The sequence below is a fragment of the Panthera tigris genome, chromosome D2 (genome assembly GCF_018350195.1).
Source record: "Panthera tigris isolate Pti1 chromosome D2, P.tigris_Pti1_mat1.1, whole genome shotgun sequence".
In the NCBI taxonomy this organism is placed as follows: domain Eukaryota; kingdom Metazoa; phylum Chordata; class Mammalia; order Carnivora; family Felidae; genus Panthera; species Panthera tigris.
This window is the reverse complement of record NC_056670.1, coordinates 73,908,081-73,980,169: the sequence shown is the minus strand read 5'-3', so window position 1 is coordinate 73,980,169 and position 72,089 is coordinate 73,908,081. Positions and strand designations below refer to the sequence as shown.

General features: G+C 40.6%; 1 protein-coding gene across 6 annotated transcripts; it reads left to right on the top strand.

Annotated features, from left to right (window-relative positions):
• Positions 1 to 33,989: 33,989 nt before the first annotated feature.
• On the top strand, positions 33,990 to 65,712 carry FAM204A (family with sequence similarity 204 member A). Of its 6 annotated transcripts, XM_042959822.1 has the most exons (9): positions 34,044 to 34,062; positions 36,282 to 36,621; positions 38,814 to 39,055; positions 39,601 to 39,688; positions 39,829 to 39,859; positions 40,021 to 40,120; positions 50,470 to 50,559; positions 65,082 to 65,188; positions 65,484 to 65,712. In XM_042959822.1, the coding sequence occupies exons 3-9, from the start codon at positions 38,822 to 38,824 to the stop codon at positions 65,533 to 65,535; spliced, it is 702 nt and encodes a 233-aa protein (XP_042815756.1). In that variant the 5' UTR covers positions 34,044 to 34,062; positions 36,282 to 36,621; positions 38,814 to 38,821; the 3' UTR covers positions 65,536 to 65,712. The 6 variants fall into 6 exon arrangements, with proteins under 6 accessions (XP_042815752.1, XP_042815756.1, XP_042815755.1 ...); XM_042959818.1 differs by lacking the exon at positions 36,282 to 36,621 and having other exon boundaries at positions 33,990 to 34,062; XM_042959821.1 differs by lacking the exons at positions 34,044 to 34,062; positions 36,282 to 36,621; positions 65,484 to 65,712 and adding exons at positions 34,375 to 34,579; positions 51,883 to 51,929 and having other exon boundaries at positions 65,082 to 65,175.
• The last annotated feature ends 6,377 nt before the right edge of the window (positions 65,713 to 72,089 follow it).

The following is a 72,089-nucleotide window of genomic DNA, read 5'->3' as shown; positions in this document are numbered from 1 at the left end:
TTAAGCCACAGATACTCAGGAAAGAATGTAGTTCTGGAAACCAAGAAAAATATTACTGAATTTTAAGTCACCAAATTGCATATTAAGCTCTCTTGATGAAACACTTTTCTTTACAATGAACTAATTCTAGTTTCAAAAACATTTACACATGTCTTTGCTCACTCATAGTTTTGGTAAGGGCAATGTTTTACTCCTAGGCTTCACAGTTTATAATACATGTCCACGTACACTATCTCAGCTGCTAAGTAACACTGGGAACCTGTCTGGCCACAGAAAGAAACAATGGAAAGGCTATCTCAATGAAAGATTTTCACCGAACTGCATCTCAAGTGGACAAAGGTTGCACAACACTGTTGAGAGTTCATGTCCACCACGGCACGCTTGGGAGAGACAGGAATAGGGAAAGCTGTTACTTCTCCAGCTCTAACACCACACCCAGAAGCTAAGTGATCTGTGAACTTGGCCTCACTCTGTTCTACTCCTAGATAAAGTAGAGGGAGGAACGGTCAGAAGTTACGGGTAGAGGGGATAAAAGAAAATAAATGATTGCTTCAACAGAGACTGAACTTAAAGGAAGCAGTGTGGGTACTGATAATTGGGGAAACTGGGTGGGTAGACGGGTGGACACCACAGGAAGCTCAGATTGAAGCAGTTTGAAATAGCACCTGTTGGTGAAAACATCTGAGGTCCAAAAAGAGATTCAGGCAGAGGCTCACTCTTGAAAAAAGATCAACTCTCCTACACAAATTTAAAACAAAGATGCTGTGCTTGTTATAACACTCAGGGTACTGAAGAATATTTTTTAAACCAAAGTTTCATCTGCATTTGTGATGATTTGGGCCCATCTCATATTATAATTTTAATACTTATTCAGAGGAAGGTAATTAGAAATAATACCTAGACAGTTTTAATGTTTTGAGCATGAATATAATTTTTAGTATACTTAAAATTAAGTGAATTTACTGAGGGCATCATTATAAGAAGCTGAACACTAAGGAAGCTATTAATAATTTGGAAATCTTGGTTCTCGCGAGGAAGTGTTAAATCTACCTACTGAAGAACTATACCAGACGTGTATTTAACTCATAGATCCTAGTATTATTAAAATGCAAAGCAGGATGGATATGATTGTCCGTGCTTCTAAGCTATCCTCTGAATCTCTTCCTGCAGGTGGCAGACACAGAAAAGCATAAATAGGCTTTGAAGGGATTTCTGGTCCTTGTACGAGAGTCAAGAATCATAGAACTAATTCTTAGTTGGTTCAGTAAGAGTTGATCATTCAACAACTTTTTGAAAACTCTTAGCAGTCCATAGTCTCGGCTTTCAAGAAGTCATAGTACCGTGGGACAAAGAGATACAAACAAGTGAAGTTAACACAGTATAGCGGAGGCTTCAGAAAAGATATGTATACAAGATCCTAACAGCTCATAGAAGGGAGTGAAGGTTTCTTTGTAGGGGAGGTGGGAAAGCCTTCCCGTGGAAGGTAGCATTTGAACTCCCAAATGGAAAGCAGGAATGACCATGTGTGAGAGAAGGTCATTCAAGGCAGAAGGAAGAGAAAAATGGAAGGAAACAGGCATGGCGGAGGGTGGTGGTGGGGAATGAAATGGTGTGTTCCAGGGAGGAGGAAGACGGATAGTGCACTGGGGGTACAGGGCGTGTGGCACACAAGTGGAGAAAAAGGCGGCTGTGCAAGATGGCAGGAGGTAGATAAAGAAGGGCTAAAATTGGGGGGAACATAAAAAAAGCATTCACAACACAAAAACCTCCAGGAAAACAGTATTGGATTTGGCAATCATTTTAGCCTTGCACTTGCTCCCAATTCTGAACCTTCTAGTACCCAGTTTCTTCAAGAGAATACCAAGCTAATGATAGAAATCAGCAGGAAAAACATGTTTTTCTCTCTTGAAATATGCTTTAGTTTATTTTCTGGAACACATTTTATATTGAACTCATGATTGTTATTTTAATTTCGAAAACATTTACCAAAAAAGAGAACTAGAAAGGATTTACGCCTTGATTATTAAGAATTGCCAGATTGTTACAATTCTATTGGAAAATTAAAAAGACTTCAAGTATATGAATTTGATGAAACCACAATCCACATTTACAACTGCACACTTATAAATGAGACCAAATTTTCACCTCCTGTGTTTCCTCTGGCTATAATCTTTCCAACTATACTAAAAAGCTGCTGGGAAGTATGCCTATCATGAAAATTGCTCAATTTTCAAAATGATCTATGAATCATAATGGGAGTCTTGGTAGTTAAGTGTCTACAATAACGTAAAAATGCCTCCCAGCCCTTTAACAGGTGGTAGAAAGAAGTCAGAAGTGACTCTTACAATGGTCTTTCTTCATCCATTTAAATCCCAGTATATCAGACAGCATTAGGAGAAATACAAAAAAAATAGAGCATGACTATAATAAGATATATAGGCTTATAGTATAATCATGATAAGAGAGATAGGCCTCATGCAATGGAGCCAGACTGCTTGGGTTAAAATCCTGGATCCACCATCTACCAACTAGGCAATCTTGAGCAAGTTATTTCACCTCTCTGGGCATCAGTTGCTATGAAAACAGAATGCACCAATAATAGCTACTAAATAGGGTTATTATGAATGTTCTAAGAATATTCTCTTTGCCTCCCTAGATCTTCCTTGAACCCTTCTCCATCCTGCTTCTGTACCCTGGGAGGCTGGCCCATAAAGGTGGCGCCATGGAGCTCTTTCCCCTCTGGCTTTCTGTCCCGTTTGGCCGATGGGGGGGTGGGGGTGGTTAGGAGGCAAGTGGGGTTGGGTTGTTTGTTCTTCTTGCTCCCTCCCTGCCAGGTTGCCAAGGTTGTCTGCAACCCACCGGCATTCTCTTTGGGTCCCTCTATTCATGCTTTCTCCTCGCCCCTTCAGGCAGGCTGAGGGGTGTAAAGGCTCCATGCTGCTGTTAGCCAGGGTGTTGCACAGTCCCGTATTGCATTTTCTAAATCCCACTTACACCTTTGTAAATATACCTTTTGTTCAATTCGCTTCGATTTATGCAATTTGGGTGTGCCATCTGCTTCCTGCCAGAATCCTGACTAATAGAATGAGTTCCTCTTTCTAAAGCACTTAGAATAATAGCTGGCCCATGAGAAGCACTATGTAAGTATTTGATAGATAAATAAAGTAAATGAGATTTAGAAACTTTTTTTTTTTTGTAATCGATTTGAACATATCTTTCTGTGTCCTGCTGTACAAAGCAAAATCTTCAGAAATATTTTCCCAGGTAAAACTGTTCTCGTCAGTAGAGTTTCTGTGCATGAAATAACCATCGTTTTATTTCTAATCATGTTTGTAGTGCTTTGGTTTACAGAACTCTAAGTAAAATATTATTAAAGTTTTAAAAATTCAATATGAGCCTAGTGGGGAATTTATATAACTATACTCATTATAATCATCACATACAGTTATTTCCACCTTCTTTTTTATACTTCGTTGGCTCTTCTCTATACACCTTTTTCCCCCCAGGTACAATATTGTCTCCTTTGATGCCTTAAACCAAGTTGGGTGTGAACCTACATTTCTAATCATATGGTTAAATATAACAGTATTTCCCAATTTCTAAAATTCAAGTGTATCTCTTAAAAACAATAGGCTTGTTACTTTGCATGAAAGACAAGAGGTTTTGCATACTGGGCTCCACTTTCCCCTCCTTCATTTCTTAATTCCAAGATCCTAGGATCCCTCAATTCCCATTTTATTCCAGAATATTTATTCTGTGTACTACTATCCTTTTTTTCAGTCACTTGAACTAGATAGCAGAAGCAGCCAACTTGTTTGAGCTCATATTTACTTATTTCTTATTCACCCGAGGTTGCCTCCAATTCATCTTAGCAGTAGTATCTCCATTCAGTATCTTTAAAATTCCTTTTAAAAATATTTTAAAAAGTTCATTTATTTTTGAGAGAGAGAGACAGACAGAGAGAGAAAGAGAGAGAGAGAGACAGAGCATGAGTGGGAAGGGGCAGAGAGAGAGGGAGGCACAGAATCCAAAGCAGGCTCCAGACTCTGAACTGTCAGCACAGAGCCCGATGCGGGGCTCAAACTCACAAACTGGAAGAACATGACCTGAGCAGAAGTTGGACGTTTAACCAACTGAGCCACCCAGGTGCCCCAACATTTTTAATTCTATCAGTTCTTAATATTATGGAGTATAGCTTCCAACAAGCTGCAAAAAAGAGAGTCTGAAACTTTGTGACTCGAGAATATCCTTCTTGTCTACGGCCATACCACCCTGAACGCGCCCGATCTCGTCGGATCTCGGAAGCTAAGCAGGGTCGGGCCTGGTTAGTACTTGGATGGGAGAATATCCTTCTTTTTGCTTTTATACCTGAATGACAACTTGATCAAGTGGCCCAAATCTTTTCCTAAGGGTTCTATAGATGTTACTCCAGCATCCTGCAATACTTGCTACCGTAGAGAAATATGAAAATAGTCTGGTTTTTACCACTTTGATATTAAGCAAAGTTGCTGGGTAGAAGACCATCATACAAAAATCAATTGTGTTTTCTTACTCCAGCAGCCAACCTTTGAAAGAATGTTTTACTTTTAGAAGATACCTTGACAAAGCAATTAATGTCTAAGATATCCAGGAATAAATTGATGAAAAGTTACTTGAAACTTGATAGTAGTTTTTTTTGCTACAGTGACAGTTACAGAGGTCCTGTACTAGCAGCCTAAGTGTCACCTGGGATCTTGTTAGCAATGCAAATATTTGGACCCCAACACAGACCTAGTGAATCAGAAACTCCGGGGATGGGGACAGCAATCTACGTTTAATGTGCTCTCGGGGAAATTGTGATGCACAAGTTGTGATGCAGGACCACACTTTGAGAACCACTGTTCTAGACCAACCCTTCAACATGTGAATATGAATTTATGTACAAGAATGTTCACAGAAGCCTTTTTGTGGTATTAACAAAAAACTGTAACAACCCAAATATTCACGGAAGACAGAGTGAAAAAGTGAACTGCGATGTGTTCCTAGAATACTGTGGAGCAGGGAAAGTGAATGAACAGTGAGGTGCATGCACTTGAAATATTAGAAAACACAACACTGAGTAAAAAATGTAAGTTGCAGAAGAAAGCATATAGTATAATACAATTTATTTAGAGTAGAAGAGCATGCAAATTTAAAGCTATATATTGCTTAACGATAAGTGCCCTGATATTAAAAAGTTGGGGTGATGATAAACGTCAATATAGTCATTACTATCAGGAACGTGTGTGGAGAAATATATTTAAGGAAAGGTGAATGGTGGAGTTCAACAGCATTTGGTAAGGTCTTATTTCTTAAACTAAGAGGACATCGCACAAATGTTTGCCACATTATTTTACAGTTTTTCTTGATATATGAAAAATTTCAAAATAAATTTGAAGTAAAAATTATATCGCATTTTATTTATTTGTTTATTCATTCGTTCATTGATTTATTTCTTATTTGAGAGAGAGAGAGAGAGGGAGAGAGAGGGGGCGTGCACCTGAGTGGGAGAGGGGCAGAAGGAGAGAGAGAGAGGGAATCTTAAGCAGGCTCCATGTTCAGTGTGGGGCCCAACGCAGGGCTCGATCCCACGGCCCTAGGATCATGACCTGAGCCCAAATCAAGAATCGGACGCTCAACCATCTGAGCCACCCCGGCACCCCGCAATTATATTACATTTTAAAAAGAATGCAAACCTTATCTTTCTCTTTGAAAGCTGAAAACTCTGGTGTCCTAATTATAAGTGGGTATGAGAATGTTTCTTATTTTACGCCTTAATTGTTATGTAGTTTGGAATAACTATTTTTAAAGTTTATTCATTTATTTTTGAGACACAGAGAGAAAGCAGGGGAGGGGCAGAGAGAGAAGGAAAGAGAGAATTCCAAGCAGGCCCCAAGCTGTTAGCGCAGAGCCCGATGGGGGGCTTGATCTCATGAGCCGTGAGATCATGACCTGAGCTAAAATCAATAGTCAGACGCTTAACTGACTGAGCCACCGGGGCACCCCTAGTTTGGAATAGGTTTACTCTCCTGTGACTTCGAGTCTCTTTTGTGACTTTGCTGATATTTGGTATCTGAAGGTCTATGTTTCACACAGTTTGAGTCTCCATGTTATTATCCTTCTGGAGGAATCATCTTTTCTTGAATTTTTCTTTTCTATCAGGTTCCAAAGATATTCCAAATATCTTTCTATCAGGTTCCAAAACCAATTTCGTAGGTTTATCTTTGATTTCTTTGTTGCACTTTCTAGCCTTGTCCATCTCATAAGAATTGTCAGCTCATTTACAACAAATTTGAGCCATTTCAATTTTGTTTGGCCATTAAAAAAATCTGTGGCGGACATTAGGTTTACTTCTAAGACAGGGATTCTTAACTAAGATCCATGAAATATCTGAAATCAGATGCAAAATTAATGTTTGGGATTTTCTTTTTTCACCTGGGGAGAAAATCCATAGTTTTGTCAAATTTCTTAAAATGATCTATGACTGAAACATATTTGATTCTAAGAACTACTCTGTTCTTTTTACACTGAAGAAAATTTGCCTCAAGTCATTTTTCTGTTAATTTCTACTCTCTCAAATTTTCGTTATTTATATTTAAAAATTTTCCTTATTGATAAGAATCTTGTTTTATTTTGCAGTTATCCTAACAAAGTATCACAGATCAATTTCCTGCATTTAGATTTTGATTAACATCCATATATTTTTGTTCTGCTGAGAAAAACAAGTAAGGGCTAAATTTTTTTTAATGTTTATTTATTTTTGAGAGACAGAGAGAGAGAGAGAGAGAGACAGAGCACAAGAGACAGAGGGGCAGAGAGAGGAGGAGACACAGAATCCAAAGCAGGCTCCAGGCTCGAAGTCATCAGCACAGAACCCGATGCAGGGCTCAAACTCACAGACCGCGAGATCATGACCTGAGCTGAAGTCAGACGCTCAACTGACTGAGCCACCCAGGTGCCCCTCACATGCAAAAATCTTAATTCCTGACCGTTGTCCTGCTCATTCTGTGAGTCAGGCTGGGATTTCAGAAGCTTGATAAGATACCAAATGTTCTTCATTCCTGTCACACAAAATATCATTAAAGGAACTATAGAAATATTTGTTTGAAAGGGAGAGGTTATTTCTAGGTGGCAGAATTTTGGAAGATGTGTTGGAGAAACTGACATTTGCCCTGAGACTGTAAATGGGTGAGATAGGAGAAAAAAATACTTTAGGATTAAAAAACAAACAAACAAACAAACAAACAAACCAAAAAGGCAGCATAGCAAAGGCAAGGTGCCAGTGAAGTGTGCAAGTATGTTAATCCTTTCAAGGAACCAATTTTTGCTCTTTATTTTTTCCTTTTTTCTAATTAATTTGGGCTTACTTCACTCTTATTTATTAAAAAAATTTTTTTTAATGTTTATCTATTTTTGAGAGAGAGAGACAGAGTACAAACAGGGAGGAGCAGACAGAGAGGGAGACAGAGAATCTGAATCAGGCTCCAGGCTCTGAGCTGTCAGCACAGAGCCCGATGTGGGGCTCGAACCCACAAATCATGAGATCATGATCTGAGCTGAAGTCAGACGCTTAACTGGGCCACCCAGGCACCCCACTTAGTTCTTATTTTTATGGGCCAAAGTGTAGATCATTAATCTTATTTCATTCTTCTTTTCTAATAAAAGCATTTTAAGCTACAAATTTCCTTGCAAGCAATGCTTTTTTACAACACACAAATTTTGGTATGTTATATTTTCACCATCATTTACTTTAAAATATTTTCTAATTCTTCTTATGTTTTCTTTTTTAATCTATGAGTTACATAGAACGTGTTGTTTAATTTTAAAATATCAGGAGGAAAGGATCTAGATGTATTTTTGATGTTGAGTTCTAATTTAATTTCATTGTGGTTGGAGCACACACACTTCAATTTTTAAATATATATTTGGACTTGTATGATCCACATATGGTCAGCTTTGCTGAATTTTCTATATGTACTTGAAAAATTGTGTATTCTGCTGATATTGGGGATAGCATTCTATAACCATCAACTAGGTCCAGGTGGTTGATAATGTTATTTAAATCACCTATATCTTCATTAATTTTTTTAGTCTAGCTTTTAAAAATCAATTATTGAGAAAAGAGAGTTAAAATGTCTAACAATGATTGTGGATTTGTCTATTTTCCCCTTTAACTTGTTAATTTTTTAAAAACTGTATTTTGAAATTCTATTCTAAGACACACATATATTGACTATTTTTGTCTTCCTGATTTAATATATATGTAATCTATATTTGAATATATACACTCATATGTAATATATATGAAGTCTAAAACCACATTTCAGAATATACCCATCTCCCCATGGCATTTGTCATGTATCTTACACATCTACATATGCCAAATTTCCTCAGTGTTTTTCTATCTCATTGTGTCTTCCACATCTTCTAATTATATGTACATTAGATCATATTGTTCCATATGTTCTTGAGGCTCTGCTCATTTTTTTCCCAGTATATTTTTTTTCTAAATATCCTCTACATAGGATTATTTCTATTGATCTTTCTTCGAGCTCTCTGACTCTTCAGCCATCTCCATTTTTGCCAAGCTGATACAATGAAATTTATTTCAGATATTGTATCATTTGGCTTTTGAAGGTCCATTTGGTTCTTTATTATAGTTTGCCATTGAGATTTCATATTTGTTCATTCTTTACAAGTATATTTCCCTTTACATTCATAAGTGCAGCTATAGTAGCTGATTTAAAATCCTTCTCTGCTCATTCCAGCCACCAACTTATCTCATTGCCAGTCTCCACTGATTGCCTTTTGTCTCACATTTTCTTTTTTCCTTCATGTGCTTAGTATTTTGGATGACATCCAAGAATGTGTGAATGATACGTTGTAGAGCTTCTGGAGTCTGTTGTGTTCCTCCAAAGAGTACTGATTTTTTTAAAAGGAGTCAGCTATCTTAGCTGAGCTCCCACTCTAAACTACCTCCCTTGTAGTTAGCAGCAACAGAAATCTCTACCTAGTTCCTTTAGCCTTAGTGGGGCTGCTTGCGTGCATGGTTGGGGTGCCAGCAATGATTTGTGCAGAGTTTATACACAGAGCTCATTGCTGCCCCTCTTTGGCTCTATTCTTTGCATGGTGCTCCCTCACTTTCCAGTTACTATAATCACCTTGACTCTCTATGTCCTGGCTCTTCCTGCCCGTAAGACTACATGTTTTCTTTCCAAGTTTTAGTCACTCCTATTTGGCATGATTGAATGTTTCTTTCTGGTAAAAACCAGTACCAGTGGGAAACTTGCCCATTGTTGCTGCCTTCTTCCAAATGCAGACTCCACTCCTGTGTTTGCCTGCTTGGCTGCTCTCTAGTGCCTTTGGACAGCTGCTTTTTATATTTTGTCCAGATTTATAGTTGTTATGTGCAGGAGGATTACCAGAAGCCAGAAACCTGTTCCATTTCTTTGAGTTTGCTTGTATCTCATGGGTCGTTTTTTCTTCTTTATTATTTATCACTTTCCCCCCACCTGGGCCCCAGGGTAGCTCTTCAGGTGCCCAAAGTATCAGAGTCTTTTCTGAAATAGTTCCAACAGGCCTCATCTTTCTAGTTCCAGAGGCTCAAAGCAAATCCAGGGGGCCATAAGGGATAAGGATAAGCTATCAATGACCTTGTCTTAGACCACACTTTAGCATTTTCTTTAGAGCAGCATAATCTGTAGACCTGAAGCTGCTTATTGAACTCTGCAAATATTTACTGAGTGTCTATAAGGTGCCAGGCTCTGCTTTTGGCCTTTTGGATACATTGATAAACAAAACAGCCAAAGAATCCCTACCCTTGGGGGAGTAACATTACGAACAGGGACACAGACCATAGACCTAGACATAATAAATAAGCAGGATGGTACGTTAGAAGGTGGTAATTGGCCACCCTAGTTCTCTCCCCCAAAGCAGTTTTGTCTTTTGGGAATCACAATCATTTCAACATCTTCATTTCCCTCGACTTTACCGCCTTTTTGAGTTGTTTTCCCAGAACTAAGAATCAGGCGGTGATCCCCGAGCACTCCTTTAGTCCCTGTAGTGACTCCGTTTCACCACTGGGTGGGAAAAAAGGAAAGGAGCTCGAGAGTGATCGCGAAGGCACGGAAGGCAAAGGGAAGGCTGTTGTTCAGGTGTTGCTAAATTCACCCTAATCCCACTCTCCATGTGACTGCCCTTTTGCCTTTAGTGCGAAGGTCACACAATCAGGTAGAGCAGTTTCATCACAACGTGGTTGTTTGGTGCCTAGAAACTGAGAAAGATTTTTTTTTTTTTCGACACAGGATTTTACATGTGTGTGTGTTTATGAATATATATTTAATTTTCATGAATACCGATTTTTTCATTTTTTTGACCTATATTATATATGTGTGTGTATATGTGCATGCACATTCTCCTTGCATTAGTACCTATATATGTATCTTTTTCATATTTATTATATGTGTTTAAATATGTGTTTCGTATTTATTATATGTGTATTTATTATATATATAATATATAATATTATATATATTGTATATATGTGTATATATTACATATATGTATTTATTATATATATTATATGTGTATTTATTATATATATGTAGTATATATCTTATATAGAATATATAATGGTATTTGTAATATACAATATATGTATTACATTATATTATGCTGTGAGCCTTCAATAAGCCAGTTAAAAAAATTTTTTTTTACTACGTTTCTTTATTTTTGAGAGGCAGAGAGAGACAGAGCATGAGCAGGGGAGGGGCAGAGAGAGAGAGAGGGAGACACAGAATCCGAAGCAGGCTCCAGGCTCTGAGCTGTCAGCCCAGAGCCCAACGCGGGGCTCGAACCCACAAACCGTGAGATCGTGACCTGAGCCGAAGTCGGACACTCAACCGACTGAGCCACCCAGGCACCCCAAGCCAGTTTTTAAACCTTTTTGAGGTATGGTGCTCTGTGGATGGTGATTTTGCCCATATATTCACCATCATCCTCATCATTGCTCATATTCAACTATCTTACCATGTTATAGGTTCTGTGCTAATACTTTGGGGTACGTAATACTCACAATAACCCTATGAAGTAGACACTACCATTCCTCCCATTTTCTAGATGAGGAAACTGAGGTGTAGAGAGGTTAACTTCCGTAAGTCGGAACTAGGATTTTTGTCAGTTTTGACTGACAAAGCCGTTATTTTTAACCAGAAGCAGCAAACGCTTTCTGAAAAGGGCCACATAGTAAATATTTTAGGCTCTGTGGGCCATATAATCTTGCAACTGCTCAACTCCGCTCTTGTTGTGTGAAAGCAGTTAGAGACGACGTACAAACAAATGGGTACGGCTCTCTTCTGATAAAACTTGGTGAAAGTAGCTGGTGGGCAGGATTTGGCCTCTGGGCCAGAGCTCACCTGTCCTTAATCTTAACCACCAGGCTCCACTGCCTTTGTGACGGCAAAGACTCGGTCGAAAACTGAAGTTCTTCCTTTTTCCTGCATCACAACAGTATTCATCAAAGGCATGTCACCTGACTCCTCTGGGCCTCAATTCCCTAGTTCCTTGTAGAAACAGCAAACTTTGGCAGACGGTGCAGCCCCGAAACCTATCATTCTGGGTTTTCAAGAATGGAGCTCAGCTACGAGGGGTGGATAGAGCCACCTGCAGCCGATGGGTGGATAAGTCAGCAATTCTGATGTTTAGGGCGCTCTGAAAGTTAGTTTGCAGCAGGGGCAATGCTGGGCACTTGTCACAGCTTATTTCACGCACATTTCCTCTGTGCGGGTGCGTTGGTACTCTGGGGGTGGAGGAGAACTGCTGGATGCCAATACCCACATGGGGACAGGCGACGGCCTTTCACGACAATACCTGATCTGGGAACCTGGCACGTCCAGAAACAAGATATTGTTAGTATGTCCAGCAATGATGAAGTCAGCTACTAAAGTAATCAGCCCTTTTCTCTGATGTCTAGGCCAGAGTGTCAATTTATTAACTTATGTGGGAGTGCACACCCAACGGGGGAGGAAAGTTGGTTTGACAAGCATTTCTTGAACACCCAACATATGCTAAGGCCTGGGGAACAGAGAAAGGAAAGACAACATGGCCTTCGCCTAAAGGAACTTTCTGACCAGTCCCTGCATGCCTCTGAAGGATATGAGGAAGGATATGAAGGATATCAGGGGCCATCCAAGAGTGGATTGCACCCCAATAGGGACCTACCCTTGAGGAGCATTCATCTAGAGTCTACCTATAGGATGGAAAGAAGGGCACTTAAACTGGCTACCCAGGCGACTGTCAGCCCTTGCTTGGCCCCAGCTCCTTTGGAGACCTTGGACAATAATAAGCACTCATATATACTGAACACTTACAATGCACCTGGTACTGTGAGCTAAGTACCTTACACCCATGACCTCACAAACTGAATCTGAATTCCCAAGCTTGATGGTGTAGGCTTCCCATGATGCAGCCCCGACATAAGGTTCTGTTTTCTCTACTCTACACGCACCCTAATCTGAAGTCATAACGCATTACTTTATATTGCTTTTATTTCCAGCTTTTACCTCACACAATCTTTTCCACCTGGATTGCCTTTTCCAACTGAGTCTGCCATGACGTTGGGCATCCTTCTGAGCCCAGCTTGCATTTTAACCCTTCCTTGAAAATTTTCCTTGGTGGGGACCCCTCTTATGAACACCAATGAAACTTTGTACCTCACTCAGTAACATTTAAATGATTACAAAAATAAGACATTGCTCATTGTAAACAACTTAAACAATAATGGCAAAATTTTTGCGAGCATGTTACAAATCCTCGTCTGATTTTAAGTTCCTTAGGGACAAGGACTATGTTTTAGTTATCTTTATATACCCTGACAATCTTTTGGAATGCCTACCAACCCCAGGCTTGATTCGTAATAAGAACTAAGTAAATATTTATTTGAATGATGACTCCTATGCTTCGGACTTTTATAGCTACACCGAGAGATGATTTTCCAAACTTAGGTGAGATTTATGGTCAATGGTGTTATTAACATGTCTTTACCCCTCATATTATAATACTTCTTCTTTAAAAATTTACTAATAAAATCGTTCTATCACTAGATTAATGAAATGCCTTGCTTTCTTGGAGCATGGGCCAAATCCATCTCTGATCATCTGTTATTGCTAGAAATTCTATTGCCTCTATCTTCAGACCACTTCAGAGATGAATTATTTAATTCAGGTTGTTCACCTTTCAAAAGTTCCTCAGGTATCTGCGAGGATTTGTGAGTGAAAATATTCTTGGGTTATAGGTCTTCGCTTCATTGAAAATTGACTGCACATTTTTATCATTAAATCATGAGCATCACAGATGACTTTCACATTTATGCTGAAGGCATGTTTCTCATTAGGCTAAAGCTTTTCAGTCTGTACAATTAATGGTTCATAGCACACTAGGGAACATTTATTAATTTTCATTTTACTTGATTTTTGAAGGTTATGGGGGTTAAGGGTCCTAACTTGGAGTTACTGAAATTTTAAAAGGCATAAATAGGTAAATATTACGGTTCCTAGAAAAGTGAGACTTTTTTTCTTTTAAGTATGTGATTAATATGACTAATAAAAATGTCGTCAACCTTCCCTGCTAGGGTCACGCAGTTAGAAAGACATTTCGTATATATGCCCGTGGTTTGCTTTCCGTGTCGAAAAGGATATTTTAAGGGAAGGCTTAAGATAAGAAAATTGTTTTTAAAAGTAGATTCTTGATGCTTTGTTGGTCTTCTACAGTAATTCTAAATGAAATATAGCACCTCCCTATGCATTTACTAAAGATTTTTCTTGACTTCATTTGGTGGCTTATGTCAGTATCTGAGATGCCAGGATTCTTTCTCTCCTGTCAGGCGACTTGACATGGCTACTCTTACTGTGGAAGGCTGCAGTTCTGTAAAGCAGCTCTCCTTCCTCCACTTCTGTGGATACATTACTTATTTTATATTTCAACTTAGTTTCATTCATAAGCCACTGTCCTGAGTAGTTATTTCCTCTTACTTATAGTTCGTGGTGTTGGTTATATGCAGTAAAATATTTAATTCTGGCATATGTCAAACAGTAGGTTTTAAACACTTCTAGTGAGATTTGATTTACACACCACACAGTCTGCCCATTTAAAATGCACGACCCGGGGGTTTTTAGTCAATTCACAGACTTGTGCAACCGTTACCACGGTCTAATTTTAAAACATTTTCATTACCCCCCAAAGAAATCCTGTGTTCACTGGCAGTCACTCCTTGTTTTCTCCACCCCATGTGAGCTCTAGGCAACCATTAATCTATTTTTTGTCTCCATAGATTATGTGGTGTTTTTTTAAATAATTAAAAAAAAATTTAATGTTTATTTTTGAGAGAGAGGGAGACAGAGTGGGAATGGGGGAGGGGCAGAGAGAGAGGGAGACACAGAACCCGAAGCAGGTTCCAGGCTGTGAGCTGTCAGCACAGAGCCCAACATGGGGCTTGAACTCACGAACCATGAGATCATGACCTGAGCTGAAGTCAGATGCTTATCCAACTGAGCAACCCAGGCACCCCTGTGGTATTTTTTTTTTTAAACAACTTTTAATTATCTAAAAATTTTGGTGATTTTAAGACATTATTAAAGCCAATGCATTCAATACAATCCTCAGCTAATGGTATTTTTTCTTTATTTTCTTATCAATTTCATCTTTAAAACAAAGCATCTATCTGGTTTGCAATATTTCAGATCGGTTGGTAGTATTGTATTTACCTGTGCTGCCCTTCTTGGTTGGTACTACACAAGCTCTAGATCTATACCTACACCAGTGTAGGAATGCTAAGTTAGAAAAATGGTGAATACTGGGGCGCCTGGGTGGCTCAGTCGGTTACACGTCTGACTTCAGCTCAGGTCATGATCTCATAATTTGTGGGTTCGAGCCCCACGTCGGGCTCTGTGCTGATGGCTCAGAGCCTGGAGCCTGCTTCGGATTCTGTGTCTCCCTCTCTCTCTGCCCCTCCCTTGCTCACACTCTGTCTCTCTCTTTCTCTCTCTCAAGAATAAATAAACATTAAAAAAATAAATGAAAAAAAAAAAGAAAAATGACAAATACTTAAATGGTTAGCGTGAAGCGCTCAGAGAAGAATATCTCAAACTACTGTATTTTTCTTCCTTTTCATTCTCCAGTTCCTTTTCAACACACACACACACACACACACACACGGGTAGCCATGGTCACATGTGGTGGAAGATGCTAGTGACTGTATGCAGGGACAGCCACAAGTAGCAATGCACATCAAGTATTGATATATTCTTATGCATGCTATAAAAATACCAAGTGTTCTGTATGTTGATTACATATACATCTGGTTCATTTCTAAATCATAGTGGGAGTCACAGAACATTCTCTAGAGGTTAGAAGTGCTAATGCAGAAAGCAGAAACGCATAAAAGAGTACTCTAGGTCAAAGCCGGTTTCTACTGATTTTATTCATGGCATTATCAGAAAACCTAGAGGTCATTCATCCATTCGCTCATTCTTGCAACACCTATTTATGGATTAAAGACAATGTAAAGGGCAGAGTGCAAGGCCCAAAGTAATAACGAACACCTAAAATTCAGCTTTCTTGAGGAGCGTTGCCCAAACTCAGCACATGAAGGCGTGGGCCGTCTTCTCAGAAGGAGAGAGCTCAGTGAATCGTGCATCTTCTCCTTTTTTCTTGAAAAACCGCAGCCTTACGTTTGTCAGCAAAATTCAACATAATTGGGGTATACCCATCTTTTTAGGTGAATTAGGCCTTAACTGACAGATTGCCCATTTTGTTCTAAAATTCAACAAACTCTTGGAAAATCTCATTCCTATACAATCTTTGGATGTGTCATCTGCCATTTATATCTGATGGCCTGAAGCAAAAAAAAAAAAAAAGTTATAAAAAGGTATTAACACGAGTAGATAATAAAGCTGCATTCTATAAATCTATAGCAGCTTACAGTAATCATTAAAGCATGCAAAAGTCTCTCATCTGTACAAAAATATGCAGTGCACAGAATGTCTGCTAAGGTGCATGACAAGTCAGAGTTAAATATATATTAATAAATGAATTAGCTTCATAAATAATAGCCATAATGACATTTTAGGAGACAATAAGTCTGGGGATTGTCAGAAAACGGTTGATGTATGAGTTTCACGTCTCAGTGATTCTTCAAAATGAATAGGCTTTGCGAGATAGTTCAGACCCGCGACCAGCCTATTTCCTTGAATAATTTACTTGTTGTCAATTTGTACAGCCACATTACACATGCAAATTGTGCTGCCTGTGCAAACAGCACTTGGAGATGATAAAAACAAATTTACGAAGGCTATAGAAGAAGGATTTATTTCACTTTCTCACCCAGGTCAAGCAATACATGTATCTGACGATTGTGTGTACCCAATTTTGTTGTAATTATATCAGCAAATTATTCCTTATAATCTTATTATTTTTAGCAGTCTCCTTGTGCTTGGGATAATTAGCTTTCTTCACTCAGTGTAAAAACAATTCAACTTGCCAGCCAGGCAGGGCATAGCTCCATTATCTGTTTTGGGTTTAAATTTATTCCCTATATTCTTGGACACTTTGTGTAAATTAAAAATTTCATAGTCCCTAATACTGTACACGCTGTTCATTCAGTGATGAATTAAGGCCCCTAAACCTCTCCGTTTGCTATTAGATATCTCACCCACTTTATATGTTAATCTGTGCTAATGAATTCCACAACCCCTAGCCACAGCGAGATGACTAAAATTATTACCACTTACAGAGATATGCCTTTTTCATTTAAAGTTCAATTCAAATTGCTCCCATAAACAGTGTGCCACACAAAGATACCTCCTATAAAGGAGAGTTACTTACCTATAAGTAGAGTTCTCTGAAGGTAGTATTATCTTGGGATGCACATTCCTAGGTCACGTGCCCTCAGGTCTCCCGTGTGGGGGGAGAGAATTCATGGCTGATAGGTAAGACTTTCTTTCCTCGGGGCACTTCATTAGCTCTGTGGCCTATATTCCTGAGGGTTCTTTGTGCCACACCCCTTCACACAACCAATCCCTTCTTAGTGGAGCGTGCCCCAAGCCAAGTAGTAGGCCGCTGTAACTCCCGGAAGGGAGTCGAAGGACTGGTTACCTACCGTGAACAGTGGCTGATGGTCAGGAAGCACATTTTCTGTCCTCACAGATGAGACCTGTAAAACAATGTGCCTGGGAAGTGGGAAAACATCTCGTTTTTTTAAGCATATAATATGGAATTTTAAATCTACATTTTCTGTATTTCCGGTTTATATAAACAACATCTTTTTTTTTTTTTTTTTTTTTTTTTTTTTTTTTGCAGAAATAACACATTTTTCATCAGGGAAGAATTAGAGAGTCTAAACCAGAGAGTAAAAATCACACACATGCCCGCCGATAGTCCCACCATCCAGGTACAGCCACAGCTAGTGCCTAGTGTTTGTTTTTCACAGACTTGAGGACTTCCATACCCTCTAGAGGGCAACAAAATCAGTAGTCTCATCCCATTCCTCTTCAACCCATTCCAACAGAGGTTCCGGGACAGGCGCCTGCCCCATTTGCCCCGGTCTCTGACTTAACCCATTTTAAGAATGTTATTTGCTGTCTTCCTGTAAAGTTGAGTCGTTCCCAGAATTTCAGGTTGCCGGACGCCCCGCTCCTTCCAGCCCTTTCTCCTCGACAGGACATTGAAGCAAGTTCTCATCCTGCTTTAGCTCTAAGGCGCTCTTGGTGATTTCCACCTTCCAAAATAACCTTTCCCGAGCAGTACCGCAAGGCCCAAGAGTGGCATCAGGCACAGTCTGAAGGCTGGGGCTTGTGCCAGACTGCACAGTGTGGCACTGCTGTGTGTACTTTGTATACTATGTAGAACTGTGTCCTGATTTGTAGGACACCAGTAGCGTCCCATTGGTATGGGTGGCACTCCACGTTCATTGCTGTCTCCGCACTTGAGCCTTACAAGGAGGCAGGCAGAGCAGGTGCCTATTTCAGAGACGAGAACGTCTAAGGTCTAACCGAGACGGTGAAGCAACCGAGATGGTGAATCTAAGAAAATAATTAGTGCTCGGGTCCCTGTGACACCTAGAGCAGAGTGGTCCCCCCTTTTTTAAAAAAAATTTTTTGATGTATATATTTTTTGACAGAGAGAGAGACAGAGCATGAGCAGGGGAAGGGCAGAGAGAGAGGGAGACACAGAATCCGAAGCCGGCTCCAGGCTCTGAGCTGTCAGCACAGAGCCCGCCTCGGGGCTCGAACTCACGGACCGTGAGATCATGGCCTGAGCCGAAGTTGGACGCTTAACCGGCTGAGCCACCCAGGTGCCCCGAACGTAATGCTTTCTGCGTGTAGTTGTGATCCTTTCATCCTCATCCAAAGGTAGATCTTGGGAAGTCTTTTTGGTTAGAAATTCAGAGCTTCATACGTTATTTTATTTTGAGGTGCCTTAATTATTTATTACCTTGAGAAGGCTATTTACTTAAAGCAAATACAGTGTTTTGCTTCAGGAGAGTGTATAAGAGTCTACTTTTTATAGTATCCTCTGCTTAAAAGTCAAAACCACTTCTTGAGAATGAGATGTTTCAGTCCACAGTTAGGAAAGTACTCACAGATTAACTTAATTCAATATCACACCCGGATGTAGCATGATCCGGACTCAATCTGAACCCTGCCTCACTCTGTTTGCTCTTCTCTTTTTGCCACGGGGTCGCTCACAGCATTATACACCCAAGCAGGTAGGATGGCATATCACCTGTGACATTCAGTGTGGGAGGAGCATCAGCCTAGAGGAACAATTTAATGCGTCATTTAAAACTCTGAAATTGTCACGTGAATGATAGGTTGGGCAGCCCGTGGTTAACGTGAGTTAATATTTGGCAGAGCTGGATGTACAGCTCCTAACATCTAATCTCACACGAAGTGTAATATGTTCTTTCGTTAGTAAAAACCAAATGTACTTTAATTCAGCATCTTCTCTGGAACACGGGGTAGGCACCTAATTGTCTCATCTCATTTATGCATCACAAATATGAGTTTGGCTTTAGGGAGACCAAGCCCAGGAAAACGTGAAGGAGGCAAGTTTGGTGTCCTGTGCCTCAACCTTCCCCAGGAGTGTCCCCTCACACCCTCCTCCCCTTGGCAATGCCCCTTCCTCCTGGGCGCCCTGTGGTCTGCTAGTCCTCCTTCTCCTGTTAAAGCCCCCTGTCCTGACACCAGCTGGTCCTTCAGTCACAAAACAGTGCTATTAACTAATAAAGCTTCCTGTGTTTTTATTCCCACAATTACCTTCCTCTTGAGTGGCATAAATTCCAGGCAAAAATATTGAGAGGTCAGGTCAATGTTCCCAGTGACTATCAAATACTGTGACTTAGATCCAAGTTCTTGGTTATTAGGGATACTTTACTTGTAGAATTGTTGGATGACCTGTGGAAGATCTGGTTCCTTTTCTGATCCATATGATGACTTATTCTCTCTCTCTCTCTCTCTCTCTCTCTCTCTCTCTCTCTCTCTTTGGAATAGTTTACTCATATACACAATGAGGGTAACAAAGAAATCTCTCTCGCAGGTTTCCTGTGATGATTCCATTAGTTACTGTGTGTAAAAAGTAGTTGGAATGGTGCTGGCATTTAGCAAGTATGTTGTTAATTTTTAAGATATTCGTGTTCCCTTCCTCTTTCTCCTCCTCCTCTTCCTGGAGGAGGTAACCATGGCATAGAAGAAAACGCTCTAGGTGGGAAATCAGGTGATCCTGGGCTCGGATCTGGATTCTGCTATGTGGTGGTGGGCACCTAGCCTTTCTGGACTTTAATTTCCTTTAGTAGAAAATAGGGATAATCAAGTATCTCATCTTGTTATACTAAGTGAAAGAATGCATACATTGTGCTTAACAAGGTGTTTTGCATTAATGAATTATTGCTGTTGATGCTAATAAAGGCAAAAGACACACAAATATTTGAAGTCAATAGCACAGTTTTTAAAATATTAAATTACCTCTTACAGTATCTCTCTTTTTTAAAGTTTATTTATTTTTGAGAGAGAGAGAGAGAGAGAGAGAGAGAGAAGGAGGGAGAGAGAATACACATGGGAGAAGGGCAGAGAGGGAGGGAGAGAGAGAATCCCAGCAGGTCCCAGGCTGTCAGCACAGAACCCTACTGAGCCCTATGAGGGGCTTGATCTCACCAACTGTGAGATCATGACCTGAGCCAAAATCAAGAGTCAGATGCCCGATTGACTGAGCCACCCAGGCGCCCTGCCTCTTACAGTCTCTTAACATGATGTCAGCCTGTTTGCCCTTAACAGTTTCCAGGCTTATGGACCATAAATACCAACTCCTTTATGTGAATATTTCCCCACTATCCAAAACAAACAAACAAACAACAAAAAACCACAAGAGTGTCATTTGGGAAAAGCATTCCAATGAAGGACCAAGGAGGTGCTAGTGAGTAGGATGTTCCCATAAAGAAAACTTTACAATATGGGTAAGGATGAAGTATACGTTAATAAGACTCCAATGACCAAAAAAAGTAGAAACAAAGTATAGAAATTCTGTGTTTTAAGCAAGATTATGGAGAAAGTTCCTTGAGCTTCTTTTTAACTAAAAAATTTGAAAATGTTGAGTCCCATGGTCACTTCTAAGTTTCTGATACGACTTGCTAAAGCCCTGGCCAAGGAAACTCTTGCCACTTTTTCCGGGAGGGAAGTCCTGCCTTTTGTAACTTACCATGCAAGACTTTTCCTGCCTCTCAGGACACATTCTTCAACCAGTCAAAGGGATGCTGCAACTACTATATTCAAAGGAAAAGCAATTTTAATTTTATACGACAGGTTTTCGCAAAGCTATATATAATTCCAGTACAAGGAGAAGAATACGAAAGTAGCGACAGGATTGGAATAAAACAGTGGAAAGGAATGAAGGGCCCCTCTCTTGAGCATCTAGTGTAAGTGAAAAGAGGGAAAAGTTCTGGAATGAAAATGACCAGTTTAGAACTGCGTGCTTTCATGGAAAAATCTATAAACCCCAAGTCTTCCCACTCCTACTGATTCCCACATACGTAAGAATAATATTGGGACTAAAAATAAATAAGTAAGTAAGCAAGTAAATAAGTAAACAAATAAATAAATAAAATCTTGAGGGGAAAATTAGAAAACTCTGAAAATTGTTTTTTCTCTCAGCATCTTTAAAGCTCCATTACCATTTATGATTATATTAAAATATAATATGTCCGCTCATTGCCTTTATATAGGCAAAACAGAACCCAAAGCATAAACCAAACTCACATTAACTGTCCTCTACAATCTGGTTCTAGCTGTTTCTATGAAACTCCCTGGGTTTCACTTCTTCCTTTCTTACATAAAATCTGTGGCCAAATCCTGTGTGTTTTTAACCTCTTTTTCTATTTTTCTGGAGTCTATAGCTGAAACAGAAAACACAGGTTTTTTTTTCGTTTGTTTGTTTGTTTTCGCATCTAGTGCTGTTGCAAGTACTTGTCACATAGGTCACTGGGCAGCCTGGTCACCCGCGTCCCTGCGCCAGCCTGTGCAGTTCCATCAACCCGTCTTTAAGGCCCTCCACGGTTTGATCGCCTAACTTTCCCATTTTTTTCTGATGATGAAACTGAGGTTCAGGTTTAGGAAGTTAGGAAGTTGAACATAGTCACGTGTATCCTTGTGACTGCAAAGTCCAAAGTCTTACAGTTAAACCATATTACTCTTTCCTAAGCGTGACCTAAATTTCCGAAATTTCCCTAAAATGAATTTCCCTACCAGATATACATATTAAGTTCTTTATACCCTCCCAAGGCCAGCCTATAGCCTTTCTTTACCAAGAAACTGTCCTGCAGTCCCTATTTGATTTCGTTGCCTCCTACTTATTGTACTCAAAACACTTTGTTCTAATCTCAAAATAGCACTTACCATTGTCTGCTTCGTATTAAGGTTATTTACATCTGTCTGTCTCCCCACTAGCTTTGGGATTCTTGGATGGCAGGGACCATGTCTTAGCTGTCTTATGCAATTATCCTTCCCTTTCATCCTAAAACAGTCAGTATTTCCCACAGTGCTTTGCATCTAACAGATATTAAATCAGTGTTGGATAAATTAAATTAAAACTCCAGTTTAAAATAGAAGAAAGTGGGGCTCTGTGTTTTTGAAAGAAATTTCACCATTTTTTTTCAGTTCCAAAGGCAATTTTCCAAAGGCAAATTGTAAAATAGCAATTATTAACTAAATGTTCCTGTGTGGAATAATTTTTCTCAACAAGAATATATTTTGTATACATTCTGAATGTATTCTGTATAGGTAAGGGAAAATGTATGCTATGTTTACTCATTATTCATCATTTAAATGTTTACGAAGGGCCCACTGTATACCACCTTAGGGCAATGCAGCTGTTGAGGCCGTGCCAAGTAAAAAGTATCAGCCCTTGATCTTAACGAGTATAACCTAAAATGAATAAAGTCTAACAACAGTAAGATTCCATGGAAAAACAAGGATGTTTAAGAACATATGTACCTATCTGAATTAGAAACGCTTCCACTCCCAGTCATAGACAAGCAAGCTCTGTCTGACCAATCTTTCCACTGATAATACCTCTAGACTCTGGAAGAAGCAAGATAACTTCTTGAAGGCCCTAGAGAGTGAATGAAAGCAGTCAGATACTGGAGAGGTTGGTTACTTGGCAGAAAAACATTTCAAGGGATGAGTTTAGCATTGTCTTACTGCTCTGATTCTGAGGAAAGGCCATAGTTAGCACAGTGTAGAAAAGGTAGATATTGGACAGAAATCTGGTCTTACTGGGGAAACGGTTTAGGTCAATCATAGCTGCTAGAAAACAAAAGGGAATCTTGAAAACAAGAGTGATAGAGAGGGTGAGCCTAAATTCTACATTTAAACTATGCCCAAATCTCCGGATGACCCTTGAACTGTTCAGGTGAAGGACAGACTCCAAGCAGCCCAACGCTAAAATAACTGAGCTTATATTTGGGCTTCCACCTACCATGGGGAGACAGAGCTTGTACTCTGGGCTCATCCAATTAACTGCCTGCTTTAAGAAAACGGTGTTCTTTGGGGGCACAGAATAGGATCTGGAGTTTCTACAACATATCATTCACAATTTCCAGGATGAAATCCAAAATTTCTTATTATATAGAGAAACAGGAAAGCACGAGCCATTTCAAGAGAAAGGAAACTCAGTGGAAACTAATCCTGAGATGACCCATGTTGGAATAAAGAAATAAGAATTTTAAAATAGTTATACTTAAGGGCTGAAAGGAAAATACAGCAAATGAAAACATGGGGATACATCAGTCAGGAGATACAAACTCTAAAAAAGAGCTAAATAAAAATTTTGGAACTGTAAAATAAAATACATAAAATAAAAATTTTGCTGCATGGCTTAACAACAGCATGGATATGACTTAAAAGAACATCAGACAACCTAAAGATACACCATTAAAAATGATATAATCTGAAGAATAGAGGGAAAAAATTATAATAAATGATCAGAGCCTCAGGGTCCTGCAGAACAATAACAAAATGAGGAGTGGAATGAGAGGATGGGTGATAAAAAAGTATTTGAAGAAATAATGGCTAAAAACTCTCCAAATTTGATTAAAGACATGATTTTTCTAGTTCAAGAAGTTCAGCCAGCTCCAAGCAAAATATGCAAAATATAAACTGCACATTTAGAAACATTAATGTCAAACTGTTGAAAACTAAAGATAAAGAGGCAATCTTTCAAGCAGCTGAGAAAAGTGACACATTTCATACTGGGGAACAATAATTTGATGGACCTCTAACATCTCATCAGAAACAACAGAAACTAAAGCAGCAGAGGCACAGCTTTAAAATGATGAAAGAAAAAATCTAGCAAGAAATATCCTTTAAAAATGAAAGTGGATTCTACTTCCACCCAGATTGTAGCAACTGGAAAGAACATCATTTCTACTCTAAAAAATAAGAAAGTGCTCCGAAGACTAAGTTTTCAGGCAAACAAGTAGCTGGAGGTCGAAGGAATGACAGAGCCATTAGGGAGACATGAAATGGAATCACGGGCTCGCCTGAAAAAAGAACAGAGAAAAGCACAGAAGGAACAAAGAAAATGTGGAACAAAGAGAACATAACTAGAAAGACGGCAGGTTTACATCTGACCATGTGACTATTACATTAAATGTAAACATTCCAATTATGATTAAAAGACAGAGATTGATAGGATAAAGAAGAAAGACCCAAGTATACATTGTCTATAAGAAACACACTTTAAATGTAAATGCATCAGTGTTTTAAGAATAAAATAATGGTAAAAGATGCCATGAGAACACTACTATAAAAAAAACTAGTGGCTATATAAATGTCAAGCAAAGTGGACTTTACGATGAAGAGTTTTGCTGAGAATAAAGATAGCTGTTACATAATGACAAAGAGGTCATAAAGAAGTCTTAAAAACTCAGATATATATGCACCTAAAACTAGCTTCAAATACCAGAAGCAAACTGGTATAAATGAAAGGAAAAATAGACATATCCACAATAACAGTTGGAGATTTCAGCTTTCCTCTTCAATAATTAATTGAACAAGTAGAAAATCAATAAGGAAGTAGAAAACGTAAACAGTATGCACCAACTTGATTTAATTGACACTTATGGGACACTTCACACAACAGAAAAATCCACATTCTTCTCAAGTGTGGGATCAAAATTAAAAAAAATTGTTTTTAATGTTTATTTATTTTTAAGAGAGACAGAGAGTGACATAGAGTGTGAGTGGGGGAGGGACAGAGAGAGAGGGAGACAGAGAATCTGAAGTAGTCTCCGGGCTCTGAACTGTCAGCACAGAGCCTGACGCAGGACTTGAACTCATAAACTGTGAGATCATGACCTGAGCCCGAGTCAGACACTTACCTGACTAACCCACCCAGGCACCCTGCGTGATCAAAATTTTTAAACTGCATTTCTGTTTAATAGAAATGAACAGTTGGGAATTGAAATTGGAAACAGTCCCATGTACAATATAGCAGAAAAACCATGAAATACTTGGGCAAAATCTGTAATATGTACATGACTTACAGGCTGAAAACCACAAAATATTCATGAGAGAAGTTAAAGAAAACCTAAATAAATCAGGAGATAAATTGCTCACGGGTTCAAAGATTCAATAACATTAGGGAGTCCGTTCCCTCCAAACTGATCAATGGATTCAATGCATTCTCAATCAAATCCTCAGCAGTATACACATATATCTTATAGAAGTTAAAAAACTAATTCTAAAATTTGTATGAAAAAGTGAACAACTAGATAGCCCAAACAATTTTGGGGAAAAAAAAGAATATGGTTGGGAGACTTGCATTACCCAGTTTCAAAACTCACTGTAAAGCCACTGTTATTAAGACAGTGTGTTATTAGAGAAAGTATATATGTATAGACCAATGGGACAGAATTGAGTACAGTACATAAATACGATCAATTTGATTTTCAGAAAAAGTGCAGAGGCAATTCAGTGGATGAAATAGTTTCAACAAATTGCCAAAATATAAACCTTGACTTATATTTTGAACCATATGCATAATTAACTTAAACTGGATCACAGATCTAAAGTCTAAAACTGTCAACGTATCTAGAATAGAATAGAGGAAAAATATCTTTGCGACCTTGGGTAAGGCAAATATTTCTTAGACACAGCACAAAAAAAGCACAAGCTTTTTGTTTTTAAAGAAATGTAATTTCTTTATGTAATCAATGAAGTAAACTATATTAAAATTGAAAACTTTTGCTCTTTAAAAGACACTGTTAAGAAAATCAAAAGACAAGTCACAGACATCACTAGTCATTAGGAAAATTAAAATTAATACCGCAATGAGATATCACTATACACCTGTTAGAGTGGCTACATGTTTTTATTGTCCCTGACAAGAATGTGGAGCAATTGTGACTTCCATACATTGCTGATGGGAATGAACAATGGCATAACCACTTTGGAAAACAATTGGCAGTTTCTTATGTAGTTAAACTTGCCGTGCAACCCAGCAATCCCCCTCCTCAGTATGGGCTCAAGAAAAATGAAACCCTTTCTTCACACAGGAACCTACATGAGAGTATTTTTAGCATCTTTGTGTATAATTTATAATTGCTAAATACGGAAAATAATCAAAGAACCCCCAACGGGTGAATGAATAAACTGTTATAGCTCCTAAATGGAATACTACCCAACAATGAAAAGGAGCAAACTGGGGGCGCCTAGGTGGCTCAGTCGGTTAAGCTCCTGACTCTTGATTTCAGCTCAGGTCATGATCTCATGGCTTGTGAGCTCGAGCCCTGCATTCGGCTCTGCCCTATCAGTGGGATATTTTCTCTCTCTCTCTCTCTCTCTCTCTCTCTCTCTCTCTCCCCGCCCCTCCCCCACTTGCGCAGACACACCCACTCTCTCTCAGAATAAATAAGCAAACATTAAAAGTAAAAAGGAACAAACTGCTGATACATTCAAAATGAATGATCCTCAAATGTGTGATGGTATGTGAAATGGGCCATGATCAAAGGGCTACATGCTATTTGATTTCACTTATGCGGCTTCGCTCTGGAAAAGGCAGAACTGTGAGGACAGAAAACATCTCAGTGTTTTTCAGGACTGCGAGTGGGAGGATGGTTCACTGCAAAGGGGCATAGAGGAACTTGGGTGAGGGCAATGTTCTGTATATTGACTGTGGCAGATTATATGCATCTTAGGTAATCTTATATATTGTGCACCGCATGGGTGAATCTTATTGTAGGTAAATGCGACTTCAATGAACCTGACCTGGAAAAAAGAATGAAGGCAAAACAAAGTTATTTTCAGATAAAAGAAAACTAAGAAAATCCAGTGCCAGCAAAACTGCACTACAAGGCATACTGAAGGAAATTCTTTAGAATAAAGGCAAACGAAACCAGATTAAACTCAGGTCCACAGAATGAGATGAAGAGCACTGGAAATAGTAAATATGTGAAGACCATTTTTTTCCCTCTTTACTCCCTTAAAATACATACATGCTTTAAAGCAAAACACAACACTGTATTTGGGATTTATAATATATGTAGATTTAATGCATACGACAACATCAAAGATGGGTCAAGAACAGTATACGGGCCTGTATGGTTTCCAGGTTTCTACATGTTATAAGAACTGTTAAAATGTCAACCTTAAGTAGTCTGTGAAATATTTAAGATACAAATGGTAATCCTTATAGTGATCACTAAAATATAAGACAAAGAGATAAATGTAAAAAGCCAATATATAAATTAAAATGACATTCTAGAGGGGATGTAGGAAGTGAGCTTGGGGGGAGGGAAGACATTGCTCTAGGGACAGGTAAGGCTGGGAGGGCAGTGTGACGAGGTCTGTGTGGCTGAGTACTAGATGCCCTCGGATCCACTGAGAACATGTCTACAATTCAAGACCACAGAGTGGAATGTGCTTTTTTTTAACTCAAATAAAATAGGTAACTTAGCCAAAGTTTAAAAATAGAACGCAACTCAAGACAATTTCCAAGACAGAACCTTGCAAGGGTAAGATTGTAAGGGGCAGATCATTCAGGATGTCCTCAGTTTAGCAAATACACTGTTTCAAGTGTTTACTTCCAAAGAGTTGCAGGAAATTCAGAATCATTTCACCGGAGACAGTATCCTAAATGCCGATTCGATTCCCAGGCCATAGAAGATAATGCCACATTGCGATAAAATAAGACAAAATAATTAAATAATAATACTGAATAAGAAATGACTCTCCCTGACTCTGATTGGTGGAAGCTTTGGAAGACATTCTAAAGACTTCTTCTGGACACATTCAGGTGAGATGCCAAGTTCTTTAATTAGTTATTTCACTTCAAAGTTAACAGCTTTCTTTTTCTTTGCAAGCACATCATCATCTTGTGCTTGGCAGTCGGGATTAGTGTGGTGGGTAGTGGTGTTTTATAGGTCACAAAAAAAGATGAGGGAAAACAAGACACCGAAGGTACTAGGCTAAAACTGGAAAGAGGTTTCTAGGTGGTGTACCTGTATCTGTGAGGAAGAGGTTAGCCGATGTGGAATTTCAATACTCTAAACCGTTCAGAATCAAAGGAGAAGCAGAGAGCACTTTTTATGTTCTTTCTGCACCAAGAGGAAAATGTGTTGGGTCATTCTGGAAGCAGGCCAGGAGTAGACTACCTATCACCAACACTCTACTGGAAGAGCTTTGTTATTCTTTGGAGTCAATGGAGGATATGTGGCGCTGAAGGTGGAAAGGAGGTGAGGTGGTGTGACAGGCTACTTGTGTGTGTGTGTGTGCGGGGGCGGGGGGTAGTATTTGAAAGACAGATTTAACTGAAAATGTTTTATGGGAGCTCAGAGTTCATGGCAAAGGAAGCATCCCTGAAGGTTGGGTTGAATTTATAAAACTGGAATGCAAAATATGAATTGATGGAAGCAGGGAGCAAAAATAGGTCAAAGGCATGCAAGCAAGAATGAAAGGAAATGAATGAATGAATGAGGAAAATATTAGACTTGCTGCTCGATTTGCCTCCATCCTCCATGACCGCTGCTTTTGTCCAGATGCTGACCACTCATGCCATCATGGTCTGCCAGCCATGTGCTTGTCATGTTGGCTCAACTACCTCCATATCCATCTTTCATATTCACAAGACTATAACGTTCATTTCCCTTGAAAATCTGCATCATCGCTCCCTTGATCAGAATTCTCTAATTCCCTCACTGAATCCAGGCGGAACTTGTCTATTTGCCTGAGGAAAGGATCCCATAGTCTGACCCAATGTTTTTTCTTACATTTCAACCTAAACCACAGCATTCTTGCCTCTCTGCGATGGTTCACGTGATGTTCCTGTGTCACCTTCCCCTTTTCTCTTCATTCCATGCATTGACATCTTCTCTTTTGTCATTCATCCATTCTCTCCACAAACATTTGCTGGACACTATATGGCAAGGACTGTGCCTTCAAATGGGTTCACAATCTATTGAGGTAGACTGACCTATGACAACGAATTGTTTCTCAATGGAATAAAGCCCTAGTTGTGCTATTTTTCAAGTATTATGAAGGCCTTGGACTATGGAGGCATGAACTGCATAAGTCAGAGAAGGTTTAACTTAGAAGGTAATATTTGATCTAGGTTTTGAAGGATGAAAAGAAGGTCAGCAGGTATAAAAGAGAAAGGTATTTGAGGCAAAGGAAATAGCATGTGCCTAATTACACCTCACTTACTTTTCTGTTCTTAGAACTTCTGTAGTTTATACTTACATCATGGACCTCACAATTTCAGTACTTATGGTGTCAAATGATTAATTTTCAAAAAATTTCTTAATGTTTTTATTTATTTTGAGACAGACAGAGACAGAGCATGAGCAGGGGAGGGGCAGAGAGAGAGGGAGACACAGAATCCAAAGCAGACCCCAGGCTCCGAGCTGTCAGCACAGAGCCTGATGCGGGGCTCGACCTCACAGACCGTGAGATCATGACCTGAGCTGAAGTCAGATGCTTAACTGACTGAGCCACCCAGGCGCCCCTAAAATTATGAGCACATTAGCCACCTCAACAAACTTCTTGACAAGCCAGTTCATATGCTCTGTTTGTATTCTCCTTAAACCTTAGCAAAGCGCTGATCATTGGGTACATAGTTAGGACGACAGAGATGTTGACAGATTAATCCAATAATCTGTCAGCGTTTGTGTACTCATTTGTTCGTGCCTGTGTCCCAACAGAACTTTATTTAGGACACTAAAATTCGGATTTCATAAAATTTTCACAAGTAATGAATTATTGTTCTTCTTTTGATATTTCAAAGACTTAATATTTTAGAGCAGTTTTAGGTACACAGCAAAATCAAGGGGAAAGTACAGAGAATATTCCACATATTCATTGTCCCCACACATGCATAGCCTCCCCTACAATCCATTTTCCCCACTGAGTGGTACATTTGTTACAATTGATAAACCCACACTGACACATCATAATCACTTAAAGTCTGCATTTTACATTAGAGCTCACTCTTGGTGTTGTATACTCTGTGAGTTTGGGCAAATGTATAGTGACATGTGTCTATTATTATGGCGTCATATAGCATATTTTCATTGCCCTAAAAATCCCCTGTGTTCTGCCTGTCCAGTCCTCCTCCCTGCAACACACACACACACACACACACACACACACACACACCCCTTAGTTTTTATGTATAAGGGAAGGAAACTAATGCTTACTGACCACTGACTGCATGCTAGGTTCTGTGTTAAAAGATTTACACGTGTTCCTTCTTGTGGAGAGATTAACCAGGCAGTGGGCTATTTTGGAGGATGAAGGACTTAGGAAAAGGGAGACTAATATAGACTTCAATGTAGCAAACCCAGAATGATCGAAGAAGATGCCTCTAATGGCATTTAATCAGTCACTATGTACCAAGGGGAATGGAAAGAGAAGACACATTTCGCTCCTGAAGCCCCTCTTTTCATAAGCTCCCGTGAAAAGGATGGGAGCTTCCCATCCTACCTGGTAGCAGTGATGTCTATGATTTGCTACTGACAGTACTAAGCTGGAATTCTTCAGGGACTTCACCTTAAAAGGGGGAGTGTGTGACAATGAAGAAAGCATGAGCTTCAGAGTCCAGTGAAACCCTGGTTTTCCATGTTACTAGCTGTGTCACATTAAGGAAGTTTCTTAAACCCTTGAAGCCTTAATTTCCTTGTCTGTAAAATGGATTCAATAGGAACTACCTCATAAAATTGTATATTAGTTGCATAATATCTAGCATACAGAAATGCTCTGTAAGCCTTCCTCTCCTGCCATCCCTCCCTTCCTATGTACAATCTATTGGAACTGAAGAGTTTGAAAGTACCAGACATGACCAATAAAGCAAAAGTGCTTTTCTTTGGCAACATTCTTTATTACAGACATTTTGCTCCCTCAAATGTCGACTCTTGCTGATGTCATGGTGTTAGCTGGTCGACATATTCTTGGAAGGCTAACCTTGTTTATGGATGCTTCAGTTTGCCAACAAATCCACACAGAGAAATTGTCACACATTTCCTAGAATTCAGAACTCCCTTGTTTCTATTTTTTTGCATAAGTCACTAGACTACTTTTTCTTCGGTGCAGAAAATGAAGCATTTTGTACAGGCGGAAATTAACTATTCTCTTTCTCAGTTTCAGCAAGAAGGACATTTATTCTATGTTCAACAAAGTCATATTCAGTTTTCCAAACTGAGAAATATTTAAGGGATTTCATTATATTTGGGGAAATTTTCATCAATCAGAGATTTAACAGCTACCAAAAAAGACCTCCACAATTAATCTTTTATAACATGAGTGTGACTTGTAATCTCCACACTAAGAAAAAAAATAACTAAATATAGGGGAAACCCTTCATAAACTATAATATTTCTTGGCAAAGAAAAACTGCTTTATGATTTTAAAGATATGTTTGAGAATTTAAATGAAACGTACATGTTTGAAATTAGTGCCAGATGCAGCCCAATTCAAGCCCAATTCACTGGCTGCATCACATCACTATGATTTAGTAAAAGGTATTCAACGATTCTATGTTTCATAGAAATCTCACAAATACAAGTATTTCATTCACAAAATGCATGGTTTGGCAGGTTTCCAGGGCAGGAATTTGCTGGAGGCAAGGTAAATTTATTGATTAAAATAAATCAAATGACTGACATTTCCCCCAGAAAACTGGCAAAACAATGATATTCATAGACTGGAAGTCTTACAACCAGAGCCAGAAGAAAAGTCTGAGCTATTTACATTTATTATAGGAATCCAATAAGGTGATAAACAGATGATTGAGAATTCTCAAATTTTGAATTTTAAAATACATTTTTTTGGAGCAGGACTCTCTGAGTCTTTTTTTGTTTTAATGTTGATTTATTTTTGAGAGAGACAGAGAGACAGAGCACGAGTGGGGGAGGGGCAGAGAGGGAGACACACACAGAGAATCCAAAGCAGGCTCCAGGCTCTGAGCTGTCAGCACAGAGCCCGACGCGGGGCTCAAAATCATGAGCCATGAGATCACGACGGGAGCCAAAGTTGGATGCTTAACTGACTGAGCCACCCAGGCGCCCCAACTGTCTAAATATTTTCATATGAGGTCTGCTGTTTGTAGGCTTTTAGAATAATTATATTCCTCCTCTACCCTTTGCACACTTATATGCACTGAATAATGAGGACTCTTTGATGGAATATATATAGAAGCAATCCAGATAGTTCTTGAACAGGTCAACATCACTTGCCGCCTACCCTGTGTCTCAGTTCTTTGCCCTCTGTGCTTTCTTTCTCCATGCTGGTCACATTTCCACCAACAGCATTAGCTATGAACTGAATGTTTATGTACCTGCAAATTCCTGTGTTAAAACTCTAACCCCCAGTGTGGCTACGTTTGGACATGGGGCCCTCAAAGGAATTCAGGTTAGATGAGGTCATAAGGGCGAGGCTCTGGTCCCCTAGGATTAGTGTCCTTGTAAGAAGACACACCAGATAGCTTTTACCTGCGCACACGTGTTCTTTCTCTCTACAAACACCAAACGAAGAGATACCTTGAGCACGCCACAAGATGGCCGCTGCCCACAAGCCAAGAGAAGAGGCTTCCAAATGAAATCTGCCTGCCGGCACCTTGATCGTAGACTTCCCAGCCCTTATGAGAAATTAATTTTTGTTGTTTAAGCCCCCCACCGCCTCGTGGTATTTTGTTATGGTAGCCTGAGCAGACCAAGACCCACCATTAAGAGGCTCAAACGCAACAGCTACAGCAACGTTTTCATACATATCAGTTCTTTGCCTGACTTGTTAAAGATTTGGATTGGGGGGAAATGCTATTGGGAAGCTGGGCACAATCGACCGGGAGGGTTTCACACAGATCCTGAAATCACTCAGACCTGCTTCCGTTCTAGATTCAGAGGTCAGCATGAGAAAGGACTTTAGGAACCTGAGCTTGTCCTTTCAGGTTTTACTATGATTCTGGGGTTACAGAAAACTCCATAAACCTGGCATATCCTTCTGGGACCTGAGGGTGAGGTAATGGGTAGCTAACTAATAAGCTTAAACATCTGTTTATACTAAATCATGATATATTAGAGTGCGATGAAAAATTCTTACACATTTTTAGAATGTTTCAAAGAAAAGTTTATTGATCACGTTACCAACAGTGACAACAGGTAGCTAAGACTTAATATTACTGTGGGCCAGGCAATGTGTTATGGACTATGCGTATTTTCTTTTATCATCCTCACGACACTGGAAAATAGGAAAATATTCTTAGTCTTATTACAGAACACTATTTCAAAAAATGGAAGCATTTCTAAAATAGCGCGCACTCCCATCACTATCACATTATACTGCTTTATATTCTTCATAGCGCTTTTTTGGGTTTCTTTTTTCTTAGTTTCTACGCTACCCCAAGCCCCTCCCTGGGGCCCGAACCAGTGGCGGTCACGGAAAAGGGGCTCAACGGTTTAGCCAATGTCACACTTCTGGTCAGTGAAGCAGATGGTAAGCGCCAGGAGAGCAGGAGTCGGGACTGTTTTCCGCTAAACAAGGCTGGCACGGTGCCTGCTCAATAAATGCGTACAGAAGGAAAAAAAAAAAAAAAAAAAAAAAGGAAGGGAGGGAAGAAAGCGGGAGCGAGGGGTAAAAGGAGGAATGAATGGAAACGTTCCCAGGAGAGCCTAGAGAGCACCTCCCTCCTTGGGGAATGAACTTAGTTCAAAGTCTAAGCCAATACTTTCCTCACCCCCAACACCAGTGAGCCCCAGGGAATGGGGAAGAAAAAAAAAAACAAAGCCTTTAAAAACGTTTAGAAGAAAGGGGGGAAACGGTAAGAGAAAAGAAGTAGAAAGAGACGAATCCATTGCTGCAAATAGATTTCGAAACGGAGCTAAGCGCGGCCGGTTGCCATGACGACCCCGAGGCCAGAACGGCCCCAGCCCATTGGCCGAGATGCCGGAGCCAATGAGAAGGCGCGGTGTTGGCGGGGTCATAAGATGGCTGCCGGGCGGCCGGCTCCTGACGGGTGAGTACCGCTGATCGCCGGGCCGCCTCTCCGCCGGCCGGGGCTCCGACGAGACGGGTCCGGGAGGGCCGGGTGCGGGGAGCGGGCGAGCCAGTATGGGCGGCCTCACAGCCTCACGGCGGAGCCAGCAAAGCCCCCGCCGGGGCCCACGGGAGCGTTGGTGGGGCTGGTCTCTGCTTTGCTCGGAAGGGGCGTCGCAGCGCCTTCCCGAGCTTGTTGGTGGCAGAGGGGTTCTCCGTCCCACCCCGAAGTGAGAGTGGGGGGGGAAGAGGCTTTCCTTCGGGGAAGCAGGCTCCTGTTTACAACTGCTGTATCCCGGGGAAAGAGCTGCTGTTAGTGCCAGTGTCAGCAGGCTAGACGTCCTGCCCCCGATTGTGCGGCGCTTAGTTCTGTGCCCGGGATGGGATGCTTCCCGTTTGGGGATCCGAGCGTGGCCCTGCCGCCGGAGAGCCTGCCGAGCTCGGGGTGGTGCCGCCCTGCAGGAAGAGGTGTACCTTTCTAGAGCCACCCTCTTGCAGTAAGTATTCTCACGGCGGCATCCGACTGAAAAACGAGCCGCCAAAGGTTATTGGTTAACGGTCAGTCTTTTCCATGCAGGGTCTTGGGACGTGTTTTCCAGGCCTGGATTAAACAAATACCGCCTCGCATTGAAACATACGCATACGTACAAAGTCCTGCTAAATAGTTTGGGTAATCGGATTGGGACCTTAAATTGGAAGTCAGGCCTCTGATTCAGTTGAACCTGAATGTTGATGCATACTTAAAAGTGTTGTTGTTAAGTAACTAATTCCAAGTCACAGAAACCGATTATCGTGCAAATTGTTTTAACATTGATGGTGGATGGTGGTTTATGAGTGTTACACAAAAGTCAAGATTCGATTCAGATCAGACAAAATTCAGATTTCTGTGGTTATGTCTAATTGAATATAAAATACGGGAAATAAGACAGCTTCATATAGTGACAGTGGAATTGAAATTCCAGAATATCAGAGACGGGAGATCTTTACCCATTAAACTGCTCAGATTGGGTTTTGGTGACAGGCAATTGCCTGATCTTCCAGAAAATTTGACATTATTACCCACACCTCTGACTGTGAGTTTTATGTATACAAGTTAGTATAGCATCTTAGATAACTTTCTGCACTTAAAGAGTGAGAAAACATTTTTTCTTGATCAAATGATAACAGAATTACAGGCTAAGGTCATTCTTCATATACACTCTCAAATCTTTGTCTCCAGGAATATATTACTGCTCAAACTCTGCCCTCCAAAAGCTTTTGAGTTGAAGCCATCCAGTTCTGTTTTTCTAAAACAAACAGGTCACAATGCATCAGGCAAGTCAGTTACTTCCCCTTAAAAGGGATTTAGATAGTAATTCCTAGTGGAAGGTTGCTGTAAGGATTAACGGGAAAAGAGTTTCTGTCACATTGTTTATATGCCATATATAGCATTGACTTGATTTGTTTTTCTTTCTAGTTGTTTCTTGTGTTGTAACTGGAGTCCCTTTTGCTTTCTCCAGAGCATCTTTCCGGTGTTTTGTCTGACACGCAGTCTTACTGAAAGCTAGAAATCTTGGCTATGGTGGCTGGGTTGAAGAGAGAAACCTTATCTACTGGGGTATTGGGGTTTAATCAGTGTTGCCTCTGACTCGTATATCACGTCTCTTGAGAATGGCTGAGTAGATTTCACATTGAAAGGGTAATTTGGAATGACTTGCTTTAAAATAAGGCACGGGGTGAGGGACGCTTCAAAGAACTAGAGTCACTTTTCGGAGCAGCCAAAACAGGGGTAACAGGAGGCCGAACGTAGTACAGTTGGAAGCGTGTGAATGACATATAGATGCTACGAATTTAAAGACTGTTTTCAAACGTGAACCCAAAGCAAGTCGCAAAGCAGCCCCTTCATATTGGCTGATTTACACTTCGGCTGCTGCCCACGTGGACAGCTCAACCTTGCAGGCTCCTCAGTGATTTATCTGTGCTTGTCGGTGGTCGTCGAGTTGCCTTTGTCTGTCCCTCTATTTTTTTTTTTTTTTTTTATGTTTTAAACAGTCACAGGAGAATGGCACAGACATTTGAACATCCCTTTAAAGATGTTCGGGAATCGAGTTCAGAAACGTGCGTTATTTGAATTTTGTCTTATTTTATGGATTTGGATGTCGAATCTGGTATTTAAAGTTTATTTTGATTTTTCTTTTTTTCTCTGTGGGCACACGCAAGGAATTATCACACCAGCCAGTGTCCTCCTGAAGACAACCCTTAATGCCACATCAACAGGCGCTAAAAACAGATGATTGTGAGGAAGTCTAAAAGTGATCAAAAAATGCTGGAGAGCCGGCGGGGAAAGGCCACTCCAGGGCAACTGACAGTGCTCCCCAGCGTGAGGCACGTTTGGATGCCCAAGGCGTAGACCCACCCTGTAGGGACGCCGAAGTAGTGCTCTAGTGGAAAAACTGCACCTGCCTTTCCTTAGCAGCCACAGCTGACGGCGTGGGCCAAGTCGTACTTGGCTGCTGACGGACAGAGGCTTGCTGTGTGTGTAGAGTGTCGGCTCCACGAGGTTAGGTATTTTTGCCCGTTTTGTACACTGCTGTCCCCATGTGTTAAAGAGTGCCCGGCACACAGTGGCCATGCACAAGACGCTGTGGACAGGGGAGAGAAACAGCGGCTTCAAACATAGAGCCCCAGTTGTGCTAAGAAAGCTAAATCTGAAATTTGTTACTGTCCTTCAGTTCTGAAATGGATAATGAGCCTAAAGGTATATTATAGGTCAGCAGCAAAGTCACGTTGGTGCTTTTTATCATTCCCCCTCCGTCTGCTCCTCAGAACGCTAGAAATATTTTTGTTGATAGCATAACGTCCATTTTTCAATAGTGGCATATTTCACGTGATGTCTTTTGTGCTACCAAAGCATCTATTACCCATTCCAACTATGAAAACCCCCAGGTCAGGTTTAGGATGGATCCAGGCCTTACGGGGCTTGGAGCTTATGTAATTTTGGGTCTCCTCCTTAAGGAAAGGAATACAGATTCTAAATAGAAAATTAGGTATAATGCTTTGGAACGAACGACCTGTGCAAAAGAGGAGCCTTGAAACTTGGGCTCCATTATCTTCCTGCTTCTGGTTTTATTGTTCCATTCAGGAAACCAGACGCCAGTATTTTTTATAGAAATTTCTGTTAGATGGTGGAAATCCGGGAAGTAAATGACTTGTATCAATGCAGCGAATGCACCTCCACCTTAGAAACCTCAAAACTACCTACCTTGTGAATGTTGCCACCCACAATAGAAATTATAAAAATGTAATGTGTGGTCACAGGAATACTAATAGCAAGAAGAGCTTAGCATTGATCCAGCCCCTAGAACCTCCCAAACTGTGGTGAGCGTTTTCATAGCTTATCTCATTTAATTCTCAGAATAACCCTGTACCCAATATAATTATCCTCGTATCACAGAAGAAAAAAACTGCGGGTCAAAGGTGGTGAAAATGATTTGCTGGTGTGTGGTGGGGCGAGGATTATAATTGGAGCAGTTAGCTATCAGAGCCCTTCTTAAAAAACCCAGAGAGTATTTTGGTGAGGCTATTTCAGAGGGCTAACAACTGATGAGGCTGCACCCAAACTGCCAGAAATAAGATCTGATTCTTCTGACCTGGGAGGAGGTCCTTAAAGGTTATCAAGAATCCGTTATTCAGATCAATGCGAAATCCGTAATGCTTTTTTTTTTGTCTCAGAGACAATGGTGATGGTTTTCTCATTAGGTTGATCACAATAGGAGGCAGAAAACTCAGCAAAAAATATTTCGATCCTTGCATTTTATTTATTCCTTGAAGTTGATAGTAAATCATGAGCAGTACAACCAACTTCTCTTTTTTAAGGCATCTTTTGAACCAAGTGGTTTTGACTGAATATGTATGCTAGAATAGACTGTGCCAGGAGATTAGTAGTGAAAATGTACTCAATTATCTTAATTTTAGCAAATGCTTGTAACTCCAATTTTTAAAAATCACTTTTGATGAACTTAACAGCGGTTAATATTCTCTCTACCAATGGGCCATAGAGCTAATGATAAATATTATCCTGAACTTTCACCCTAGTTTCCTAAATACAGTATTTTTATTCAAAAAAGCTATATGTTTTTATTAAATGGTTAGGATTATACTCCATTTGGTATTATTTTAGCAAACAGTGTAAAAATAAAAACTAGGACATTCTTTTTACCACCATGCTTTCCTCAAACTACCTGCGCAGCCTAAAAATTTTCCTGTGAAAATTGTTCTTCTACTCCTTAGACAATAAGTCCCCTGAAAGTTCCAATTTCAAATACTGGTGAAAATCCGACTTTAGTTTCTTTCTTTAATTGTGTTAGCTTGAAATACAATATTATAAATCTTAAATTGTGTGAGTGTATGTTTTTAGACCCTTAACATTCTTGAACAATGAATGCTTTTACTGAATTTATTTTTTTTTTAGACAAAATTATCCATATATTAGAGATCCAGGTCCTATTTTCTTTAAGTCATTCATCTGTAGGTGTGTCTTATAACAGATTTAAACAAGACAAAAAAAAATTTATCCAAGCAAAGATTTCAATTATTTTAATACGGAAGGTACATCCCATCCCATTTTAGATTAAAAGAAGGAAAGCATATGTGGACTGTTCCCAAACCATTGGGATAACTGCTAGACTCTTGGGGTTTTAAATTTCTTTCCATTTCTACTTTGTATGTCTACGTTCATCTTTTTCCCTTTAGAAGAAAAGATGTGGAGTGGGCTGCTACCTCCTGGCCTAAATGAAAGTGATATTGAGTTGAATTCTGAAGATGAAGCCCCATTAAAGAACTCTGGACTTAACTTACAGGAAGATAACGAAGATGGGGCCATTACAAAAACAGAGATCTCCGATTTCCCTACTGATGGACCAAAACCCGACGTGGAGGCAAATGTAAATGCCTATGAAGAGTGCCCCTCTGGAGTTCCCTTAAATATGTGGAATGTAGGTTCTCTGTGATGTGTTCTTATTGAAGCCGGTGCCTGTGTGTTTGTGCATGCTCCTGTGTGTGTTTCTGCCGTGGTCAGAACGCCTGTGTTCTGGGGAGATGAGAGGTAGGGAAGATTGACTCAGAGTACTCTGTGGGTCTGTGGTCAACCTGTTGGCCACTCAGGTACTTGCTTTCATTTTTATTTTGTTTTTTATAAAAAGAGGAAGAAAAAAACTGGTAGGATTAGCTACTTTGCCTAACATAATACATGAGTTTCTATCCTAATTTGATCTCTTTGTCATCTGTATGAGTCATTGAATTTTACTCTCAGATAATCAGATTGACTTAGGTAGAAATAGATGAAGATAAAAACTCAGATTGTGAAGGAGTCTTAGAGAATAGAGTATCTCAAGAAGAACTGAACTCCTTTTGTTAAATTTGTATTTTTATAAATGCTAGAATATATTTTTAATCCGTAACATGTTTGTAATTTTTTGAATATGTGCCTTGCTTCAAGATGTATTTGTTTCTTGTTTTTCTTGTTTTAACTTTTATATAGAAATTTCAAGAATTGCATAAAAAACATTCTGAACAGAAAAGCTCAGCATCAGGATTCAGAAGAAGGAAAAGAAAACGCTCCAGGAAAGGTGCTTTGTTTTAATTCAAGTTAGTTGTCAGTAGTGCTAATGTTAAGTTGTGACTAATTGAGCTCAACAATTTTTAATAAACATAATTTTGAAATAACAAATGAATACTCAGGTATTGACACTTTGTGAATTCTTTTCAGGTAAATTGAAGAATGAAGAAGAGTCTCAAAGGTGGGTAGAATTTAAAATGTTCGCCTACTCTGGACAGTATTGTAAAACCTTTACCAATAGTTGAACTACTTACCTCTGAAACATAGGAACTAGTTTCTGTAGTTCGTAATTGTGGTGACCAATTAAAAACACTAAAAATGAGTTCTTGTCTCTTCTTTCAGTGCCCAGACCTCAAGTGAAGCCCAGTGGAAGGAGCTTACTCAGTACTTTGGAATCAATGATAGGTTTGACCCCCCTGTTAAAAAGAAAAAAATTGACAAGGTAAGATATTTTTTTTATGGCCTCTTAGATTAGTCAGTAGAAAATGTTTGAAAATTGCAATGCTTGTAATTTGAAAATGTTTGTAATGAATTCAGTGAAAAAGTTAAAACACTTCCTGTGTGCCAAACAAGATGCTAGGTAAACATGTAAATATGTAGTTATAAATAATTAAAAAAAAAAAAGTCTGTTAAGAAGGAAGTAAACAGGATTGTTGTAAAGAAATTTAAAATGGATACCCCACTTTAGGTGGTCAGGGAGGGCCTTTCTTGGAAGATGCCATTCCATTGAGACCTGAAGGATAGGAAGGAACCATCTGTACACAGAATTCTCGTGAAGAGGTAATAACCTGCGTAAAGGTCCTGGGGAAGAAAGAGTCATCATGGGACATTTGAGTAACTGTAAGAAGGTCAGCCTGGCCGGAATGGAGTGAGCGAGGAGGAGAGTGGCCCAGGATAGGATTGGAGAGGCAGGCAGCCAGGAACCAAAGCATGAAGCACCTTAAGGGCCCTGGTAAGGAATTGGGTTTTAGTTACAGTGCAGTTGAGAGTCATTCAAGGGTTTTAAGTTAAGAGAGTGATATGATCGAAGTTGTGTTTAAAAAGATTGCTCTTGTGTGGAGAATAGACTGTGGATCAGCAAAAGTAGGCAAGAAGAGAACAGGTAAGAGTCTCTTCTAGGCACAAGAGGACGGTGGCTTGAACAAGAATGGTGCTACAGAAGATGGAGAAGAGTGGACAGATTTGAGGTCTACTGTAGAAGGAGAGTTGGCAGTATTTGTTATTTGCCTCTGATGCTTGTGAAGTGATGGAGAGGATTTGGGGCGTGAGGAGGGAAAGAGAGCCATTCAAGTGTTGCCTTCAGCAGTGGTATGAATAGTGATGCTAGTTACGAACATGGGAAGGCTGGGGAGGGGAGAAGATTTGGGGTGGCCTCTGTCCAAAGTTCGGTTCAGGGCATGGGTGGTATGAGCAGGCAGGAACAGAGAGACGGTTGGTAAAATGAGGAAAGAACTCAGGACAGTCTGAGCTGGAGATACACAGTTGGACATCCTCAGTCTATAGATGATGTGAATCCTTAGTAGAGTCTTGAATGAGTGAGTAACTTATATGTTCACATCCTGGACTCCAGGAGCATGAAAACTGAGCACTGAATGGTAGGGCTAGAGGCTCAGGGGCCTGCCTGGTTGAAGCCCAGGTATATTGTATCCTGCCTGTGTAGACAGATTCCTCCTTCGTGAATCATTTCTGTAGATCACTGTGTGTACACAGAGACCATTACCATTTACTGATTAATCAATATTTCTTGTGAAATAGACCTCAGACTGTAAACCCATCGTTGGGGGGTATTGCATCATTGAGGGCACGTGCGTTAAGGAACTGACAGCAGAACTTTGCATGTAAGCCTTTTGATTCCAGCTTTGCTAAGAATTCTTGTCGTCAAGTTCTAGAGCACTGGGGACTTGAAACTAGGATCACTTTCTCCTACATCATTGCTGCTTCTGAGCAATCTCTTTTTCACAAATGTTCAAGCAGGTGCAGAAGTGCTTAAATGCCTCCAAAAAAAGATCCCATGAAAACCCAGGCTTTATGACCCCATTCTCAGTCGTCTGGCTTCACCGCAGAAGCGCTGGTCGGCACTTGAAAGTGCCGTCGTCCTGTTCTGGACCCCTGTGATTGTGGTGGGCTGGGAGGACTGGTTTTGTGAGAAGGATGCTCTCGACTGCATAAGCTTGTTCTACAGCACGAGGGAGGAGGGTCATGCTGTGGTGGTGGGCCGGGCTCTGGTCGACCTGCAGAGTCCCCACCGCTGGTTGTTCTTTCGAGGGAAGGGATGGTTCAGTGTTGCTTCTCATAGGAAATTGTTTTGAAGTTTTACTCCTGAATTAGGTGGTCTTTGATCTTCAATTAATTATAGCACTTGTTATGTTTTTTCATAACTGTTGACTTTAGAGTGTCTAAACGAGTTTCATAGTTGAAGTTAGGGCTCTGAAGTTAAATTTTAAATTAAAATTTTTAACTGTTCTGAAGAGTAGAAAATTTGAGAGATTTTTTTTTTTTAAAAGTCTCTCCGTATCAGATTGTTATTATTACCTTATATACGAAATTGTCCCTTCTTGATATGGGCCAGATACGGCTGTCATTCATTGTCAAAAATTTGAGGTTTGTGTAGAGGAGCCTTATGAATACTAGGATTCCTTGTGCAAAATCTTTTAAACGACTCAGTTTTATGAACTAGTCTTCTCTTTCACATTATACATTAGATGTGTTCTAGGAAAAGAAGTTTTAAGTCAAGCATCATTTTAAAAACAGTGATCTATTTTATGAGTTTGGGTTTTGTTAATGGTAGACATCCTCTATATGAGTGACATCTGACTAAGAAAGTTATGGCGTTTTTCTAAACAAGGAAACCGGTGCTGGCCAGACTTGCATCTGGCCAGGATTTTGCCGGCACTCAATATTCGATAAATAAATGTAAGCATAAAAGGAAAAGATTTAGTGAGGCCAGATTTCGTATTCTCTTGGTAGTTTAGCATCATTGCACGCCAGCAGGTTTGCACTTCGGTTTGGGATCCTGTTTCACTGTTTTACACGCACCCCTTTTGCTCATGCTAAAGTCTACTGTGAATCCAACAGAAGAAATAGACATTGAAGAATGTCCACGCTGGAGGCACCAAGATAAAAGCTAAGAAGAAATGTAAGGCTAGAAATCTAGAGAGGCTCATGAAAATCTGTGATGCAGTTTGGAGAAAACTAGCATGAATTTCTAGTCCATTATTTTATTTCTCTGGAGCAGAGGCTGATCTTTTGCCATATGTGAGAGAGCCCTTTTATTCTGTATTCAGTCCATCCTCAAGAATGTAAAACAGAACAGACTTCTTAATCTTGTGTCTACTGTGCAATCCTTCTCCGCACCCGCCCCCCCCACAACCAACCCCCAGTTTTCTCTCTTTCTCCTCCTCCCTTCCTACCTTCTTTTTTCGAACACTGTCAAGCTAAAGCTGTGGCTCAACCGATTATATGTATTTATGACACTGCCATCACCTGTTTTCTTAACATTGCAGAAAGGGTTGTATTTTTAAAATGTAGTATTCCCAATATCCAAAGCTGTTTTAAAATGTAGTTTGTATTAAATGCAGCTATAATTGTGTTTCTGGAAGTAGTGCTGGGACTTACCATTCTGTAATCATAACGTAATTATTTTGAATCTATATAGAAATTTCTTTAGAACAAATTTCACTCATTAACTTCATTATAAAAATCTCAAATATTCCTTAGTTGAATCAGTTTGATGAGTCACCAGTCATTATTGAAGTAGTTTTATATGTATTTCACGGATACTTTTTGGCATGAAAAATCCGTTAAATTTTAATAATTTTAAGAATAATTGCACAACGTCTGATTTTTTTTTTTTAGTTGTTTATGAGAGGAAACAGTTCCTGTATAGTGTATCTTTTTTCAAATTTATTTATTTATTTATTTATTTATTTATTTATTTATAGCAGAATGCTTTTCCCAATCAGAATCTTACATGGAACTCCAATACACAAATCATATAAAAAGCCAGCTGCCCTGAGGGAGTGGGAGGGAGGGAGGAAGAAGGGTAGTGGTGCGGAGGGGGCAGAAGTGGTAGCAGTGGAGGGGAGAGGTGTAGAGGCGCCACGCGTGACTGTTCCACTGGCATTAATTACAGAGCATTATCTTTTGATCCCCGGCTGATCCCTGTGGGGGTGTGTAGGTGGGGCCGGTATTCTCATAATGTAGACTGACTGAAGCCTAGCATGATTTTCTGTAAGAAAACAAACGGCAGGTAAGAAGCGAAATGAGACTTTAACCAAAGTCATTTGGTCTCAAATCTAGATGTTTCCTAAGTAATAGTCCAACTTTGTTTTTATTTATCTGATTTAAATAATTTAAGTAGGTATGATTTATACATAAAGGTAATACCACTGATTCTTAGTTCTGCCCTCCCCCCCCCCACTTCTTTTTGGGGAGATCACCTATTTTTTTTCCCTTAGATATTTAGGTCTAATTAGAGTACAGCAAACTGTAGCAGACAATTCATTTATATTCGGCTTTAAAAACTGAATATATTATCTAAATAAATGAATATTGAACAGCATCGTTTTTATAGAAATATGTTGTGCAGTTTGACTGAAGGAGCCTTAATCACAAGTCAAAGAGATTGTGCATATGCACATGTGGAGGATTGGTCCTTAATGTTAAACCCAGAAGTTTCTTTGATGTTTGTCATCCTGCCTTCTTGGCATCTGCAGCAAAACTGTTAGTTAGAGGTTACTTATTGCCTCGTTGGGGACCTGTTAGATACCGGCCTTCGATGATTTTCCATCTGTGGCCAAATTGGCACCCTAACTGGTCTGTACTGAGGTATAGGTATCTTCAGCTGGATTCTGATTCCCGCCGGAAGGCGTCTTAGAAGCACACCTAGGCCCTGCTGAGTCATCAGTGCTTCTGTGCCTCCTCGCACCTTCTGTGGTGTGAGAGACATCGTGGACGATTCCAGGAAAGGTACTGTCGGGTCCAACTTAAGACTGTAAAAGCCTCAATACTCAAATCTTACTTCATGAGACTACCCACTGACTCTACGTTGAATTCTTGGGTCTTATGCTTGGGGCTGAGCCCTTGATGATTTGTGATGAGGTCTGTAGCCATACAGAGCTAAGCCTTATCTTGGTTTTAATAATGGTACCCTGATTTAGATAAAATAATATGACCAGCTTCTTTATCGAATGATGCTACATTCTAAAATTTTTGCTAGGTATTTTACATATATTTTCTTTGACCCTTACCATAAACTTGTGGCGACTCCGGTATCACTTTTTTTGTGAGGGTGAGGTGACTGTAACCTGTAGAGATTTAGGAATCACCCAGAGTTTCTTGGCTGTAAGTAGAGGAGCTCAGATTTGAACTCTGGGTCTGACCTCACCAGCCATGTTCTTTGTAAACCATTATTAACTTACGGTCTTAACATAGTGGAAATATTTTACCTTAGGATGCTTTTCCACAAGTGAAGCATTTCGAGTGTATTTGGAATGTTAATGTCTTCTTATAGAAGCAGAAAGTTTGGGTGTGCATACAGAATCAGAGATTTTTCAGAGCCAAATGGCACTATTATATTTTATTAAAATAAACTGTCAAAAAGAAAAGAAAGAAAAAGGAAAAAAGAAAAGGGAGGAAAAAATCCCAGTTCTGTCTAGTGAAATATGTTGAATAAAAAAAAAAAAAAACACAACTTAAAAGAGCTAAAAACAAAGTTGAACATGTAAGTGGAATTTTATTTCTAGGAGAGAATTTGGGTTATCAAGCCAGTCGTCTCTTTTTCTTTAAGGAAACCAAGGCTTTGCCCTTCCTTTAGGGAAATCTCATTTGCCCGGAGCCGTGGCCACCTCTCCTGGTTTCTGTTCCAGTCTCTGTCTACTGTATTACACCAGTGCTGGGAATGGCTGGGGAAATGGGAGTGGGTTGATGGCGAAGCAATAGATTTGTAATTTTAGCTGACTTATTTTTAAGTGAAAATTATACTTACGAGTTCAGCAGTTGATGTAAGTTTCTAGAGGAGGGGAATATCCTTGTTTTCTGCCCTTGTGATGTTAACTGGAAATGGTGGTTCTATAAAAACCAAAAGGACGTAAGTTAGCAAGTTGATGCAGCAAAATGACTTGACAAGTGGATCATTGGTTTATTCAAGGTATTGGTGGTAAGAAGTAGAATGGATTCCTTTTTATTCACGGATGTATGATTACTCAGGTTCTGGAGGAAAAGAGTGCAGCAGCCAGGTCTTACCTAATCTTAGGAAGCCTATGGAATTGGAGGGAAATACATAGAGCTAATAAGTGGAATAAGCCAGACAGGCCCAAGAATGGATGCTATTAGTGACCAGGTTGTTGAAATAAAAGGTTGAGATCACTGGCTCCCCCAGAATTTGTGGAACAGGGAAGACTGGAGTTTGCTGTTAGTATTTTCTTTTCTTACTTGTTTGAGGAGATACTTAATATTCTGTTCAGGAAGGAGTGCCCATTAGGCCATTGTGTTAGCATTTCTTAAATAAAATGCTTTACTTATACTGTAAAAATAGTAAACAAAAAGGTCCAGAGGCAGGTACTGTGCTAAGTTCTGGGAGTCCAAGATGGAGAAGGTATTCTCCACGCCCTAAAGGAACGAATATTCTAGTAATGGAAAGACTTATATATAAATAAGTACCATAAAATATGACTCTTTTTTAAACCATTGGGGTATTAATACCCCAATATTACTGTTGTGGAATTCTCTTGTCCAAGTGGTGGATAAATGTTCCTCCCTTGGGTGGGCGTCCTTTCAGTATTGATGCAACCGTGGATTATTGCACTGTGATCATTAACCCAGTAACATGTAAGAAGACCAGGCCGGGTGCTGGGACACACCACGCCAGTGACACACATGTCTGTCCTTAGCCTGGAACCCAGCTGGGGAGACAGACCCACAACTCACCGTAGTGTGTTGCACCCACAAGTGCTGACGAGAGTGGCGAGAGCAGTGCGGAAGGCACTTAGGTACTGGGCACGGGGCAGAGTGAAGCAGGATCGGTGGGTGTGTACTGGTGAGGGAACCTGCAAAGGTGGAGACGATGACATTCGCCATGAGATGTACAAGGACGGTTAAGATTTTTCCAGTAGAAACACATCAGAGGCACAGGGGACATATAAGAATAGTAAATGTGACCAGAGATTGGGAAGTATAGCATTGCCCGAGATGGGGTTAAGAAAGCATTTGGGGACCCTATCGTGAAGGGATTTCAGTGCAATAAAAAGGAATAAAGAAGTGATCATGTTTTCAAGCTGACTAATGACATGGTATCTCTACTTTAGAAAAATAGAAGCCTAGGTTGGAGAGGGTTCTCATCTTCCAAACAGGAGATGACGAGGCCCTGAAGAAGCCCAGGAAGGTGGCATGAGATACCCTACAAAAAGAGTTAAAATAAGCGAGGATTGGAGGCACTGAAGATTACCGAGGATTCTATTAGGGGTGACTCAGTGGGTGGTCATCTCTAAGGGGGAAGCAGGGAAGGAAGTGATAAACTTGGTTTTAGGCATAACAAAAAGTTGGAGACCCTACCTTTGCAAGGCTTCAATATGAAGGTAACTAGGAAGTAGCTGGAGGTGTAGATCTTGGTATAGCTGAGAGCTCAGATGGTTTGAGTTACACAGAGATACAGAGAGCAGCTTATAAGAAGTAATTGAAGCCCTGGCACTGAGTACGTTACTGAGAAGAGGGAAGAGTAAGAAGAAAAGGGGGCCAATCACAGAACCTTGAGGACTGTTATAATTAGAGTTATAATTCAACAAGAGAAGATGAAGGGCCTCCAAGGAAATTGAAGGTCGGTATTTGGGGAGATATTTTAAGAATAAGGATATAGTTGACATAGTAGATGATCAAATAGGAGGAGGACAAAGTGTCATTTGTGACTGTAGAGGGAGCAAGTTTCAGGGAAGGATGTGGACCAGACGAATGGAGGATGGAATTTGGGGGGGGGGGCGGGGTGATATGAGGCAACTGATACATTGTTTTACAAGAGAGAAATGAAGTACCAGCCTAAGAAGAAATCAGTTTAAGGAAAGCAAGCTGTGTCATGCCGTCCACCCCCAGGTCCAGAATGGGGTGGACAGGTGTGTTTCTAGGGTGAGAAAGATGAAGAAAAGAGAGAGGAGAACATTTAAACACAGGCTTCTGAATGACAGGTAAGCAGGTAGGACTGCGATGAGCGCAGGTGGTGGGGTGAGTTTTGGAAAGAGATGATTCTTTCTCGGAGGCCGTAGGGGCAGAGGGACAGTGCGGGTGAAGATTCACCTTGTGAGGTTGGATGAGGGGAAGGTTGTAGAAAGGACACAGAACATCCAGTACCTTTCGTTCTACTCTTCCCCTTCTCTCCTTGTCTCAGCCTCCCATGAAGTAGAGGGTGGGGTTGTAATCTGAGAAGGAAGGAGGTAGGGTTGAGGGGATTTGAAAAAATAAAGAAAGTAGCAATTTCTTAGAGGAACGTGGGAACTCTCAAGGGCAGAATTCAGCGCCCACTCAGCTAAGTTTGAAAAACAACTTTTAGTAGAAGCCAGTGAATTGAGTTACTGGGTTTTCTCTGCCACTGCTGAGACACCTAGGTGTTAAAGTGGTAGAAACAAGTGATTGGGAATGGCCAAAACAAACTAAGATGTTGGAGGAAATTAAAAATATTGCTTAGGTCGGTGATTCTCAAACTTGGACCTAGTTAGCATCAGTGGACTTCTGGGTCCCGATCCCAGTTTCTGATTCAGAGCATTTGTATTTCTAACAGGTTCCTGGGTAATATTGATGCTGTTGGTCCAGACTTAGACTTTGACAACCGCTGGCTTAGAGTTTGAAAAGGTTAATCATGGGTTGTAGGTAAGAGAGGGAGGATAGGAGAATCCAGAAAGGGGCTGGAGGACGGCGGGAATAAATACAGTGGTGCCAGGACTGGGGTTACAAACGAAGACAAGGCAGGTTCACTGGCTGCAAAGACTTAGGATAAGTGGAAGGACAGAATCTTGAGTTCAGAGAGAATTCCAGATTGTAAAGCTTTGGAACTGGAGCTTTCAGGTGATGTGTAGTGCGTGGCCCAGAGCAAGCCTATTCAGAGTGTTGGTCTTCCAGGAGATACAGAGCTTGTGTCTGAATATAACTCCGTGTACTGCTTTCTTTTTTGAGAAAGTCCTGCTGTCCTCCTCCCTTACCCCTTTCCCCTAAAAAAAAAAAAAAAAAAAAAAAAAAAAGTCAGAACTGTATAGGCATGTAGTTGATTTGCATCCTGGCACAAGCTCAGTTCATGGACTGGCACCATTCACAGACCTGAACTGGTGCACAGACCACACTTGAAGTGTCCCCGGCCTAGAGTATGGACTCTGGGGTGGGACATTAGTTAGAGGTCCCTGAGGATGAAGGACGTTGGAAAAGTGAGTCCAACATGTTTTTTGGACTATGAGGAGAAGGACTATGGGAGACTATTTCTGCAGAAATACCAAAAAGAATAGCTGGCGACCGATCAGTGATCGTAGGACCCGCATGGGAAAAGGACAGGAGAGCCACCTGGCCTGGGTTCAGGGACTAGGGCTATTGAATGATGGTCTCGGGCTGCAGTTGGGAGCAAGGAAGAGAAAAGGCTGTCATCCTCTCAGGCCCTTCCTTAGGTGGGATGAGGGATTGTGTGGAAGAACGATCCTCACTCAGCAGGGACACTGGTGATAACCTCCCGGGTCTGTGTTCTGTAATCTTTTTACGCAGATTATGTGTGGGCATTTTTAAGTCTTGTTTCAGCAGAGGCTGCACAGGAACAAAATTTCTCCTCGTTGATGGGTATAATCAAGCAGTTGGCTGACGGGAGGAGGCATTCCTGGGTCCCCTTTACGAGATGAGGGAGAAGTCGGGAACTGAAAACGTGGAAGACACATGCGCTAAGCCATTGTTAGGGCAAAACGTTCTTGTGAGAAACGTCTTAGACCATTTAAAATTTTTTTAATTTTCCATAGTAACTGTTTCCACGAGCTAAAACTCAATTATGTAAGTCTAAGCGTCTTTCCATAAATGTGTGATGAATCCTACCTCGTCTGTTTGGTAATCCCATGAAAATTTTAATTATCGTTTCCTAAAGCATCTTCAGCTGGTAAATAAATACGTTTCCATAGGAAAGTAAAATCATTCTGGTATGTAACTTTCCTCCTGTATTTAATATCCAGCTTAATCCCTCTGGTCAGAGACTAGACGGGCTGTTGAAGGAGGGCCTTGGGCTACAGGAGGGGGCAGTAGAGAAAAGAGGCAGAGGAAAGGGGTGGTTGAGAACACAGGCTCTGGGCACACCCAGGTTCATGTGATGGCCTTACCACTTACAGACTCTGTGACCTTGGCCTACTTAGTCTGAGGCCTCTGTTTCCTCGTGTTCAAAACAGGATAGCAGTGTTGTTTTGTGGAGTTGTTATGAGGGTAAATGAGCTTTCTTATAGTACTAAGCCAGTAATAATAATAAGCATGCCGTCGATTTAACCATTATTGTCATTAGCATTGTATGGTTAGTAAGGGAAAGCGTAGTCCTTGAAGTCACAGAAGTCTGGATTGGCATCTCCTCTTTCTTAGTTCAAGAAGTTATCGGACCTCGAAAAAGCCATATGATCTCTCTGCGGGGCCTTCTCCTCAGTAAATGGGAGTGGTACAGACTGCCACAGGGCTCATTGTGAAAATTAAATGACCTAAGTATGCAACGTGTTCGGCGTAGTCCTGTGACATAGTCTTTGCTGGCAAATGTTTGCCTTTCATTCCTGCCTTTAAGTTTTAGGTTTCTTTACTTTCTAGTCCGGCCTTGAAAAGAGCATCGACCAGGCTGTGGAAGACTGGGACATCGAGAAGGCGGAGGAACTCAGCAACCAGCTGGCCACGCGAGAGGTGAGTCAAACTGGTATTTGCAGATTTTCTAAAATAAATGTACATTCTTTTTGTGATCATGAGTAAGTTCAGTATTCAAATATTTGATCTTAGATTTTCTTTTCCGCCCATTTTCTTCCCTCTTATTCTGCCACTTATGCTGAAATGCTGGGTTTTACTTTTGTCTTTAATGTTTTTAAATCATTCTGGTTTGAAACTTGTGGTGGAAATAATCCATGATTGATATTCAACCCTAGATTTCACCTAGGTTTCAGAGAGCTTTTTGCCAGTTATGATGAAAAGACTGGCTTTCTTTTTCCATTTGCATCTTTAATTCAGTTTAACTCTCCCTGAGGCCAGCTGTGCGCCACATCTCTCAACGTTCTCCTGGCCCTCGCTCCCCCACACGCTTTCTTACTGCATATTCTGAACTTCTCCCTCAGCCCTAAATAATTTTCAGCTTTTTTTTTTTTTAATTTTTTTTTTAACGTTTATTTATTTTTGAGACAGAGAGAGACAGAGCATGAACGGGGCAGGGTCACAGAGAGAGGGAGACACAGAATCTGAAACAGGCTCCAGGCTCTGAGCTGTCAGCACAGAGCCCGATGCGGGGCTTGAACCCACGGACCGTGAGATCATGACCTGAGCCGAAGTCGGACGCTTAACCGACCGAGCCACCCAGGTGCCCCAATAACTTTCAGCTTTTTAAAACTTATAGTCTATAGTATAAAACTATTAGATATATCGCATATTCTTTTTCCAAGTACACAAGGCTTCCAGAAGATTCTGGCCTGCACCTTTTGGGGGGAATATTTCTCCAATTGGGAATTGCTGTCAGGTGTCACTAAGCAAGAGCTGAGAGCTCATACTGGCGTATATTTTATTGTTGCTAGTGTTGTTTTGTGGTTCTTTTTTGTCCTCTTTGGGGAAAAAAGATCGACCATAGCTTTCCCATTTTGGGTAAGCTGCCTACTTACCTCACCTTATTCTTTTTTGTTTTTGTTTTTGTTTTTCTTTGCTTTTGCCTTTTTTTTTTTTTTTTTAGGGTTTATTTATTTTGAGAGAGCGAGCGCATGAGCAGGGGAGGGGAAGAGGGAGAGAGAGACTCTCAAGTAGGTTCGACGCTCAGCACAGAACCCGACTCAGGGCTCGATCAGACGAACCATGAGATCACGACCGAGCTGAAATCAAGAATTGGATACTTAGCTGACTGAGTTGCCCAGGCGTCCCAACTTCACCTTATTCTTAAACTCTACTCCCTGCTGTTTAATTACATAGGCAGCATCATAGGTCATCTCTGTAAACTGTTGGCCACATGTGCTGTTCTTTCTTACTTGCCTGCAGGTGAACGTTTGTTCTACGCTGAGATTAACGATGGAATTACTATTTCGGTAAATTCTTCTATGGAAACACCGTCTCACCCTTCTGTCTTCCAGTATCAGACAATCTGTTGATGGCTGTTTGCTGGTTTGTTTTCTGTTCTTGGCTACAGGCCATAAGTATCTTGGGTTTTTATGTAGGGAAATGAATAAGTTCAGAAGTGAGGCTTAGGGATTCAGAAGTTACCTTTTTTTCTCATAGGCCTTTAAAATCAGTTGTCACGTTAAATACTTCTGTTTATAATGTGTCTGTGTATTTATTTATTAACGGCTAATCTAAAGGAAATTATGAAGTTCTGAGCTTGAGTTTGGGACATAGGTAAGAAGCAGCATAAATGGCAGTTATGCAGCCTTTCAAAAAGTGACATTTTGGGGCATCTGGGTGGCTCAGTCGATTGAATGGCCAGCTTTGGCCCAGGTCCTGATCTCAAAAATAAACAAACATTAAAAAAAAAAGAAAGAAAGAAAAGAAAAGAAAAGAAAAGAAAGAAAGAAAGAAAGAAAGAAAGAAAGAAAGAAAGAGAAAAACTTTAGGGAAAAAAAAGCAACATTTAAAAAAAATCAGTTTCCTTTTTTTCTGTTCAAATTCATTCTTCCCTTCCCAGCTTATATTTCTTGTGCTGTAAGTTTGACATTTGCTCTCTTTCATCTTTAGAGTAGCCGTGTTTTGATTTTATTGATTATAGCCTTCATTGGATAGAATAGCATTTTATCACTCTGTTTTCAAATAGAAAGATCCAGGGATAACCTTTTAACGAAATGAATTTGATAGTGTGTTGAATGGTCCTGCAACCTCAGTTGGACTTAAGTGTTAGCTGGCAGTTAGTAGAGTGGCTTCTTCAATTTGATAGGTACTCGGCACTTATCTCTACAAATCAGCTGTGTGTCAAAGACCGTCTTTAAAATTCTGTTCGACAGTCGAGCACTTAGTGTTTGTTGGTTCTGTTTTGGCACTTGGCACTTTGTTTTCCATAGAGCTATTGTTAGAGGTAGTAGGTAAGCGTCTTGGGTAGCCTGCAAATATACACAATGTAGCAAATTATATCAGTAGTTTATATCATCTCCAAATTTGGGGGAGTCCACCGTGAAATGTCAGAGGAGGGTGGGGAGGGACATGCTTATGGGGCTGGAAGAGAGTAAAGTTGATATGGCTGCAAGGGGAGGGAGGGGTGGACACAGTAGGACACATGATGGAGGTAGGGAGGAGTGGCTGAAGACATAAGTGGCAGAGACTTTCAGAGACTGAAGGTGTTTAGGGTGGCAACACCAATCACTGGTCTTGGTCACCTGTAAATAGGTAGGTGTGGAAGCTTTTGGCAGCTTTTTCTGAATCTCTCACTTGGGTCAGAAGCAAGGCTCCCTAGAGAACCGGTACTTAACATATACCACTAAAGTGCATTTTGTGACACGTGCTTGAGCACGTGTCTCTTGAAGCCCTTTAAAAATTGTGGGTGTTTGTTCCTGTTTGCTCTCCAGCGAATGCTATACCATCAGCGTGTGGCTGATCTCCGAGATGACTGTATAGTTGCAGTAAAGCTAAGGATAGAAGCCTAATAAAAACAAGCAGGGCCTTAGGGTGTGGCTTCCTGATTGTTTTCAGAAACACTGCAGACTTCTTTATCTTTACCTCTGTCCCAAAGATCATGGGACGGACTGGTGTACCCTGGTTGGTGCTTGTCCATTCTTCCTTTTGGAAGACCCAGGAGTTGTTTATTTTGTGATCTCTACCAAATAACAAGTTGGCTGTGACTCATCCAGTGGCCCCAGGTCAGTAGGTTTTCTCAGGTCCTTGCTTAGTAACAGAAGAAAGAATAATGCAAGGCCTCGTCTACAGCATTAAAATGTGGGCTCCACATGACCCATCTGTGGCTGGCTGTTTTTCTGGTTTTTGGGTTTTTCAGTTGATTAGTACCCCCACCTGAGGCAAGGGTGATTCGGAGAGAAGCATTTACTTTACTGCAGGCTCTATGTTTTCCATAGGTAAAGTTAGTCATGCTAAAATTTTAAGAGTTGAATACATTTGATTTTTTTTTTTAAAAAAGTTTTATTTTGAAATAATTTTAGACTTTCAGAAAGTTGCGAAGTTTATGAAAAGATTTTCTATTTACCTTCACCCAGATACCCAAGATGTTAACGTTTAACATTTGCTTTGCCATTCATTCTAATTTATATACCTCATTTAGATTTGCCAAATGTCTCACAGATTTCCTTTATAGCTAAAAGAACAGTTTCTTTTTCCTGGTCTAGGACATTGCATTTTGTTGTCATGTCTCTTTATTCTTCTTTAATCTGGAAAGTTCCTCAGTCTGTATTTCTTAGGACATTAGCATTTTCGAAGAGTAGAGGCCAGTTATTTTCCAGGATGTCCTTCAATTTTGGTTTGTCTGATGTTTCCTCATGCATTTTTGGCAGGGATGTTGCAGAAATGATTCTGTGTCCTTCTCAATGCAAGATATCAGGAGGCACATGATATCTGTCTGTCCCAATTTTTGATGTTACTTTGAGTTTTTGGTTAAGGTGGTGTCACCAGGTTTCTCCACATTATTGTAACGTGACTGTTGTCCTATATGTAATTAATACATATCTCATGGAGAGATGGGAGAGAATTTGAGACTACGTAAATATTCTGTTTCTCATTATACTTTACCCAGTAGGTTTAGCATCTACTGCGAATTCTTTTCATCTTTGGGACGGTTATTATTATGGTGGTTGCCAAACCAGATCTTTAAAACATTATTTGATTGTACTTTTCATCTTTACCTGGCGAACTAAACCCAAAATTTGTCTTGAATGAGATAGTGGATTATGTAATCTTCTATGTATACGTTAAATCTCACAGAAAAGCCTGGACAGTCGAGAATTGGATATAGTTTTTTTAAATGCTGCACTTGGGAGGGATGCCTTCCCCGCTAGCAGTGATCGCTTGTGAGCTTCCCTTTCTCTGCCGTTTGAAGGCGCATGTCAGAAAGCACGGAAGATGTGCCTTCCCAGCTGCAGAGACGTGTGTTTTCTTTGAGGATATTAGGTTTCTTTTTTTGTGCTTTGTTTTGTTATGCTGCTGTTTTAGAAATGGGAATTGCATGGCACTGACTAGGTATTTTTCATTTTAAGGGTGTGATTTCTTGTTACCTTTATGACAAGTGAGATTGCTTCAGAAATACAGGATATTTTCATCACTTGTAAGGATGAAATGTTTTCCTCAAGTGTTTTTTTTTTTTCTTTTCTTACTTCCATATAAATATAATGCCTTGTTTTAGTAAAATAAATTAAACTTATTTAGTGTGGTGTTACAGAATTCTGATTACAAGAAAAAATAAAATTCTCTTCTTTTCCTTGTATAAGTGAGTGGCAAAACATCTGGAAAGTGTTTGCTGTTCAGGCACAGACATTGGAAAGATACTGATGTCGTGTTAATTAAACACCCGTGAAGAATGACTAAAGTAATCAAGATGGAATTCTTGAATAAATAGTTTAGTTTGAGATTTAATTTTTCATATTTATCCCCTTGGTGCTAATCACCATGGATATGAGAGATGGGATTTTGAGAAATAAGTAATTGTGAGTTTGGGGCAGAAACCCTTTATGAATTAAACGTATACGTGCATGGTAGGTGTCCTTTTGGAAATCAGGTATATTGGTTTTTAATCAGTCCCGTTTTCTTTTTTCAAGAAGCAGTGACTGGGACCTACTGATAAAGCCTTTGCTCAGAGGCACAGACCCCAGAGTTCTTAAAGCCTTTTCCAACCATAATAAGTGAAACTAATTTTTGATGTTTAACATTTATAAGCCTGTGAAACTAATAGGGCAGCGTGAGTATTGAAAAAAAAATGAAGCCCAAAGTAGAATCATGCCTGCGAATGGGCCTTGAACACAGGTCCTCCAACAACAAAACGGAACAACGGTCTGCCAGTTGTCCGTGCGCTGTCCTTGTGACAAAGCAAATGCATACTTTTCCCAGAATCACATTCCCTTAAATTTATGATGACATCAAAGATATATATTATCTGGTTTTAGGGGAAGGCTCAAATTCACATGTTTGAAGTCTTGACTGTGCTAACATCTTTGGTTTTGCCATGTTGTAATGTAGTTGCTTTGGGACTGTCCCTCCTGTTGATTAAATACTTGTTTTTCATTAACAATCTTGGAGGAGATAGAGAGGAGAAATATACTTGGGTTTGTGTCATACTTTTGAAACTGTTCTAATTTGAAAAAAAAAAAAGTTTTTTTACAAAAAGTATCATTTACACATACACACAAAGTATTTGAGCATATTTGTGACTTGTTAACCTCAGGCCTGAATTGGAAGTACATTCCATTCATTCATCGATAGTGATCCTGAACAAATTCCATCTTTTGGTACTGGTCTTTTCTGACACGTTATCTTTTTTACAATCCAAATGATACCAAATTTTATAGAAATCAGTAGAAACAAACAGGCTAAGATTAAATGCTAAAGCCTCGGTTTACTTAAGTAGGCAGCGCTTAGGTTGGATGTCACATTTTGGAAAGGGGATTTTTCTCTAGGCATCTTCCTGTTAGCCTGACACGGATAAATAAAAGCCCCTTGGTTTGGCACCAGTGGGTTCCTACCAGGGAATGAATGACGTCTGCATGAACTGGATACATAGCTCAGGTTGATTTCAGTTACAAGTGTGCAGTGTCCGAGTAGGAATGAATGGGGAGTAGAGGTTGCCTGTGAATTTCGTTTGAACTTTGTATAGCTTACGCCCTGAAAGAATACTTTTTCTGTAAATGACTCCCAATAGGATGGCCTTTGACAGCAAAACTAAACTCAATTCTTTGAAAGCGTCAGTGCTTCGTGTTGTAAGATTGTAATTATTTTGTGTGACCTAGAAAGGGTATTACATTGGCAGTATGAATTAAACTGAGAATTAAATTTTAACTTTGTTAAATTAAGGCTACTTAAAGTTTTGGATTCCGAAACATAGGTAAAGTTAATAATGCTGAAATATAGATAGTTTGTTAATATTTAAATAAAGGTAGGAATGGCCTTTTGAAAAACCTGATGTTTGAATTGGTGGGGTTGTGTTCTCTCCTAGCTAAATAAATGCTCTCTTAATTTGGGGAGATTATTAATTTGTCGCCTATGCTTTATTTCTAGAGCAATTTCCTCAAAACTCTGAAGGCATTCTCATTGAAGAAGGGTATATATACATTTGAGATAGTTTCTGCATTTTATGTTCACATCTAAGACGTCCTTTCTCAGAAATGCTCGGGTGCTACGGCACTTGCTCTGGCATTCAGAATTTTTCCGGTGCGCTTCATCGTTAGGCTTTGGTTTCTCTGAGGGGACTCTGGCTACAATTCAGTCTCTTCATTTTGGTTTTTAGTTTTCTGTTGACGTACATGCACTGTCATCTTAATGGAATAAGAGCTTCAGTGACCCCACCCTCCCCAGATAATACAATTTTGTCAGATTTACCTATCAGAATACCTGGAACATTATCTTATATAGAGTTCAGAATTGAAATATTTGTTTAAATTTTTGAAATAGAGATGCTGGCAAACTTGGGAAGCTTAAAGTTACTCTTCAGCAGTGCTGTTTTCAAAGCTAATGTGTTTGCATTACATACCAAAAAATAAATAAATAAAAGCTGAATTGAAAGACCTATTACAGTGAAGCAAATCTTGTCGTTCTAAGCTCGTTTATTTTATAATCTGGAGGGCAAAATTATTTTCTTTTCATTTTTGTGGATGCTTTTCTTGGGTAGAAATATCTTAACAACCATGTTTCCGAAGGTAAAACGGTTCCTTCGGATACGAGGCTGAATGTATTTTCCCTTTAGCTGTTACAAGAATCCGCCACTGGGATATGTGCCCCTAAGAAGGATGGCAGGTACTTTGTATTTTCTTAATTACTGTGATCTCTTGCCACTGAAGATCGGGTAAACAAAGTAAAGTGCATTGAATATTACAAATATATAGACTCTAAAATATCTTCATTTCAACATTTCATTTTTACAGCAGGGTTATTATTCTTGTTGCTAGGACCAGGAGGTGTGTACGAAGGATACGTTATCACATACAAGTCATCTAATGCCTGCGAACTCTCTGGCAAAGTGTATTTTATGTCTGTCTTTGAAATTTTACTGCTCTGCCTTCTGTCCCTTATTTTTTCTTCCTTCTCTTTTGTTTTTTTTTTATTTTTATTTTTTATTTTTTCCTCTTTCCAGTCAGGAGAGGTTAGGACCGTTTTCTTTGTGGTATATTTCTCTGATTGGCAGTGGAAAGGAACCTAGGACACTGGGGAGGGAAGAGCCCTCCCAGGGCAGCCTACTGCTGTCACAGCGTGCTCAGCCACCTGGGGAGGTTGGGTGTTCTCTGCTGTGGGGGGGGGGGGCGACGTGTGTCTGCTAAGGCTCATCTAGAACTGACTTACTTTCATTAACTTTGGTCATTTCTCAGTGGTTTTGTAATTTAAATGTTCTTCTGTGTGTCATTTTGTAGTCTGAACGTAGTCCAGGGGACTTTTAAATGGTGATTTTAATTCTTTGAAGCCTTGTTCTCCTCAGTCCTTAGAAGTAATTTCAGTAGTCTCATACAGATGAACAGTTAGCACAATGTATGGAAAATAAGCCCTGCCTGTCCAGGTAAGGGAAGGTCCAGCTCTTCGAATTCCTTTACATTGAGGCTAAAGATCTATTCATCCCCATAAAAATTGTGTATAGGCTTGAAGTCGGAGCATTTTAATATGGGAAAAATAAAAATGGTACTGAGTGATGGGTTCTTCTCTCCGGTTTTTAGGGGTGCTTACTCATATCTCCTTGCATTGAGGATATTTTCTTTTAACCTTTGGGGTATGATTGGGTGATCACCTAGAATGGTGTTCCTTATGCTCTCTTTTAATTATGTTTATCTGTGCTTTTAACAAACCTTAAGAAAAGATTTCAGATGTTACAAGTCTAATTAAAGAGACAGACAAAGCACAGTTTATACTGTAGATTTTTTCTGCAGTTCAATTAATCAGCATGTTTTCTCTTTTAATTAAAACCATTTTAGTAAATTAAAGCCCACAGCAAAACACATATATAATTTGTTTGTAATTAGCTCTTAATTGGTGGTAGTTGAAGCTTAGCACCCTTGGTTTCTTTCTTCATGATTGCCATTTTATTAGCAGCCAGTCATTAATTAATCTTTTTCTAATTAGCTTATAAAACTGTTGATGGCACATTATTGTAAATGTGATTTTAAGTTCAAAGCTTGTTAATAAGCTTTCTTACTTAGAAGAACAGAGATAAAGAAATTGCTGAAAACAGTACTACAGTTCTTTAAAAAAAAAAACTGTCTTTCTTATGGGGACTGTGTAAAGCATCTAACAGCTTATGGTTAATTTTTTAATGCTTTTTTTCCCTTATGAATGGGATAAGTTGCTTGAATATAAATCATCTATATCCAGGAGTAATTTCAACAGTATAACGTCTTTTCACCCTCCTTTGGAATACAGTAATCTACATATAATTTGAAGCCTTAATAGTCATCATTAAAACAGGTGTTACATAAACTATTTCACTATGAAATCAAAGTTGAGTATATGAATCAAAGTATATCTTCTTACACTTTATAGACCGAATACATACTATTTTTATAAATTGCAGGGTGAATAATATATACGTATATATATGTATATGTATATACACACACACGCGCGCGTGTGTGTGTATATATATATGTGTGTGTGTGTGTATATATATATATATATATATATGTATATACACATACACTTACGTGTTTTTTAAAACAGAACTTGTTGGGTTATGCTTTGAAAGTAAAAACTACTTGGCTTTAACTGATAGGCAGTCGTAGGTATAAAATGAATGATAGGTGCTTGTACCATTGTATATACACATAGATGTGTGTAGTACAGAAATGTGTAAGTGTGTGCGTGTGCTTTTGGAGATGGCAGTGAGGTTAGGCCGTTGACTGTAACAGAGAGAGGACGACTGGAAGTCAGGTCGGAGTTTAAATGATTGGGCGGAGCCTAGCCTGTTTGCAGCCGTCACAGCCTTGGCATCTCAGGTGGGGCCGCGGAGAGGTACCGGTCCAAACGCAGACACCCCGAGTGTACTTTATATATAGCACACACCACACTGAATTGTGGTTTGAGTGAAACACATTAGCCACATCATACTCTGTATCGAAATATGCTACAGATTCCACGAAACTCCTGAACTGCAAGGTGTCCTGAGCTATTTATCCATATTAGTGCAAAGTTCTGAAAGTTGTAGAAAACACAAAGCATTATCAGTTCCTGGAAGAGCTTTTTCTTATTTGCTTTTTGAACTTCCCATGTTATTTCAACTTTGGCTATTTCTTTGCTTGTTTTTAAGAAGGCGTTTTATGATGCCGTGCAAGAGACACTAGAAGGGGATAGCTGACGAGGAAAAAATTAAAAATTGGATAAAAAGTAAATGAATAATGTCATATTACCAAAAAGATGAGAGGCTAATTTGTGCCGACTTTTTGCTAATTTTGTTCAAGCCTCAAAATGAGGAGCTGTCACCCGTTCTGTGTAGCACTGATGACAGTGCCAATGATCCATGAAATAAGCTGCCGCTGGCTTTGTTCTGATAAGAATGAACAAATCTGCACAATGTTCGGCTCCCAGAATCTCATTTTCATACTTGCATGCAGGCTAAAAGAAATAAGCTGTTTGCAGGCTTGATTAATCAGACATTGGAGGGGTTTTTGTCTCTTTGATCTCTTTCGTCTCCTAGGTAACTCGCTTGACATTAATGTTGAGCTTGAGTAAAGACAATCAGGAATTGTCGACCAAACTGATATAAAAATTAAAGACCTTAACACTTTAAGTACTCCAGTAATGGTTCCGCTTTACTTCAGAAAACATCTGTTTTCATTTAATTAAAGAACAAAAGAGAATGGCATAAATATTTTTCATAGAGACCTATTATTCCATAAAAAGTTAAAGTATGATAATTGGTATTTTTAAATAAGTGCCTTGAAAGTGTTCAAAAGGGAGGAAAACTTCATAAATCTGCTACAAGCTAGTAATTTTGAGATGAGTAAAATATTTTATGAAATGGATAAGAAGTTTACAGTTATGCTAGATTAAGCTGTTTGAATCAGATGCTTCAGATGATTATCAGCAAACTTCAGAATGGCAAAGGTTGAGCAAGAAAAACCAACTTTATTTTGAAAGTTTGTCTTTTAAAAATCTCTACTGTGTTACAAGATGCGCCATTATATCTCTTTTACAACCCAATATGATTTACACATGCGAAACCTGTAAAATTGAAAGGAATTAAAAAAATGTCGCCGTGCATTTGCTTGAGGTTATGCAGACGCTTTTACAAATCTTCCAAGTGGCTGTAAAGATGAATGCCCCAAGGGTCCAGCCAGGGCCCTGCTTTTCCAACCAGCTAAAGCCCTTATCTTAAATCCAAGCAAAGTACCATTAATCTTTTTGAAAGACCTTTTATGGCTTTTAATATATCCCAAATTAGAACATTTTACACCCTTGGTTCCTGAAATATGGTGATAAAAAGCCTTTAGAGCTTAATTTTCCTTACCGCTTGCTCTGACCAATTTGCAGTTCTTTGTGATAATGTTTAGACACCTTAATTAAAATGCAGCAAAATATTGGATGTTCTATATGGAAAATGCTGATACTTTGGCTACACATACAAGAGATTCTGTATATATTTTTATTCATTTAAAAATTTTTCTTGCCACATTGTGTTGCTATAGTTATCTGATGACCCAAAACATTTTTTTTTTTTTTAATATAAAAACCATCGGCCAAGCTTTTGTGATGTTTACTTTGGGCATGAGGATGCATTTTTCTTCTTACAGGAGTGAAAGGATTCTCGTTGGCCTGTGTTATTTGTAATACTGAAACATAGCACGATATTCTTTTATCTCCGGGAACTTGGCTTCGTCATCTTGCCTGGGAAAATGAGTTTCTTCTCAACTGTCTCTTCCATAGAAGATCTTATTATCCTTTCATATTTCCAAATACTTCCGTTCTTTTTTTCTTTCCCCACAGGAATAAGACACATTTTAAGCGTGTGAAGGACACAAAATTGATATGACTTTTCATCATCATTACAAGCTAAAAGATTCTTTCTGTAAATACATAGACCAGGCTTGTTGAATGTTTATCAGTCGAAGAACATTCCATTTAACCTAACCCAAGGCAAAATACAGTTAGAAAATACACTTTGTACCCGAAGAGGTCTGTTTGAAAGTATTGCCTACGTACCCAGTCATTTATTACATGTACTTAGTCCACAGAAATGCTGGAGCCCTCTCGTGTAAATACATGTTTCATGCACTTTAATGAATTATTGTTAACAGATTCATACCATGTCTTGTGGAATGTATGCTCTAAATCCTTACTGTGGTGCTGAGTGCGCTGGCTTGGCCTGAACGTTGCCAGAAAATGAAAAGCGTTTACATTCTTAGAGCGCGTGACCGCGTTGAGATGAAGAGTCCCATTTAAGTCGAACACACTGAGATACTCTTTGGTTTATCAGTCCCCAATCCAGAAAACCCACGTTGGAAAATCTCAGTAAGTTAGACATGTAAGCTACCTCTTAATTTACAACGGTTTTAGGAGATAATGTTTTCACGTGGTTGACGGTACATGGCGGATATGGTTCGGACCATTTTTGTTTTATCCTCCTTGCACAGGCTCGGTTTCAATAGGAGATGAACTAGGCGACCGGGACTTCTGTTGGGAGGTGGGCCTGGCAAAACTCTCCCATACCAAGTTGGCATTTGATACATAACACATAGGAATATGGTTAAGTAGAAAACGCAGAGTTCCACGTTTTACCTTTTGGAGGGTGAGGGGCAGGGAAGATACTGAATGTTCTATGTGAGTGTGGAGAGACCTAGCACACGTATCAGCACAGGTAGCCAGCTGGGTTTTGCGACAGTAGGCCGTTCACTAGGTGCACTCGCTGCTCCCCTGCTCGCCCGCAGCACCCCACGTCCCCGGCTGCCCGGCTTCAGGGGGAACTGCGTGGGTAGTCGCGACCAGAGGACAGTGCGCAGAAATGACGTGTGTCACTTCCGTGCTAAAGCGTTTGAGAGCCAGTGTGAGACCCTCCAGCCGCCCCCTTCCTCTGCCGCCGCGAACCCGAAAGTCACACGCTGAGAGGCGGGCACCACGAGACGGAGGAGAGCCCAGCCATGCCACAGCCGACCAGAAGCGGAACAAAAAGTCCAAGGGCAGCCAGTGGGATTCGGGGATTTGTCTGATAAGTGTAGTTGCCGCTGGCCTCACGCGACAGGTGCCGACCTGATTTTCACATTTATGGCAGATGGGAAGGTTTTCAGGGGAATCCGTCTTAATGATAAATTGGCCACACGGCACCCTTCCCGTTTCATTTTCCCTGGAGATGATGATGCTGTAGCCCTTTGATTCTTGGCCCTTTCTTAGCTGACGTATCTGAACTTTTCTGTGATGAACACCCGGAAACTAAAAGACAACCAAGAGAAGGCCAGTTTTGAAGCAGCGCAACTGGCGACCCCTTCTTCCCAGCCCCCAGTGTGAAAAGAAGCCTGGTTTTGTTCAGTGCCGTGTCTCCGGTGCCTAGAACAGTGCCTGGCAAAGCCATGCGTTTGCGCCCTCCTGATATTTGTTGAGTTGAATACTGTCCTGTGAAAAAAGATAATGAAGTGCTGCTCGCGTTGCTACGAATTTTGAGACTCTGAGGTTGGTCTGCTTCCCCAGGTGGGCCCTCGAGTCACAGCTGATCATTCTTTCATCGGTGCCTGTGCTGTTGGTGTTGACCAGTTCAGCGCTCTGGCTTGATTGTTGGGTTGCTTCCATTCTTGGTGCGTATTCTTACCTGGACTGGAAACTCAAACCACTCCATGCTCTCATTTATAAGCCCCGAGCAGTGCTTGATTCCTACATGTTCGTTTCATCCTAAAGGAAACTCTTCTCCAAAACGAGCTGAAAGGAATGTCAAGCATGTGAAACCTCATCTTCCTAAATCAACTTCTCATGCGTGTGGTCTTAGCCACCCATGATGCCTCACCGTTGGCCAGCAGATCCCTAAAACTCGGGCTTTAACACATTGATTTGACAGCGGCTTCCAGGTCCTTTCTTCTCTTCCGCAAGTCTGTTGTCCGGTAACGTTCATTAGGGTGAGTCCAGGGAAAGAAAGGGAAAGAGACCCCAGAAGGAGATGTATATTTAGCCTTTGTTGTTCAGCCTGGGTTCTTCACAGATATCTCTGAGCTATTCATATAGGCAGGTATTTTTAACATCAGAGCCGCCAGAACTGGAAGATGACCATCCTGTCCTGGAGATCCTCTCTGAGGAACAGTTCTGCAGCCAGAGAGGCCAGAGAGGCCTGTGTGTGGTAACCGAAGACGATGGCGTCGAGGCTGAAGGGCTGCAGAAATACAGACACAGAGACTGTTTTAGGTTGGCTTAGAGAAAACTTAGGAGGTAGAGGTGGGCGGGGTAGGAGGCTTGGTTTTCATTGACCTCTCCGGCCCAGGGCAGATAGGCGTCAGGTGGAGCAGGAGTAGAGGGGCCTGCAGAGGAAGCACTTAGGTACTGTGGTCCGCGTGCCCAGCCTTTTCACCTCTTAGCACCCCTTATATTCTCTTCTCTCTCGGCGAATTAAATGCTGTTGCCCATCATGCAGAGTGCGTTTATGAAGCAGTAATTAGCTTTCCCATGTTTTATTAATCACATCTATGACTGCCAATCAGAGCTTCTGATCAGCAGGAGATAGCTGATGTGACCATACTGAGTTGCTGTAATTCTAGCCCAGAGCAAAGAAACTTGATGTCTCTGTCAGTCTGCGCAGCCTTATCAGGGGTAAATTCCTGTTTGGCCTACTGAAATGCTGGAATAGCTTGAAGATCTTCATCGTATCCTTGTGGACCCTCGAGGGGCTCTGTTTGGGAAGGATTTCCATCCAGGAGACTGGCACAACCCGGGTCTAGGGCCTGTGGGAGGTGAGGGAAGTATGGGCCACACCGAGTGCATTTGTTTACTTTGCTTGTTCACGGGGGCCTGAGCATAAGAATTTCTGATTTGCGGGTATGGCTGGCTTAGCCGCAAGTTCTCAAGTGTTTGTATTACTGTAATTCTTGTATCAGCTGGAATATTTATTTTCACCTTTTTGTTTGTTTGGTTTTCTCCTTTGTAATTCTTAGCTTGGTGTGAAAATTGCTAAAGCGGTTGCCTGCCACAACTTTGTAAAAGCCAAAAGGGATGCTGAGAATTCACAGGTTGCTCGAAAAAAGAAGAAGCTTGCATGGGGGTGAGTTTAAGATTTTTACTGGTAATTCGAATAACTGCATAGGAATTACAGAAATCCTGGGATCCGCTGTGTGAATCCAGTTTGTGTGTGATTGTTCACTCATTTTAGTCCTTGTGTCTTTGCTGCACGTTTATCAGATTATAAACACGGGGGCATTTCTTCATCCCTTTTCATATTTAGTTTGTCATCAGTGGAGTATGTGAAAATGTTTCGGTTTATTTTACTTTGGCACTGAGTAAGCGTGTTTAGGAAAGTGTTTAGAAATAAATTGAGATTTTTATGTCTTCTATTTTAGGTTTGAAGCAAAGAAGAGATGGGAAACCAAGAGCAACATGGGATATATGTAGCTTGCCAGCGTTCCTCAAGGCATTTGAGTCTTCACTTGGGCTTTTCTTTGAGTCTTCAGCTGCTCAGTTGACTGAGAAGATACTCCTGCCGATGTTAACTGTGTCAGGGAACTGCCAGAAGCCAGAAACATAAGCGTAAAATGTGGGGTTTGATTATTAAACCTTTTTAGTCTTTTTCTAGAGAGTTCATTCTGTTGACACGAATGAGGTGGCATTCTGTTATTTGTGCACGAAATCGAAGTATCCGTACCAGGAAGAAAGATAGGATTTTGTTAATTATCTATTTATGTAACCCTCCAGCATAAAGTCAGTTTTACTTTTCGTCTGTTTGGTGTAGCATAGTCAGTGAGCTCCTCGGACTTCCTTATCTGTCCCCAGCGTACCTGTACTTCGTCTGCAGTTGTGTTTGTAAGATTGGCATTTGTTTACGAAGGATTAGTCTTAAGTGCGAGAACGTCTCAACCGATACTTTTACAGATGACTTGAATTATCTTAATATCATAAAAGTAATTATTGATTCTTTATTGGCGGGAATAGAGTTGATATTTCCCAATCAAATGATGAAAGCAATTGATTAATTTTTGTATACTTTGAGATAAAATACCATAATTTTACGAAGGGCAGAAAGTAGTATTTGGAGGAGGATTTAACTTTAGCTCGGCCTGGAAATGTCCTCCTGAATGTCTCTCTAAGCCTTGTTGTTCCTTAAATTGTGATACAGCTCTTAGGAGAGAAAATGGCACAACCGTACTAGCCAGTTACAACTACCTCCAGACAGTATAACTTGGAACCTTCCAGGAACATAGTTTGATTATTTTTACTCTTCTTCCCCATTCCTTCTTAAAAGGTTCGATGTGTTAATGAGGGTGAGGTGGATCGGTGCCGGGGAAGTAGTTGTTCTTAGATGTGTGTTTCATAGGCCTTCCTAGAGGGGCTTTGAGAAATCCCGTAAGAAGCTGGCAAATAGGCCTGGACGTTGGCTGGTTTGGCCCCTCCCTGCCCAGCGCTTAGAAGAGGGAAGAATTGCCCATCGCAGCTTTTGGCCGTTCACCTGCCTTCCTCAGCCTCCGCCAGAGGGTTTCTAGCTGTCTGGCGTAAACTTCCTCGGGGTTGAGAATGTAAATTCAGGAACACAGAAAATGAGTCATGATGATCGTTTCATTATTATTACTTTGTTATTTTTAGACTTACAGTAGCAACAAAATTTTCATAACTCATGGTAGCGCGTTTAATGTTTTTTCTGTGTTCTGGAATAAGTCAATAACCAGTTGGTATTTAAGAGAATAAAAATCCTATCTTGCTTCCGCTTCGGTGAGAAAAGCCAGTATGGAAAAAGCAAGATTTTAGGAGGTTGTGTTTCTGCTTACAGAATTCATCACGAAAAGGTGTCCAGGCCAAATACTGGAAAATCTCATGTTTTATGATTTAATACCTCCCGTTGCGTTTACCCACGACATTACATTTCAAACTCCTAATAGGTGAATACAGACTGACGGTATGGGAATCTTTTCCCTAAAAAAAATCCATCGTGGGGGACGTGCCGTTACACGGTTCGGTGTTTTGTCTGAAACAGGAAGAAGCTGTTGTTGGGCAGGCGGGTGGGGTAGACGTTTGGGCACACCGGGCCCGGAGACAGCATCTCCCTGCAGCCTCTGCCTCATTTTCCTTCTCCTGTGTCCCCTTCTTGAGAGCATTTAGTGACCCTTGCAGGCATGTTTTTACCTCTGCTCATGCTGAGGCCTTGCCAGAGTGGCCTCTCTGGGGGCTGATCAGGGAGCCTGTGGCCTGAAGTCCAGCCATTGAAGCCCTTCTTCAGCCTGTCCCTCGCTGACAGTTGTGCTGCCCCGCCCTGCCCCGCCCTGCCCTGGGGCTCGCACACACACACGGAGCATTTGAACCCCGTGAAGGCGCCTTGGTGGAATCGGATGTAGCAGCGGACTCATTCGATGAGGGGAGCTGGATCTCATAAGTCTCCATTTTTGGGGGGACCTGGTTTGTGAAAAGCTCTCAAATACGGTACAGCAGGTGGAGTGGGGGTAAGAGAGGGGTTCGGGGGAGAGGAAAGGGCTGGTTGATTGACCCTGCTGACATGTCATTTGGGACCAGTTTTATTTTACCAGCTTTAATTTGAATTAGACATTTTGCTCAGTAAAGCAATAAAATGGGAACATTATTCTTAGAGCACCCATGTTGCCCAAAAAGCATAGTCATTTGTCTTCTCCATCTGTCCACAGTGAAACGAGGATTCTTTTTGGATCAGTAATAACTTCAGTTCCTGAAGCTTCAGCATGTGCGTTTACTACTGCTCGAGTGCCTGAATTAGATGAGGGGTGTAAACGTCAGTTATTGTTAACTGAGATTAATATGTTTCAGGTCGTTGGTATGGCATTAACGTAACTATGATTTACTGTTTAAGTACTTCAGGCTAAAACAACTTACTAAGGAACAGTAATTTTGAGTTTTATAGTGCTGGTTCTGAGAAGTAAAGTTGGTTGGGAGCCCTCAGGATGTTTCTGATTTTCAGCAGAACATTCTATTTCTTTCACCAAAAGGAGAGTTTGGATGTATAATCTCAGGTTTGCTATAATTAGTTCTGATGACAGAGTTAAATACCTTGGCCCAAACTGTAAATCACTAGTTAAACAGGTTTCTGCAACTGATCATAAATCTCAAACTCCGTATTTTAAGCACACTTGTTTTTTGTTTTTTGTTTTTTTTTTTTAGAGAGACAGCTACGGGAGTGGCAGGCCAGGGGTGGGAATAAAATGTTATCTGAACTTTGAGTAACAGCCTAGAACCTCACATTTAAAATCTACTGATTTCCCTGATACCTTTGGTCTAAAATGCTCTCTTTTCAGTATTTTAATAACATAGCTTACTGTTTACGCTAAGACAAGTTTGAGTTTAATTCTTAAAATATGAAAGTTAATTATCAAAATGTCCAAATTTCTGTTTGTTAGGTAAAGATACCACTGTTTTAGAAATGTTATGTCCTGCTAACCTATAAAAAGTACCATATGAGGTTGATATTTGAGTAAGATGCCAATTGTGTGTGTTTTTTTATGAGATAAGGCTTGGGGGAAACAAGGTAATGTTATGTCAGACCTCATTTTGGAAAATTAGCTTCGTGAAACCCAGTAGTCAAATTCAGAACCAACTGAAACAATTCAAGTTTTTCCATGTTGGCAGAAGTTGCTTTTATTTTTAGTATCTGGCAGAGCAACAAATGCTTTGCATGTCAATTTAATATTTTTTCAAGCCAACTGTTTATTCATTGGCTTAAAATTTACACTCTACTAAAAGTCTTAGTCCTGACTTTCATGAAACAAATAGTAATATTTGGACAAAATATGTACACGAAAATCTTTTTCCAAAACCAAATGTAGATTGGTATTTGTGGCATCAGGGCCTTTTAACATGGTAATGGATCTGAAAGCACTTTGAAAGTCTAAAGCATTAGAAACCCAGGGCAATGAATTTCAAGGAATTAATTTTTATTATGAAGTAATCAGAGCATCTTTCTAGGTTTTCAGATTTAAATTAGTGAGAGGCTTTCTGCTAGAAAGTGGAATATATGTTAGAGTAAATTTCAACGAACTATCAAACGATTGCTTTATCAGCATGTATCTATTCATGACCTCTGTAGCATACTGAGACAATAAGACCCATTTTCCATTTTTGAGGTTGGGATGTTCTCTATAGATTTTGATAAAATGAGCAGAACTGCATTCTTTAGTCTTTATTATTTTATCCTCCTTCCATACTACTCACCTTGAAAGAAACACGCACACACGCACGCACTCTCAGCGTTGAGCTGTCCTCCGCATCGAGACTCGGTGTGAAAGGGATTTGTGACTCCCGTCAAGAACGTGGCAGTCAGTATATAGCCAATCTAGACGGCCATGGAGAGACTGAGAAAGGAGCCCCCAACCCATTGTGCGCCAGCGTTAAAACGAAGCGTGTTGCTTCTTCAACAGTTTCTCCTTCTGAGTAGGAGGAGAGAAGTGTTCGTTTTGCTAGCGTTTCTTCAAATACAGTGGTGCCATCAGAGTAGCTTCCCGCCACACCGGCCCCTGCGGTCTTGATCCCCGGAACACAGCTACAGGCCTTTGGGGAGACTCTCCGTTAAATGCCATGCAGTCTGCAGTGTTTTCAGACGTGCTTGTAAAATGAAGAATTAGCTGAGGGATACTTCTCTTTTTATTAGTGTTAGTAGCCGCTTTTTAGATTTGTTAGAAAAGGCATAAAAATGTTCCTTATTGAGATGACGTTTTTAAAACATTGAATTTAGGTACCTGCCTTTTATATCCAGAACAGGTTTCTTAAGGAGGTGCAGAATAAAAGGGGATGGAAGGAGAGCAGAGGGTAGTGCCCAAGAAAAACCTCGGCTCCTGGGTGCTCCTAGGCCCGGTTAGCGTTGTGCCTGCTCCCTGGCATTGCTCTAGAAGCCCCGGCCCGAACCTCCTCCAGGGGCCATGGGCTGCCTCTTGCTGAATTGCTGCAGGGGGCCTGCTGTGTGACAGGTATGGAATGAGGTAATCTTTTCCCACCTCTAATTTCTGAAGGGTGTGTCTGTCCAGTTATTACTTGTTCATTGAACTTAAAGGTTTAGAAACCAACAGCTACAGCACAGGCTGTAATTATTGATGTCTGTTTCATATTCATCTGTAAGCTCTGGCATCTGATCAAGAAGTTAATATATCACTTCATCTTCAGGCTGAATGTGCCTCAGCTATAAACATTTTATGGTTTGACGGGTAGTGTATAATTATGACTGCCCAGAATACAAAGTTTTCATTTGTAATGTGGTAATACTAGAAGAAGTAATTATGAATGTCACAGGAGTAGTGAAACAATGAAGCCTTCCATTGCTGTGAATTCCTCCCTACATAATATCTAAGAAACGTTTACTGAATACCTACCGTATGCCAGATAGCACGCTACCTCTTGTGGCTGCAAAGAGGAATCAGCACAGTCTGATGGGAAGTATTTGTAACCCATGTTTTAGACAACTTGATTTTTACCTGTCTGTGGCTCTTTCTTTGCCAAATGCAAAGGAGTGATCTACATGTGATAAGTAACCTGAACTTAAAAGTTTGGTCCCATGGGTGGGCACGCTTTGTCTCTAGGAAGGAGTTTCCTGGAGGGCAGCTAGCTAAGGCTCTCTCGCCAGCCTAGTGACTGATCCACACGTGCCCACCTCACGGCGAGTGGTGTTGACCCCTGAGTTTCACTCTTTCCGAGACTCGCTACAAAGGTGAGGGTCATCGACAGAGTCAGGCTGGGGAACGCATGCAACTGTTTTTGCCCAGTGCTTGGTAATTTTAAGCTTTATGTTTTTCTGAAATCGCATCAACACGTCCTTTACGTTAGAATGGCTGCGCCCTAGTGTCTGCCCGCGTTAGGGCGACGTCAACTACTGCAACGAATATGCCCCCCAAATAAGATGACTCAACACAGTAGAGGTTTATTTCTTGCTCGTGGGACAAAGGAGGCTTCTGCCCCACGTAGGCCTTGAGAGAGCCAGGCTGACGGCAGCTCTGCCCCCTTCTCGACCTAGTAACCCTGGTGTCCGCGTCTCAAGCTGGGAGGGAAACGAGCGCGGGAGAGCGAGCACTCGCGGGGAGTTTGGGGCCCGGCCTGGAAGCGGAACACGTCACTTCTCACTCTGCACCGGCTGCAGCTTCCTTAAGCCACCACGCCTAACTGCAAGGGAGGCAGTGACATGCAGACCGCCGTTTCTCAAGAAGAGGAAACCTCTTTTAGTAAATACTCAGCAGCGTCTGCCACGTTGCCTCAGTCACAAATGACCCCGACTTGGCGTGGTAACTAAGTTCCGCAGAGGCGTGACGTTGACTAGCACCAGCTGCTCTTTGTGATTCGATGTAGGCATTTTCACTTGGATGTGTTGACAGAGCTGATCAAAATAGCCAGTCAGTTACCAGGTGATGTGCGTGGCAGAGGTGCCACGGATGGGCCATGACGTAGAAGTGCTGCAGTAGAATTACGTGCTCAGCGAGGCTCACACGAGGATGTGGTGTTCACCTGCGGAGAGTCAGTCGAGGCTTCGTGGCCGAGGCGATGTGCGGCGGAAGTCGTAAAGGGTACCTGGGACCGTACCCGGGAGACACCGTTGAAGCGTGAGCACCCCGGGCAGGAGGAGCCGCGAGGCACCCTGGAGGCTCCCCGGGGAGTTGAGCGAGGCGGGGGGGGGGGGGGGGGGGGGGGGGGGGGGGGGTGGTAGCGTGGAGTTTGGAGGTCAAGCAGCTGTGTGACGACACTAGAGAGGGTGGCTGGAACGCGCTTGCCCAGCTTGTGAGACACGCTAGAAAGTTTGGACTGATGAGTCTCAGGAGCGAGGGGACATGCACACGTACTAAGCGAGCGAGAAAGAGGCCAACTCACCTATGAGGAAATGGTGGGTTGGAAGGTCAAACAAGGTAGGCCAGTTAGGTGGTCTCTGTAGCCCGGGGAAGAGATGAGAACCTAACCCAGGGCTGTGGGAATGGACAGCGTGAATCCCGGAGGTGTTCGGGCAGCAGACTTGACAAGAC

What these genes read in the sequence shown, in the direction of transcription:
- FAM204A (XM_042959817.1), top strand. Translation starts at nt 34,468, where the DNA reads ATGCTTCCCGTTTGGGGATCCGAGCGTGGCCCTGCCGCCGGAGAGCCT. An exon ending in TTCCCTTAAATATGTGGAAT is followed by an intron (nt 39,056 to 39,600) that starts GTAGGTTCTCTG and finishes ACTTTTATATAG; the next exon opens with AAATTTCAAGAATTGCATAA. An exon ending in AAGAAAACGCTCCAGGAAAG is followed by an intron (nt 39,689 to 39,828) that starts GTGCTTTGTTTT and finishes AATTCTTTTCAG; the next exon opens with GTAAATTGAAGAATGAAGAA.